At 37.4% G+C, this 72,089-nt stretch overlaps 1 protein-coding gene across 1 annotated transcript; it reads right to left on the bottom strand.

The window, feature by feature from the left end:
- Positions 1–16,860: 16,860 nt before the first annotated feature.
- Positions 16,861–62,650, bottom strand: LOC113230249. The gene is made up of 16 exons (XM_026464091.1): positions 62,557–62,650; positions 53,696–53,854; positions 51,081–51,264; positions 45,390–45,539; positions 43,763–43,878; positions 40,132–40,306; positions 35,416–35,544; positions 35,013–35,158; positions 33,718–33,937; positions 32,216–32,490; positions 31,824–32,005; positions 28,760–28,945; positions 20,020–20,179; positions 19,429–19,553; positions 19,172–19,341; positions 16,861–18,039 (listed from the first exon to the last, which is right to left on the bottom strand). Exons 1-16 carry the CDS (start codon positions 62,648–62,650, stop codon positions 17,835–17,837), a joined length of 2,676 nt encoding a protein of 891 aa, XP_026319876.1. The 3' UTR covers positions 16,861–17,834.
- Between the last annotated feature and the right edge of the window lie 9,439 nt (positions 62,651–72,089).

Here is a 72,089-nt window from a genome sequence, read left to right as displayed (position 1 = left end):
ATAGGAATGCATTAGTCTTGCATTAAAAAAAATGAATAAAATTTAACAAAATTCAGATTTCTTTCAAATAATAAAAGATTTCCTTATTACATTCTTGCTTTGTAAACAATAGGACGTTTGGTAACTTTCATTCAATAACTGTCTTCTGAATAACGTTTGTAGCCTTTGCCGGTCGAGAATTACGAGTAATCGTACTGGTGTGACGGCATTTCGATTTGATGAACAAAAATGAAAAGAAATCGTACGATATCTAATCGAATCGGTCGACCACAGAGTCATCGTAAAGTTCTGAAACGAGCTGCTGGTCTGGGTGTTCTGGGTATTGCCAAAGAGTGAACTCCATTGCTCTGGTACTCATAATACAAGGATTTTCCTAGTTTGAGACCAGGTAATTGGTGTGGTCGTTTGGCACATTTTTTTTTTATAATACCAAGTGACAGGACGAACAACCCGTGCGCCTGATGGTAATCTACACGCCTGTCGATATCAATTGCAGTGCCAATCAGAGCTTTGAATCGCAAAGATATGAGGGACACTGCCACTGCGACTCTGAGACATGGTTAACTTGACAAGTTATGAGCCTGTGATTTCTCCAGCACCCTTACTCTTCAAAACCGAAACACAGTAATGCTCTGCGGCTGCTTGGCGTCAGAAATAGGTAAGGTGGCAGTACTTCCCTCGACGAACTCTTTCACAAAGAACTCGACGGCTACAAAAATGTTATTATTGTGGCTATCTAATTTAGACCCTCGCCTAAAAGACTAATTATGCATTTTTAAATGTGAGAGGCGATATTCCCCGGCAACGGCACAGTCGACTGAGGTCAGGGATTGAGGTTCAAATACCGGCAAATAATACGTGTTATAACTAGAAGAACCGCTTTCTGCATTAAAGCGAAACTAAATATTGAAGTTTATCATTACATACATACCAACACACCTGTCTCCTATCTTCATTTCAAAATATGTATGACGTGATATGTCTCTCCCAATGTTTTCATCAACTTTTGCTCTACATATGTGTTCTATCACAAAACTATCACTATACCAAACTGTCGAAGCATTCCCTTTTCCATCCTGGTCACTATATCATTTTTCACACCATCAAGAGAACACTCTTAATATATTGTACAGTGAGTAACACCACATATACTGCTCAAAGCTTTCATTTCTACAGCAGTCACGTTACTTTCATTTTTCCTGCCGTACCCAATTCTCACTACGTCAGAACCAGCACGCCCCAATGAACGCAACTTTTTCGACAGTTAAAATTTATCATTAATTGTTTGCAATTCCGAATGATAATTAGAGCATAAGCAAAATACAAGGTTTACGGCTTCAAACATTTCGTCCCTAGCGACTTCGTGCAATTAGTAACATCATGAAATATTTAGCGACACTTGATGACTCCCACCCGTTTTCTCACTCAAGTGGTAAATATTATATATACACTTCAGTGGTGTTTATAAAGCTAGTCTGTTTATTTATAAACGTACAAAAGGCTAATTTAAATTAGCTTAAATACTAGGAATACAGTTACACTAAATGCATGAAATTGTAGCCCATGGGGGAGGGTGCACAAATACTGGCTGCATTTCTCCTTTATATAAACTAATACTAAATACTTATACTAATAATAAAATGTTAGGCTACATACCTAGTTGGTAAGCCTTGAGTTTCGAAGTGGTCTATTGTTTTTTTAAATATGATTTTGTTAATTCAAGAAACTAGATTTCAACTCCGAAAGTTGCGAATAAGTAGTTGGAGCCGAAGTCCTGAAAGTTTTGGCTTATTATAATCTTTCTACCAACTCAGCTGCAAATAATCTGTTCGTTATATTTTACGGCTAAATCGTTGAACCAATTTTCGTATAGAGATATTTGGGACCTAGAAGAAGGACTTAGGCTACTTTATTGGTGTTTTGAAAATGGAACGGGGCCAGAAAACATGGCGTCTCACACCAGTACTCGACCCAACTCCATAGAATAGACATCATACATACAACATGATTTAGTTAATAGGTATTAATAATATATATAAGTATAGGCTATCTTTGACTTTCTCCGGACGCTCGACTGGAGTTGGACAGGACTATAACATATGTAGGCACCGAAATATGAATTCTAATAATAAAAACTATGACATAAGGGTCTCCTTTATAACAGTACTGTGAGAACAATTGAATTGCCGGTCTAGTTGCTTGTAGCGTTATTATGTATGTTAAAGAACGCTTACTGTTATTCATACATGCGAAAGTTTATTTAGAAATATTCTTATTATTGTCTTTTATCTTATTTATCAGGTAAAAGGAAAATAGACTATAGTATTTTGTTGTATTGGCGTAGTTAGTTATTTGTTTTTAATAATAATACATAATTAACTTTAAAAAAGTCTTTTTTGCCATTTTTAGCATGAAGTATGCATTACATTTAAAACTATGTACCTAGTAAATAAATCACAATGTAAATAGTTGCTGGTAAACCAAATAAATTAAAATAAAAAGTCAAGATCTGATATGATTACCCCAAATCTTATTTCTTAACAACAAAACTGTTAAATTCATTGAATTTATATCTAACATAGGCAAATTAAGTGTGTGTAAAATGGTGGTGTGTCGAGTCGGCGGTTGTGGTGACAGAGACGCGGGCCACGCCGTGGGCGGGCGAAGGGGTAGTTTCTTTCGCCCCATTGCGCGCCGAAATTGCTTCGGCACCAGAGCAAACTAACCGTATTTCACACCGAACTGTTTGCCGCCGACCTTTCCATTTCACCTTTTTGTGAATATCGGATATCCGAGCAATACAAACAATGTGCCTCCATGACCCAGTGGTGAGAGCAAACCTATTCGCATTCTCGTAAATATATATTTGTACACAATACACAATACAATTGTTTTGCACGAGTTGATTCATATGAAATTAATTGTGTGTACTCAAGAGCGAACTAAAAAAGGAATCGGTCTCTTTGTGTAGCTCTTGACAAGTTAATGTTAATAATGGAACTTGTTAGCAGACTTAATTAGCAAAAGCTCCATGAAAAAGCTTAAGACTTGGAAAACGGACTCTAATTCTGAACTCCAATTAACAAATGTGGAACTTTCTCCTTGTCGCGAAGGTCAATTAAGAGATGTCGCGCCGAAGCAGTATGATAATTAGTTTAATTTAACTTCCACTTGCTTTATCTGCTTAAGGACAGAATAAGCAGATATACTGGTGGTGCTTTAACTTTGAACTAAACTGAGTTTCGGATTTATAAAAGCAAAAAGTAATACCTTACCCGTACGTTCGAATTGTGATGCACAAAAACGGTTTTGTTTCAATCTGGTTGGTTTCGACGTAAGTAGTTTTCAATAAAAAAAACAAGTAAAGATGGAAATTGATCTTTCGATAAAAGGAACAAATAATAGCCCAACATAACCGCGCTTCGTCTTCAACAACGACACAACTCAAACATGACTATTCAAAATGTTCCAGTAATGTTTTGTAATGAACGAGTGTTCAGTCATTGAAGAAAGTAACATTACCTAACTGCAAAGTGAATATAATTTTTTTCCAATTTTTTCTGCCGGAAAGCAGACAATTATTTCACGCGTCCATTATAAAAACAAAACTATTATGTTTTTTTTAGTGTCACGTAGTTGAAAACGCTGTCACACAGTTTTTTAATGTGTGACGAGTATTTTTATGTATGATGACATCGTATGATGACACTGTTGATTGATTTGATGCAATATCTACTATGCATATGCATGTATAGTGGACATTGCATTTATTCAAACTTTGTTTTATTTCTAAAGATTATTAATCCAAACTAATGTTATAAATACGAAAGTAAATCTGTCTGTTACATTTTACGGCTAAATCGTTGAACCAATTTTGGTATTGAGATATGTGGGACCTAGAAAGGACATAGGCTATCTTTCGTCACAAAATAAATCTTAAAAAGGGTGAAATAGTAAGGACAACCAATCATTTCTCAAGTAAGAAAATTCGTATCTGTGCCTTTTGTAAGAAATAAACAAAGCAAAAAAATTGTGTAGTATAGTAGGCTAGTATTACTCGAAGTACTTATTCAACGCAGGCGAGGTTGTGGGCACCAGCTAATGTAATAATATAATAGAGTAGAGAAATGCCGTACATCTTGACGATGTAAAAAAAATTCTTCAAGTTCTTCTAATTTGCGAAAAATACGCAAAGCTTCAGTTTTTAAAAAAATAATAAGTGACGGGACGTCTGGTGGTAAGTGACACACCTATCTATAACAGTTTCAGTGTCACTTAGTGCTTTAATTCACAAAGATCTGAGGGGCACTGCCAATGCGGCCGTAACCCTGAGACATAAGTTATCAACTCTCATGTGCTTGTTATTTCATCAGCACCTTTACCTTTTAAAACAGAACTGCAGTAATGCTACTGCTTGGCACCAGAATTAAATGAGGTGGCTCCCCAGAACTAACTCTTTCACAAGGAACTCTACTTCTACTATTCAAATTGAATAAAGAGAAAACACTTTCAAAGCTACTTTCAAGCAGCTAAGTTCTAAGAGACTAAAGGATAACCATCTGGTCTCTATAGTCACTTATCGCCCGTGGCCCACCTGTCTGGTTCACCTCAATTGACCACAATGTTTTCTTCCCATAGTTCAATTACGTATAAAATAGAAAAACACAAAACTTATGTTGGTGGTGGTCCACCTCTGACGGTCCACCTCTGACGGTCCACCTCCGGCTACCTGTATCCCAATTATGTCATATAAGACTTCCCCATTGTCTATCTATTTACTAACTCCATTTGCATTCCCAAGGAGCACACTTTATACGCCTTCAAATTGTTATATCTATAAACAGTCTTATTATGGTATAGATTTAGATAATAGTTTTCTATAAATGGTTTTAGAAAAAAGAAATTATTCTTATATATTTACTTCACTCAAGTCAAAATTTTTAAACCTTTGTAATACCAAACAACTTAATTAAGTGTAATCTCTCGTAAGATTTGCTCTTACAGTCCTTATTTTAAGTTCATCTGTAGAACAACTGATTGTTTTTAATAAATTGTTCTATACATATCCAGTAAGTCTATTAATACTCTAAAAACTAGTGTTCTTAAGTTTATTCTAGATATATTTAATTTATAGACATTCTGTAGTGTTTGTACTTATGACAAACAAGTTATAGCGTGTCTTCAGTAGATTTTATTTAAAAAATAATACAATTAGGGTTTTTACTCTATTGGACGTTGTAAGAGTTCTTGCAAAATGGATAAAGTAAAGAATATTAAAAGATCTGGTGGAGGTGATGAACCTTGATATTAAGTCACATCATTCGATACAATCAGCGCTGCCAATGCCATTTGTTCAACATCCCCAAAAATCACGGTTAAAATCCCCAAGTTTGGGGAGCACAAAGTTCATATTCCCCACAAATTCCCCACACCTCGAGTTATCATTATTTATTACAAATACATCGCTTAAAAATATAATAAAGAATTAAGAAACTCAAAATGTAATAATCTATTACGTTGCTGTGAATGTAAAATGTAAAACTAATTAGAAAATTAGATGACCTTAAATATTTATTGTAATTAGATTCAACATTAATCTGTAATCAGTCTGAAAAAAAAATTCTTTTTCTTTGCCTTAAAAATTAAGTAAATTGATTATTTGTTGTGCATTTGGTGACTCTATGTTAATGTTAGAAATAAGCAATGAGTTTCGACCTATTTAATATTTAAAGATGACAAGTGGTAAGTTGTGGTGTGGAAGTACTAACTGCTCGGCTTTGTTTATCATTAGCTGATTTCGTTTTGCTTCATAACGGGGACCGGCCTAAGCGGGAGAAAGAATCGCGAACTCAACACGCACCGACTGGTAATTTTACAATTCAGAACCAAGTGCTTTAATAATAATTCTATTTAAGCTGCTTGTTAATAATACGAGGGATGTGCGATGTTGAAAAACACGTCGATATACTCCATCACAGTGTTTCTAACAGTAACGATCAAACTAGCGATGCATTAGCAAGTGATAACAAAAATGATAAAATGTTAGAATCCCCACATTTTCCTCACATAGCCCCAATCCCCACAAAATCCCCAATCTAGTTGAAACTCCCCACAATTTGTGGAATTCCCCACAAATTGGCAACGCTGGATACAATAGTCGTAATTCGCGCACGAGCCGAGAGAGGTTTTTGTTTGTTGACAAATAATAAACATTGTGAAGGAATTTCGTGTTCTGAAATGATAAAAACAATTGAAATGAGCGCGTGAACTACTGTACTTCAATGTTGTATATGTGTATTGTGCCGTCTATCAATAGAATATCATTGTGTGAAATGTAGTTGGCGTGAAGAAATAACCTCAATTTTATAATGAAAATTTTGTTTCTTCCAACATAAGTCAGGTATGTCATTAAAATACTCCTTATATAGGGAATTTATCCACTTTTCTAGTTCACAACACATTCCGCATTATACAGAATAACGTTTATTGCGATAAATTGGATTTTTTAAATTGTTTTTTTGACCTAGTGTTTTGAAAAGTTTTTTATTGCATAATACACTCACTATTCTATACATGTGGCAGTCAACCGTGACCATGGGACCTGTAAAGGGCCCAAAACGTCGGTTTGTTTGAAAAAACAAATATAGGCGATTTAAATCCGGAAAAATAGTTTCATTTCCTATTCTTTTGTTGTTGCGAAGAGGGTACCTAGTATAGGTCCCATTTAAATTTGACGAAAATATTCCACCTCTAATGTGGCAAACTAGGTGATGAATTTGGTTTCACGCACTTTCCGGTAACCGATTTCAATAAAACTTGGCAAATAGATGTAATTCCGTTTGACGTCGGATTTTTTTTATAAAAAAGTTATTTAAATTATGAATACGATCGAGACGATTCGATTCGCCTTAATGTCGAATGGATTATCTTAAAAATCGCATCGAAATGAATTGATACAAAAATCGTTAGATCGTATAATCTTGAATCGATCTTTATAAAAATCTAATCGTAATGTGCATTGAAGCCGGGGCAGCCTAATGGTTTGACCTACTGCCTCTCAAGCAGAGACTCGTGGGTTCGAATCCGGGCTCGGACCTCTGAGTTTCACGGAATTTATATGCGAAATTGAATTTGAAAAAAGAGCTTTACGGTGAAGGAAAACATCGTGATGAAACCTGCACGTTGAAGAAGGTTCTCAACCCTCGGAAAACGTGTGAACTCCCCAACCCGTATTGGGCCAGCGTGGCGGACTACAACCTAGACCCTCATCTGAAAGAGACCCGTGCCCACCACTAGGACATATAAATGGGTTGATGACGAATCGTAATGTGCATCCCTAACCGGTTGCTGTGCCTGAACCGATCTCGACGCAAGACGCCGTGCTTGTGCCGTTAAAGTAATATAATAATATTATATTATTTTATTACCTTACCAAATTCAATTCAGTTTTGAAGGGTGCTGGCGAAATTACAGGCACATGGGAAATTTCAACTTACGTCTTAGTATGACGGGTGCAGTAGCAGCACTCCTTATATCTTTGCGATTTAAAGCTCTAAGCGATACTGCAGCTATTATGAATAGGCGTGTAGCTTACCACTTTATAAAATTGTCGCCTAACGTTAACGTTAACGGGCTATCGCTCTCCCAACTGAGTTACAGAACGAGTTAGCAGACCTTACGAATTTCTTTCTTATTGAAAATCTTTGTTCATGGTTTTAAGGGCTTTTTTGCCGTATAAGTTGATGATGACTAATGAATTATTACGACAACAATTACCATTGTTTGTATGGCAACGACAAGGACACTTTCCGTGAGGAGAGAAATAACTTGTATACACAAAGTAATAAGTTGAGGAGTATATTGATGGTTGATACACATGCTACGTCCAAAAAAAACTATCAAATAAATAATATATGATTAGAAAGAGTTTAATAAAACTTATTTTAACTTAGTAGAAATAAAGAATAGAAAAAAAACTTATACATGACTAACATAAATAGACACTTGCACAGTTAGTTAGCAAAAAAGTAAAATGAAAAATTTAACAAAAACTAAGTAAAAAAAAACGAAAAGATATTGTAAAAAGAAGAGGGTAATTTCCAGGTTATCTACATAATTTCGGTGAAAATTTATATAATTGAAGTATTCGAGTACGTTATAGTAAAATATTACGTAATTCCATGATAATATTCTAGAATATTTAAATAATAAAAATTGCCACCGAAATTAGGTAGAGATAACTAACTTTAAAATTACCAAAATAATAAATATTTTTTTTATAACATCAAGTGACGGGACGAACGAGTCGTGCGCCTGATGGTAAGCTACACGCCAGTTCATAACAGTTGCAGTATCGCTCAGAACTTCAAACCTGACACTGGTAATGCTCACATTACTACTTGGCGGCAGACATAGGACAGCACTTTCCTGGACGAAATCCTTCACAAGGAGCTCTACTGCTACTGATATATATATATAATAAATGTAAATAATGTTGGTAATTAAGCAATATTTCTCGTATGTAAATCACGTAAATCTGTTTTTTCAAACAAACCAGCGTTTCGTACCTTTTACAGGTCCCATGATCACGGCTGACCGAGATGGTAAGCATTAAGCAAGCTTATGTCTAATCCTCCGTCCTTGTTAGTAATATGTAGGGTTTCTGCTCGAGATTTCTCGACTCGAGAAATCCCGGGAAATCTGGCGAACTTCGAGGCGAGAAAAATATCCTCGAGAACTCAAGAAATCAAATTACGTTTTTAAATTACTGAAAAATTGACTTATAAATCTTTGCAGACAATGAAAAAGTCCAAGGTTTGGAAATATTTTACGAAGAACAAAGATTCTTTAAACGCGCTATGCCTTATTATGTCCTAAACAGATATCAATAAAGGCTCGAGCACAGTATTTACACATCTGTTACATATTCACAAGATTTCTTTGAATGCATCAGAAGATACAGAGGCATCAACTTCTTGTGATAAGAGGTCTTTTTGTTGATTCGTTTTGCAATTTTTAAATTATACACGTCATTATTTGTAATATTGATTTGTTTTATTTTGTTTAGTTGACCATAATGGCTAAATATTGATTATTTATAAATGTTCCCAAGAATTACGTGGTTATGACTGGTTGATTTAATAATAACGTTGATCTCATAAAGAAATAAAACATGTTGATAAATTGTGTTTGTTTTTATTTGTTTGTATTTATTTATAGTTGACAAGGCTGACTATTAAAGTTTTAAAAAAATTCTCGAACAACTCTAGAAACCCGGAAAATCGGCCTCCTCGTGTCCCTTGGTTTGACCATGTTTAGTTAAGCAGGGGTCAAATTGTCAGTGCACATAGGCTTCGATTCAGTCAAGTATCATTAAACAAATTTTTGTATTTGACGTGGAGGGTGAACTCACCGATTTGCGAAAAGTGTGGGATTCCTGAGGATGTAAATCATTTGCTCATAGAGTGTGTTCGGACGGAACCTATCAGTGCGCGGATATTTGCACAGGCTGGTTTCCGTACATTTAATGTTGGGTGGATTCAATCTGTTTTGTCGGAGCCAACATGTAATGTCGCGGAGATTTTGTATACATGTTTAGTTAGGTAGTATTTTGATTTATCGATCTGGATTTTATGAAGTGTTTTCTTGATGTACTGTTTTTCTGATGGGGCTGACATGTTCAATAACGATCAAAGTCCCTAAATAAATAAAGCCTAAAAAAAAGGTTTTAAAAAATTCTCAAACAACTCGAGAAACCCGTGAAATTGTAGTCGGGAATTCCCGAAGCTCGAGAAAAAAAATATGTCGAGAAATCAGAAACCTTAGTAATATGTAACTTATTAATAAAAAGATCTTGTTGTTATCGTATCAATGGCATGTAATATAATAATTGGCATCGTTGTGAAAGGATTTGGCAATTAATATAAGTTATTCGCCGTACTCAGGGTACGCCAGACGTACAGAATAGGAAATGTACGTCTTGCGGGGAGGCTCTTTTCGTGTACACCAAAAGAGAAAGAAGTTTCATGGCATTATTATACGTATGATATTGAAGTAATTTTGTTTCATGAAATAACTGCCTCGGTGATCGAACGGTTACCATGCTGATCTGCCACGTACAGGTCCCGGGTCAGTTTCCAGGGCCGGGAGAATTATTTATATGGCGTACATTTTATTTTTCTCATGAGTTTGGGTGAAATTTGTCTAGTGTGTGTTCGTGACACGCGACACCGGTTTTTCCTAATGCGGTTCTATGAGAGTGTACATTATACGAGTCTGATTTTGGCGTTTATTAATCTACGTTTTGTAATAATTGTTTGTTTTAAAATCTCATTTAAAATCTCTTATCTAAAGCCTTCTGCTTTGGCTATATTTCAAAACTAGTAACAAGAAAATAACAAATTAATTCCAAATAAGTTTAACAAGTAATGACAAGGAATATACAAAGTGTGACTTTATCCATCAAACGCAAGAAACAGTTTTACCTATTTCTACCGCCAAGCAGCACTCTTCTGTGTTTCGGATTGATGGATGAGGAATTTCACGTGTGTTGCAACGTACTTCCAATATTAAAAATAATTTCTTCTTATAGTAGAAGTCTATCGGTAGCAGTAGTGTTAGTAGCAGTAGAGCTCCTTGTTGTTGAGTTCGTCCAGGGAAGTACTGCCATCGTACCTATTTCAGGCACATGGGACTTGTCAACTTATGACTCAGGGTGACGAGCATAGTGACAGTGCGCCTCAGATCTTTTGAATCAGCAACTGTTATGGACAGGCGTGTAGCTTATCGTCAGGCGCACGACTTGTTCGTTCTGTCACTTGATAAAATAAGGAAAAAAATAAGAATAAGACGGTTGAACACTTTCCAACAAATGATCCCACTGACTACTAAACTACTAAAACATCCAGAAGAAGTGGCTTCATTGCAACGCTTATTATCAATTTATTTCTTTTTACTGTAGTGGGGTATGGCAGTTGGTTCAATGTGGTTGACTACAGCACATATTGGTGGGGACACATTCTTCATGTTAAGCGGTGATATCCTGCTTATCGGTAGATTTAGAAGTTTACCTTGAGTTTACGGTGTTGATTGACGCTAGTACACCAAATCTTACAGCGCTCCTTCCTTGCTATAGAATAGAATTAAACTTAATTTAATTACAGCATTGTAAAGTCTTCGTAGAAATACACACATTATGCCTAATGCGGTTTGAAGACTTCTTGGAACAGCAACCCTGTTTATCGGCGTCTCCCCTTGCAGTATAGACTATTTGAGCTAAAACCAATCGTGTTTACTTCTGACGTTAAACTTTAGTATTGGCGTTAAAGGTCGAATTTGTATTTAATACCAAAGTTCAGATAAAATCAATTTATGTTTGTGTGTTTGGTACTTGGATCGTTCAAATCGCAAAATGAAATCGAAATTCCCTGCCTGCAGACTTGTTCCCTGAACGTTATAACTTGGACCTTCAAGATGAGAGTGAATAGGCATTATTTAGGTGTGCATACTCCATCGTCGACCTCATTGTCATTTTCCATCAGGTGAGTCAAATATGCATTTATATTTTTATAAACAAAAAAGCGGCAAAAAGTTGCAATCTTAAGTTACAAACTTGACGTGCTCTTAGACCTTGTACCGCGTAAAGTAGTACCTCGTAAAGAGTTCGTCCAGGGAAGTACGTCTACTTTACCTATTGCTGCCGCCAAACGGCAACGTGAGCACGTAAGGTTGTTGCTGAAATTACAGGCACATGGGACTTATCAACTTGTGTCAGGGTGACGGGTGCAGAGGCAGTGTCCCTCAAATCTTTGCGATTTAAAGGCATTGCGACTGTTATTGGTAGATGCGTCGCTTTCTACCCGGCGACTTATTCGTCCCTTCACTTAGTACCTACCACTTACAATGTAGCTTAGGTACAGTCGTCATTAAAATTATATGAACGGTTAAACTAATCAAATATTATATATCTACACATCCAACGTGATTCTGTTCTATTCCAGTCCATCTATTCTATTCTATTCTAAGTTCATTTTGACGTCGACTGTACATGGACGTTTTTGCTAACAAACGACACGGGTGGGCACGTTCGTTTCACTTCTAATTAACACGACGACCGGCTTCAAAGTTAACCTAGCTAGTTGGAAAGCATACAGTTAACAATAGGAATGCTCTGTACGCCAGTAATCCTCCTGAGACTGGGTTCGTGCACGAAAAAATAAAGATTTCTGAAACGATGGATTTAGAAAAGCTCCTGGTCGACTGACCTTTTCTGTGATGTATAACGACTTGTGACCTATTTTAAGAGGCAACTTGCAATGCGATGCTTTTATTGTTGCGGTTGTTTTTATTTTGTTTACCTATTCGCGGTTTTCTAATATTGCATACCCTCGTACGGGACGCCGCCGCCTAATCCTACATCTGAATTTCATGAATATTTATGTGATACTTTCATAATATTAGGTTTCATATAAGCTAAGTAAGGTAGTATAGTATAGATAGATATAGCGGTTTTATCTTCGTCCTTTTATGTTTGCGCGCGGCCTCTAACGCCCAATCCCTTAAATTAATTCAACGTCACAGAACAAAAGAACGAACGTTTTTATTTACGCACGAAGATCATGTTTTCTTTTGTTCATCGTCGGCAATGTATCTTTCGGCTAAAATTTCTGCGAAAAAAAGTAAATTATGATAGCAATGAACAATGTTGGACACAGTGGCAAGGCAACTGCGAGCTCAAGACGTCATTATTCTTGTGTTCTTCAACTGAGCTGGCAGCACTAACTTCTACGGGACCTATTTGTAAGTGCTATTTCATGTCATAAAAAAAAATTCACTGGCTTGAAAGAACAAATTGTTATTGTAAGACCTAGAAGTAATAGTAATATTAGTTTTAAAGCAATAATTTGAATAATGACAAAAATTTTTGTATTACAGTGGTGTTTTTCTAGATCGGAGAATGTTAGCTCTGTAACAAGTTCTTTGAATGCAGCTTCAAAAATTCAATATGTTTATTTTGTCGGAATTAATAAGTCAATGTGCACACGACAACGAGTGTGGCCCTTGCATAAAACATAAGAACTTCATTTAAGGGGATTGTGAGCAAATCCTTTAAAAACATTTCGTTTGTTCAGAGATAACGAATATACTATATAACACACCTACGTAACTTACTTATTTCACTACAGACCACATAAATACTAGTAACCTTCCGTGTATTTCACCAAAGACACGATTCTAAACTTGCTGAGTAAAGAGTACCTGTGGGTGAAGTTAGCCCTCTCTTCCTCTTGCTTTATTTTTATCTTCATGTTTCATCCAATCTGTAAATTATTCCGCAGAATAAATGTTTACAAACTTTCTGAAGATTTGTACAAAATAGCAGGCCTTCATAAGCTAGGGGTAGCGTACTTTTCAATTATTGTAACGAACTTTACTTTGAGAAGTTTATTTCACCGGACATGCCTGTACCGAATGGATAGGAAGAAATTTCTTTGATACAGAAACTTACAAAGGACGTCATACGTGGCATTAATGGCTATTTTCAACTGTTTCTTTTCATGCTACTTAATGTTCCAAGAACGTCAAATAAGGCTGCATTTATGAACCCTCATTAGAGAGATAAAATTGAGAAGGCCTAGTGTTGCTCATTTGGAAATCAAATTTTTATCGTAATTTATTATTCCTTATCAGTTTGCATAAAGCTTAAATCGCTTTTAACATATACTTGTCTACTTTTAACCCCAAATAAAACCTTCAACGTTAAACTACAAATTGTGCGCTGAAAGAGTGCAGTTAAAGGGAATACTTGCCGTGCCCGCATGTAGTTTAAATTACGTTTCCTTTGAGGGGAAGTTACAGGCGATGGGGAAAGTTCACATGAAAGTCTACGCCTGCCATGTGCAGACTTTTTCAAGTATTTACACAAATTTCAAAGTGGAGACAATACACGCTATCTAAGTTAGCTACTGTACACGTATTTGGATAGCTAATTATTAATATCAATACTGTGACGCGACATACTATACTTGCTTACTTTCTCAATGTTCCCGTCCAAAAATAACAGGTGTATGCAGGCATTAAAATAAGAAAGAAGGTTAAGGGTGAAATTACAAGCACGTGGGACTTGTCAACTTAAGTCTCAGGGTGACTGGCGCAGTCGTTATGCCCCTCAGATCTTTGTAATTGAAAGCTCTGAGTGGCACTGTAACTGTTATGGACAGGTATGTAGCTTACCATCAGGCGCACGACTTGTTCGTCCCGTCTCTTGATGTTATAAAAAAAACTTACTTCGTCTACGTAATTAAATTGATTACTTCAAAACTAAAGACAAATAAAGAAAAAAGTGTTCAATTTAATTCAGCTACTTACTGATCCGTTTTATAGGAAAGTAGTTATAGCGTACACAATGGCAGTAATAGGATGCTGAAAATAAAAATAAAAATAAAAACACTTGTTCAAGAGCACTCGTTCCTTTTTAGAAACCTCAAAAGCAAGTGGCGGAAGTGAAAAGAAAAGCGAGCATTTCAAATAGTAAGTTTAAAACTATCCCTATCGAACTGAAAATGCTCCGAGGAAGTTCGCTTCGATGTTTACTTTCCAGTGCAATCCTGATTATGCCAACTTAGAGCGACTCGTTAAATGAAACACCCGAGGATTTTCCTCAAATACTTTTCGTTATTCGTATTAAACATAAAATGGAATCTGCGAGTGAAATGTTTGAAATATCTGGAAAAGTTAAATAAGCAATTTGGCTAGTTACCGTAAATTCAATTCGTTAAATCGTTTCACGAGAAATATGTTAACAATCCAGGGGTTTATTTTTGAAATGATGTTTTTAGTGAAGATGGATAACATCACTGTCACACGCCCATGCGTGCATGTTCACATGTGGATTCATTAATTATTATTTGATCAGATGAAATTGAGTACGTATTTGGCCTAAGTATTCACGCCATTTTAATGTCAAAACGTAGTGTAAATCGATATTGTTATAATTTTGTTCTGAATGAGGTAGAATTTTTTCAAGTATAGGTACTAAATTGCACAACGTAGGCGGGTAATTTTCATATTAATTTTCTCTACCAAATTTCGGTGGCAATTTTTATTATTTAAGTATTCTAGAATATTATCATGAAATATTACTTAATATTCAAGTGTAGTATCCAGATATATATTTAATATTTCACGATAATATACTCGAATACTTAAATAATAAAAATTGCCACTGAAATTAAGTGGAGAATGCCAACGTGGAAATTACCTAGGTACCATTTATTTAGTAGGAAATTTTAGTGTATTAATTAGTATACTCCCGCAATTCTGACTCTCAAACCGATTTTTTTTGTCGTCACAACGATCATTCGCCGTATCTTATATGCCTACATAATTGATTAAGACAGGTGTTATTAAAGATTTATATACTAAATCTATGGTTGTTATCAATTTAGACAATAATATATTATGTAAGAGAACATCATCATTATCCGCAGCCTGTTTTCACCCACTACTGGGTATAGGCCTCCCGAAGTTTGTGCCAACCACCACGGTTCTATGCTAGCCGCATCCATTGACGTCTCGCGATGCGTACTATGTCGTCGACCCACCTTGCAACAGGACGCCTGATGCTTCTTTTGCCCATGCTTGGCCACCACCCAGTCGATATCTTGCTCTACCTGTCATCACCTAGCCTTGCTATGTGTCCCGACCAACCCCATTTGAGTTCCATGATCCGAGTTCCAGTATCCTGGACTTTCGTCTGTTGTCGGATGTCAACGTTCGGAACTCGGTCTACAAGGCTGATGCCGAGCATGGCGCGCTCCATGGTTCTCTGTGCAACACTCAACATGTGTACGGTTTCCTGCGTGAGTGTCCATGTCTAGGAACCATTCGTCATGGTGGGCAGAACACATTGATTAAACAAGCGGGTCTTCAGACACTGTGGAACTTTATCTGATTTAAGGATGTCACCTAACTTTTCAAACGCAGCTCATCCCAGCTGGATTCTTTTTGAGATGTGATGTGAGATGTAAGAGAACAAGGAACTAGAAATAAAACAATTGACTGAGTTCGTCTCATCTATTTCGGTGTAACAAACATTACCAAGTATTACGGGGTCGTCTATTAAAATTAGTATATCGTTTAGTTTACTATGTACAGTCTACATACAACTAATTTCGTGATATTTAATATTATACACATTAATTAATTAATTAATATCGAAAAAACAACAAATCTGCGTTAAATCCATTTCTTAGTACCTATTAATAAATTGTAGATTTTGCGATTTTCATGGTTATTCACAAAACGATCATTAGAGTCAATAGACAGGTTTCAGGTTAATACCGGGACAAAGAGTTTATAAATGTCTTATCGTGGTGGCAAGAAAATTGTGAGTAACAATCGTCAATTTATCGCGCTTTTCACATTCCGATTCTACACTTTTTAAACTGCAAACTATTGCAAATGTTATGTGCATTTTAAAAACAAATGATGAATGATAACTAACAGACTTTTTGCAAATTTAATTGTATAATTTCCCTATTGTTGAATTAAATGTTAAATGTTCTCGTTTTGCTTACTTTTGCTCCTACATTGAACTTTACCTCCTACGTTGAAGTGTTCTAGAAAGAATTTCTTACTTTGCTGTTTTTCTGTGTTAAATATATGTATATTTGCGTCTAAAATAAATACATACCTGTATTATTATTATTTACTACAAATTACTACAATAAGGAGTTTTACTCCAAAAAACTTAAAAGCTTTGCATTCATACTATTAACAATAAATGATTGTAAAATTAATATGCTTTTTAGCATAATTGTTGAGATTATATAAATAAGTACACATAAACACCTATAACAGCATAGGTTTGTACATTAACGAAACATATAAATAACAAATACATGTTTTATTCTAGACATATACAATTCGTAATTGACATTAACATTATCTAGTTACTCAATTGATGCTATTTGCATAAGGAAAATAATATTAACAGTACCTTAAATTAATCACCACTTGATTCTCAGCACCGAATTAACAATGATTTATACAAATTCATCGTTTACAGGTCGATTATATTCATAGTAACGAGAGTATTTTAGCTTTTTTAGTTCTATATTTGAGGTAACAAAACATCAAAGTCAAGAAATTAAAGCAAGCCATCCGATTGATTACTATTTTATTACTAGTACTAGGCTTTGGTATTCTGTTTCTTTCCTGTTTATTACGAATACACTGTTAATTCCTGTCTACAAGGCTCAGAAAACTGTATTACAGTGATAATTTCCTAACAAAAGGCTTTCAACCATAATAAAATTACATTATGCAATGGAACACTCTTGGTAAATGTCCATTATTTACAACCGACTCCGTCACATTTTCCATAGGTTTGTTACCTAGCCTGTACAAACCATACTAGAATATAAATCAAACTTTATAGAAAAACGGTATTTCGCTGTATAGACTTAAATAACAAATGTGGTGTTTACTTCCTGGTCGAGTCAGAGAATAAGGCTGCAGAGCGCTTACGTCATTATTTCTCCTGTACAAGTATTCTGCACAAAAAAAAACAAAGTGGTCCATTTTCGGTGTTATTGCAATACGAATCCGATTTCTTCGGCCACGCCTCAATTTTGCCACCGGCTACATAAACCATAATCCTCAAGAGAGCAAAACTTTCAACATCAATTCGGACTGCTCTCTTCTTTTTCACTTATTTACTATAGCACACTGATCATTTATCCTGGAACATCCACGATAAAGTCCTGACATTAATTCACAATAAAAACAAAAAATAATTAGAACGCCAACGGTACGTTTCACGATTTATCGTTCTATATAATTGGTAGTAAAGTTTTATTAACACCCATACACAGTAAAAAGTAAATTAGTCCGTGGATCAGATCGATTTTGAATGTGACGGCAGTTCCAGCGGCTGCGGGAGCCGGAGTGGGCGGTCCGAGCCGATTGTTGGCACGAACCACTTGGGATCTCCACCGGATCGTGTAGAGAGGCTGCTGCCGTGACAGTGCTACCAGCCTACGAATAAAATGTAAATGCACCAATGTTTTATTCAGGAACAATTGCGCTCATGTCTAGAATACCAATTGAGGAAAGGGTTATGTAGGTAGGCTTAGACTACTTTTGAAATGGGTGCTATCGTAACCCGCCTAAAGGACTATTCACACACATCAGGGCCGTGCCCGGGACGTGGACGGGGCGTGTTAGTTTGTATGAACTACGGGCCCGTCCCGGCGCCGGCCCGGACACGGACATGTGTGAACGAGTTCATACAAAAACGCAACGGTATTTTTTTGAGCCCCTGACGGAGCACGGCCCGTCCACGTCCCGGGCACGACCCGGATATGTGTGGATAGACCTTTAGTTGATCAGCTAAAATGAAATAGCTATATTGCATAATTTAGACTCTTCACAATAAACATTAGTTTTAACATTGATTTTTGTGACATGTTTTTTTGCGTGTATGCCCATTACGAATGAAATATTTCTTTTTTCCGAGTAGGAATTCATAGACAAACGTGTGTTTTCACATAACGTCTGAGCTGTATATGTCAACATAATATGTCCTTGGTTTCCATAGTTTAAGGGTTTCACACATCGTTGTCAAAAAACTGAAAATGTCATTTCAGAAACATACCACGTCCTCGCTTACGGCTTCCTATCTAATATGCACAAAGAAAAAGATCCCAATGAAAAAGTACCTATATAAAAGCATGTGCTTTCACGTATTTGCCACGTAGGTTGCCGTATTAAGGATGAGGGACATTCATAAATAATTTACCAAATGGGATGTCTGAAAAGTGTTTTTTTCTTATTTTGGAAAGTGTTTAGTCCCCAATAAAAGGTCCAGCAAATCTGAAATTTTCGTGCCTCGGATAATCAAACTACCACTTTTTATAATTCTAGATATACCAATTCCCTCTTTCCCTCTCATATATATATATATATATATATATATATATATATATATGCAACACAATGTCCAACGGACATTGAACCATTTTCATTCACTCCTTAAGGATTACCGACTTAGAATTCGTTGAAGAGGATTTTGGAGGAGGATTAGACATATATACACGTCTTGGCCCCACTATCGTAACAGTCTCGACTCATCCACGTTTCTTTGCCTAGAAATCCGTATAAAACTTACCGTATCACGACAGTGTTGAGACGCCATGGTAACGTGTAAGTGTGGTTCTTATGTCGAGCGCAGAAAGTATATAGCAGCTCGCCAGCTGCCGCCGCTAATCCACTGTCACCGTGTGATCCAGGTCCCGACCACTCGTGAAGAGTGATATTCCATGAGCTGCACGACTTATCCTATTGTAAAGGAAACAAGCAGGTGAACGACTCTTATTAAAAATCAAAGTACCAAAAGTCATTCAATCATCATTAAATCAGTAATACCTGTTCCGAAGATATATCTATAAAAAGCTGTCGTTCGACGTTCGAATCCAGTATCCAGGTACATTGCTGATAAAAAAATTCATTCAAACTCCCCGTCACCGTTACATTTTTCGATGTTATTTCACCTGAGGGAGGAACAAAGTAAATTATGAGGTAGAGTAAGAAACCTTGTAACGTGTTCTGTAATAAGTGTAATGAAAAGAAAGGCAGACAAAGAGACACCGCAGTAATAATGCAACTTTACGACCTTTTTCAAGGTTTTTTTCTATTCAGTGTCACCCTAGGCGTCGTGAAACTGGGTCGTTCCACGTAATTTTCTCGGACACGCCCCTCGACACCGAGAACAATATTCGACGAGTTTTTTCAAACACCCAAGACGCGAGTCGAATGTCAAATTGAACGGTTTGTTTTCGTTATACGATTGGGGTCTATATAGAGTTCATTCCAGATAAATTGGCGATTATCTGCCTCCCGTGAGACACTTTCATCGGATTTTCTCGGGTTTGTTTTCACGCCATTGAAATAAAAGAGACAATTGGACGGAACTTATTTATTGCCAGATATATGTATGTACATACATATGTCGCTTACCAGAGTGAGTTGTGTAACTGCGCTGTCCACACATGGCATCATCATTAAAACTGTATGCAGCGGCGTATTCAAACCCACGGCTTGCGTATGTGTAGTGAGCCACTGAATATTCTAATCGAACACTGGTCCAGCTACGAACAACTACAGGCAACCAAACCGCCTAAAACAAACGAAAAATGTTATAATGTGTACCTATACACAAAAATAAAATTATTTTTGAAAATAATGTAAATAATGTTGTACAGAAGTTGTTATTTCCCGGATTTCGGGTAAATAAAGAGAAAGTACCAACTTTGTGGCTGGCACATGTGCCATACGTGCAGAGCGTATTGACAAATTTGCCCTGCAACGGTGAACGCAATACGCATACGTAGGCGAGTAGTAAGTAATTTAATTTTCTATGCCGAGACCCGGAGCTGTCGCCGGGAGCAATGCGTTAACGCTGAGCTACTAATAACAGGGGCGGACAGATGACACGCCAACAAGGCCATGTTTTATTATTACCAGGATACGCCGGCCGCTCCGGATATACTTGGGTACCTCATCAGCAGTGATGCATTCTAGTCACAATTCTTGCTGTTAAGCTGTTAATAATTCAATAAGTTACTCATACCCTCGCGCATTGGGGCATGTTAATAAATATATTTAGGCATACTCCTTAGGTATTTTTAATTGTATATCAAAATTTCATGTGTTGTTTACACATGAAATTTAAGTAACTTGGCAACGAAGTATGGAGGAATTATAGCAAACATGGTAAATTATTTAGCGATAAATTTGCTTTTAGGCAGAAGTCCCTTACGGTCGGGCGGTCGTTCTAGGGTTTGTTGCTGTTACATACTTAATAGTAACCCTCTTACTTAATTATGCGTATCTCGCCGCAACCCGGACGACGGCGGCGAGTATGGAATGGGTTGGTTCATCCTTTGGCCATGTTAACATAAGGCCCCAGTAACACGATTAATTTATCTGTTACGTCTTTTTCGACACCGTGATGTGGTCACTTGGCATCCTGACGTTATTTAACAAACCATATCAAAACATTATGTAAGTAAGCGATATGAAAAAAGTGAACGATAATTAGGTAAGCAATCACCAAACAATGGATTCGAAATTGGAAACAATATTGGCCGCTCGGTGTTTACTCCAAATAGAATTGAATTAAATTTAGTAAACCTTTCAGAGCCGTATTTTTTCTGTCAAACAACCTGTTTTGTTTAAAATTCAAGCAATTGGCGTCTTTTTTCCATGTATAGTTATATTGAACTGTTTAGACTTTAATCGATTTTTTATGTGAAAATTAGGATTCGTTTTGAGCCGAGGTTCAGAAGAAACTTTGAGTGCGCTCGTCAGATGTAGTAGTGTAAATGTGGAGGCCCTGAGCGACATCGCTGCGGAATTGTCATCAACAAAATGTCTACTTCAGCAAGGTATAAAAGTTTCTAGAAGACTTTTTGCCATTTACTTTCTGATCTGTGTTGTCTGATTAAAATATTTTGTTTCAGTCGCCGAAAAAACACCGTTTATTTTAATTTCTTTCAGAAACTAATTACTTTTTCAAAGCCTTCTTTGCAATTTGACGCTCTTTGAATCGAGAGATAATGTAAAATTTTTTTATTTATTTATGTCACTCTGCACATAAATAATCTCACTAATCTCTCAAAGAGGATTTTGAGAGATTAGTGAGATTATAACATTATTAGCGTAGGTGTTAAAGCATAATTGAGCCAACGTACAGAATAATAGTAGTATAAAATTAATCGTAATAAAAGTAAAATCTAAAAGTTATTTTTACAAAACTAAATGAAGAGGTAATCAATCATCAAACACTACATTCAACAAGAGCTTTTTTTTTGTTAATTGGCTGTTTGCTTGTTACATTAAACCGAATGTAATTAAAACTCTCAAGCACATTTTGCAAAAATGTTTTAGGTTGGCTTACGAATGTAAATTATAAAATATTCTTTAAATATGGTTCTTATAATTAATACTTTATTGCAGTCTTTTAATCAAGTTATTGTATCTATTTGTCTCACTCCATGTCCTTAAGCTTAACTTTAACATTAATTTGTTTGCGCCTACTAATTTGGAATAGCAACTTTCATTACTTTTTTTCTATCAATCTTGTTAACATAATTACACGTAATACTAGATTTACTTTGACCTTTTTATTAAAAACCGTCTGGCTTCTGCACCATGTCAAACATAACATTTTTTTTAATTTTAATTTGATAAGTTGAAAGTGAATGATGCTAAAAAAATATTAATATCAAAGAGAAATTTTAAATATATACCACAACATAGAATTAGTCAAGATCTTCAAAATCGACCCTATGCATTTTTTATATGATTAATAGTTACGACATTGTTTGAATGTTAGCCCGAACGACATTATTGTGATTTCTATCCACTTGCAGCCGTGCTAGCAAGTGCTACCTTTTATAAGAAAAATACCAAGTCTTTTTCACGAATATGGTTTCCATTATGTGTAGAATGCCATCTGCAAAATTTGAAAACAACAGGAATTATGGATTAATAAAGTGTTCAGTTTGACGTGGAGGGAGCGATGTACGTTAGTGTTACCTATTAATAAATATAATAAATATGTTTACAGTTGAACTACCAAGTAAATAATACCCAGGTTATCTAATAGTTGTAGACTATAGTCCAACAATCAATCACACCATAGATTAGTAGTTTTTTACCCGACTGCCCTAGTGATATCAAGTGAAGGGATGAACGAGTCGTGCGCCTGGTAGTAATCGCCACGCCTTTTCATAACAGTTGCAGTGCAACTCAGTGCTTTACAGCACAAAGATCTGAGGGACAACTACCTCTGCAGTGGTCACCCTAAGACATAAGTTAACAAATCCCATGTGCCTGTAATTTCACCAGCACCCTTACCCTTCAACACCTGTAACGGCGCGACTTCTGCCATAGCGATATAAAGCGCGAGATGCGAGAATGGCAGTATCTCGCTTAGACAACATCACATACGTTGCTCTGATCCCAAAGTAAGTAACTATAGCACTTGTGTGATGGAAATCGGAAACAACGACGGTGCCACAACCACCCAGACGCGAGACAATATAGAAAAGTTAGTTTTATACATTGACGACCGGGGATCGAACCCGAGACCTCAGAGATGGCGATACCACGAAAACCGGTGTGCAAACCACTCTACCACTGAGGCCGTCAACTTTATATCGCTCTCGTCGTGCTAGCCTTACAGAACGCAGTAATGCACATTTCTACTTGGCAGCAGAGATAGGCAGTTTTCACAACATACTCAACGTAGTGGCCGAAACTTAAGAAGACTTAAAACTAAGATTGCGTGGTGCACGGCGACAACCACAATCCCATCTTATTGGGTACTAATTCTACACTAGTAGTCTTTTACCACTTAGTGGTATAGGCGTATCATACCGAAGGCAACTCAGGCCTACAGTTCCGTTAGATTATAGTCAGAATAACATCCGTACCTTGCACATGTTAAAGTGCTTAATGTTTTGAGTACCTGTCTGTTACATGATGCATATGAATCCCCGGTATTAGGGATGTGGTAACATGTGTGGAACTTTGCCAGCAGTATTCCAACAAGATTTATCCGCAAAAAAAGCAACAAATAACCTAGCTTACATTTTGACGTCGTGAGCGAGTCATGCATCAGACTTTAACGGTAGTGGTAGTGATGATCGGTAGATTTTGGCCTCGACCGATTTGGCGAGAGATCAGAAAGTTTTACTCCCAGAGGGATATGAAGCCAGTCGAAAAAAGGAGTTAAAGTGAGCCTTTGCGTAGGACGTGATGAATTTATTGATGATTATTAAATAAACGAAGCCGTGCGGAAACAAACGTCCACCCACGCCTAGTAAGCAAATTATTTCCGTGACTTAGCATGAACAGTATTTAATCCCAAGACAAGTTTTATGCCAGAGTTAATATCTGCATAAGCAACAAAATATACCATAGCCTGACAGTTCACTTCACCGCAAAGCGCGACACGTCGTTAAGACAATGATAATACCTTGCTACCAAAAATAAGATGCGGGAAAATATCGTATCATATATCAATCTGCACCAAGTTCCTTAGAATCTAGGCCATGCGCAAAACAAACTTGTACAATAGGAAATGAAACTATTTTTCCGGATATAAATCGCGTATATTTGTTTTTTCAAACAAACCAACATTTCGGGCCCTTTACAGGTCCCATGGTCACGCACGGTTAACTGAGGTGGTACAGTCATCAACCAGTTATGTAATATTAATACTACAGTTATCTAATATTATACTAATATTAATGCAAACCACCGGGTTATTTATTCACTATAGTTATTAATTAAATACCTTATTTTAATTTTACAAAGAAACATTCCAATTTACGCTACATTACGTTTTGCAATCGCGAAAACCTAAGAACTCGAAACTTGTACAAAAGTACAGGCTAAAGTCGAAATTTCCTAAAAGACCTGAAACTGATACTCGATTGTCATTATTATCGTCGTCATCATAGCCATCGGTCTACTGGCGTCTATTGATGGATGCCTCTCAAGTCGTATCCCGTCCAGCAGCCCTGCATAGATTATCAAGCCATCTTAGGTATGAGAAAATTGTAACACTCGACACTGGATAAGATGTCAGCAAAAGAAATTGGGTGTATGGCTATCAACAACAGGTACACGTATAGCGCTTGTCACCAAGAGTGTACCAGCACGTTCTCCCTCTCAGCAGGTGATGTTCTGGTATAAGCACAAGCACTCAAGGTATATGAAAACTGTCTGGTTGTTTCAAATGTCATCGTGACAAATCGACCCTTCACCTATGATTATTCTCTAGGATAATTAATGCAAGTTCAAGTGTCGGTCTGAAGATGATAATAAACAAGATCAAGTGCACTTTGCACACACTGCTTATATTATTTAAAAAGAGTGAGCAAGCAAGAAGAGGAATATTTTTTATTTGGTTCAGACATGACGCTACACAGATGGATGGCTGAGACTCGCGGGAACATTCTGGGTATTATCCTTACATCTCTTACATCCGGGTGCCAACGCGCACGACGAAGCATTGTGGGATTTTTTACGAGAAGCATTTTATGTATGGGTCCTTTACCAAGGCTTTACTGCGGTCGGCCAGTGCATCGTGCTTAGGATTCCACTATATACTACACCCAGTGCAGCTAACATGTGACACTGAAACCAGTCTTCAAGTGCAACATTAAAAGCCCAAACTTGTATCGCGTAACTATGTGAGTTTGCGCAGGGAGTAGCTAGGAAAACAGGTTATATTCAGAGGTCACATAGGAGAAACTAGAATTAAAAACTGCGAAAGACATCAATCCCTTAAATCTACCACATCAGCCCCTACCGCTCTCAATTTGTAACTCTAAATCAAATAGATAACTTAGTAATAGTGTGATATTCCACGATTCAACTTAAACTGATTTTTATCCTTCCTGGAAAATGTATTGTACATTATGAACTAAACTTTCGTAGAGATTTCAAATTAATTATACACTTTGTTTTCACATTGCTTTAGTTACAACTTATTTTGAATACTTTGCTAAAGATTTATATGTGTCCGCGTATTTTGTAAAAATTGTTTTGATCACACTTTAACAAAATTATTGACATCCAAAGGAAAACCTTACAGTTTTTCGGATTACGGTTAAATACACGAATGCACCTATGATTTAGTATATATTACCACTAGCTCACTGATGGCCTTCATTGTTCTCTCAAAATCAGACGTGAATAAAAATGATGGCTGGTGTGGGGGTGTTTGACCGGTCACGGTCGAATGGATTGAAAATGGTAGGCGGTCATAATTAGTACATAAAGTAGACTAGAGGCATACAAAATCCGAATCTAGGGAGAAATAAAAACATGCACTATTTCAATGTGGGTGTCATATACACCATATTTTTAAGTGGTTATATGTCCGTAAAGCGGCGAGGTCGCAGGGCTTGGGAGCTTCAACCAAAAAAAGGTCTTCTTTGTATGGCGGTAATTCCGGTTCCGCTAAATTGGAAAAGTTTTGCTCCATTGACCTCTCGACATCTTTTTTCTAGACCATTCCACCTGTCTCTAATATGGCGGTTAAATGACTCCGGCTTTGCCCCACGCCAAACTTGACGTTCGAGTTCGCATTGAATTCTCAGAGCTAGTCTACGCGGACATTGGATTTCGACATTCTTTCAAATATTATTTTGATAAAATTGGAAAGTGGGGTAAGTATTTTTAACCCCTGATTATCAAATCCGGCAATACCCCCATGTCAAAGCCTGGAATACCCCCGAATACCAAATTTTTGCCTGGCCATTTCCGTCATCTTGAAACAAATGTTCATCTGGCTGACTGGTGGGCCGCTATGCGAACATCGTCTACCTAAGTGTTCGAAATATAGATATTTGAATTGTCTATGCAGCTATCTTGTTTATTCGAATTTCGAATTGCTTACGAAATTACCAAAGAACCGTGATGAAGTAATAATTTATATGGCGAACGGCTACGGAGTGGAATTCCCTGCCTGCAGACTTGTTCCCTGAACGTTATAGCTTTGGTCTTTTGAAGGCGAGTGTGAATAGGCATTATTTAGGTGTGCATGCTCCATCGTCGACCTCATCGTCACTTTCTATCAGGTGAGATGGAGGTCAAATGCGCACTTATATTTAATAAAAAAGAAAAGTGCTACGTTTAAGATTAATGGACCAACCATCAGGGCTGTGCCCGGGACGTGGACGGGCCGTGCTCCGGCAGAGGCTCAAGAAATATCGCTGCGTATATTTTGTATGACCTCGTTCACACACGTCCGTGTTCGGGCCGGCGCCGGAGCTCCAGTGTCCGGGGCGGTGCCGGAGCTTCAGTGACCACGCCGACGCCGTGACGTACGTAGATACAACGACATTTTCATTGCACGTTGTCATTTTTAACCGATTTAATAAAAATGGGAAGGTTATATGTTCGACTGCATGTACATAATTTTAAGACAATCTATATTAGATAAAGTTTTGTGTTTGAGTAATATTTTACTCCAAATGGTCTTTTTTTAATAAACAGTTTTATTAAAGAACAATGACAAGGTACAATGTCCTCCGCTTTGAGGATTTTTTTACCAATAAGGTTGTGATTCCAATATGATATCAAATTATAATGTTTTAACATCATCATAAAAAGCACATGATGACGAACACTTTGATCTTCAGCAAGCACTCAATGTCAACAATCACGCCACAAGTTAAAATTTTGACATTTATTACTGTTTTGTCGACGAATCGTAAGGAATGTTTTGTTTATAGTAAGTTACCAAGTATTAATCTGTGAAATACTAGTAAAAATTTCATCACACTAGAGTTATCAAGAAAACAGTTCACGTATCGGGCACTGACGTTCACGATACTGTGTCCAACCACGTTCTAGTCCCGTCCCGGACGTGTGTGAACAGAAAGCCCCTGACGGGACACGGACCCGTCCACGTCACTGGCACGGCCCTGATGTGTGTGGTTAGTCCTTCATGCAGTAATTTCAGAGAAAACCTAAGGTAGACCAGATAAAGACTGTTTTTTGAGATATCGGATTGTTCTGGTACTCACCAAACTATGACCTGAAGTGCATGGTCCGGTTTAGCCAAGGGCGTACGGCTGCTTTTTTTATTTAATTTTCACAGTGAGTGAAGTCAGGTTATGAATGATGACGATGATAATAATAATGAATGCAATGAAGAGTTAAAATTATTTATCTCTGTTTTTGTTAGACTATGTTTCCATCAAGGAGCACCCTTTAAGTACCGGAACTTACTGGTAACTCTATTCCACAGTTACTATACATTATGGTACCATAAACCGTAAAAATAGTAAATTTATCGATACATTTATCGAATTCCAAAACGGTTATCGGTTGTGAGTACAAAAAGGGTCAAAATTCTTATATGTCCAATTCTTTAAATGATGCCGGTACCTAATCTTAGGTTTTACATATTTATCTATCCATTCTGTATCTACCTATTTACATAGGGTACTACCTATCTAACTACCTGCAGTATTAAAAAAGCCTAACGGTTTGTACCGTACGATGAGTGAGTTCTATATATGAAATTAAGAATCCCAATAACTTGCTATATCATACTTGTATATAATACAATATATATCTACTCAGGATTCAGTTATTACTATAATATAAAATTAATATAGCCAACATGAATAAAAAAATTTTGAGGTATAACTAATATAACGAAATGTAATGAATATCTATCTGAAAGAGACATTTTGATATATTATTTACAATAACTGTTAGCATGTTCTGAGATTAATATATGTATAACCGTCTGTTAGTTGCTGTTATTACTCAGTAATTATAAGTTGTACATATTGTTCAAATAAATTTCGATATTGATTGCGTATCATTTATAAATTGCGTATAATATTTTGAAAGCGGCGTAACAGAAAAAATCTCAAGCTATTAAATTATTATTTACATTTAAATATCATTTTAGTAATTAATTGATGTCATTAAAACGACACGTCCACCTATCTAGAGCATTATTACTCAATTATGTTGTGTTAATATTGTTTTTTTTTTTGAATTATCACCCAAAATGCATTTGATTTGACTGAGACTGCCTACGATTAATGCAAAGCCTATGAAGATTAAACGTAAAAAAGTCGGATCGTTTGTTTTAAGTTAATCTTTTACCAGATAAGCTGCGGTCTAGTCTATATACACAATAATACTGACAACTCACCTGAAAATCGCCACACAAGCACGACAAATGGGTGCCATCCCCCGCAACGAGTGCGATGTGGTCATGGTAGTGCAGCGGCGTGGTAGCACGGCACTCGCAGCCCGCGTCGCCACACGCCGTGCGGCACCCCGTTGCTCCCACAGTGCCTGTCGGCTCGGCACTCCACATGCGATCTAATCGCTGGATCTATTGACAAGTATGTGATTTTAACCCTCGTTTTAAGTTATTTATATACCATATCTACACAACTTTATTATTTATATGAAGTAAAATACAGGACATAACAAAATGGCCGAATAAAAATATATCATCTTAAACTATAACGTATAGTAATCAAGAAATTTAAAGTCTTGGGCACATATCATGTGTGTTATAATAAACAAAGCATAATTGGATTTTCCGTTCTGTTTACTGACGCACACAAGAAAAACACGATAAAGTAACAAAAACTAATTTGTTGAAAATTTTAAAAATCATTCCGCAGTCGTTTTCTCGAATTTTATGATACCTAAGTCAACCTAATCAATTGGATTTGAAACGGCACTTCAAGTAGCTCAATTTAGTATAAAAGCGGCTTTTAAAACACTCATATTAATCGTCACTTTGCATTGCTTTTTACTTTAGCGTGGTCTTGTAAGTAAAATATTCACTAAAAAGGTATTAAACTCTTAGGCTAAAAAGCCGTTAAACGCCATAATGAATAGTGTATTTTTAGTTTTCACTTTTCCAAGGTACAGGCAATAATACATGGAGACATGCAGTTATATACAACTATACGGATTAATCTCTTCCTCATAGAATTGCCTATCCATGTGCTGAAGTTAACCCAAAATTCCGTAATCTGGAAACTCATTTTAGAGGCCTTGATGCGAGATCTTGCTACAGTTTTGAGTTCAACTTTTATTTCAGTTTTTTTTTTCATAATGTCAAGTGACGGAACGAACAAGTTGTGCGCCTCATGGTAAGCTATACGCCTGTCCACTGCGCCCGTCATCCTGAGACACAAGTCGACAAGTCCCATGTGTCTATAATTTTACCAGCACCCTTACCCTTCAAAACCGGGACACAGTAATGCTGACATTACTGCTTCGCGGCAGAAATAAGTAAGGTGGCAGTACTTCCCTGGACGAACTCTTTCACAAGGACCTCTACTGCAACTAAATTCACCGCATTTCTCGATGTCCTTGCCCCACAAATGACCAGTACCGAATAAAAGACCACCAGTAGATTGACCATAGCGAAGTACAAACAAAGTGTTAATCACTGAGAAATTGAGATATCCAATATCGATAAATCGATAATTGGATTGGATAGTAAGATAACCTATCTTGGGTACGGATTATCCAAGCTTCTAGGTTTCAAAACTTTCTTTCTTTTTTTCTCAAGTTTTTTCTATTCTTTCTATTCTTTCTAATTCTTTCTATGAAGAAAGACGACGTGCAGACGAGTTAACATGACCAGTTCCGTAGACAATAGCTGGGATCCCGTAAAGTCCGCTGGTTTTGTTGACGTTTAATTTGCATAACATATCCAACAGCTCTCTATCGTATAATGATCGTCGACATTTCAGAGTCACAGTAAGGTTAGTGTTGACAATATAGCGTTAAGGCCAAAGTTGTGAGTGAAGAGTGAAACAAAAAGATTAGTTTTCTACTAAGAGATGTGAGCTAGCGATCCGTTGGATCTCATCAATGGTGGAAGGGACAAGAGACGAATTTCTGCAGGTCACTGTAGAAATTCGTCTCGACCGATATCACGAGTAACCAAAACGTTCCACTCTCCTGAAGGGTATAAAGCTATTCTGACCCCAATACGACTAATATTATCGAATTGAGCTTTCCGCACTGCCTTTTCATAAGATTTAGTGGCATTATTAAAAGCTTTTTCCAGAAACTCTCACGGGGTTTCAGGGACTTTGTGATCTTGAGCACCAGTCCAAACCTAGTAGATTGCTTACATGTATTCGCTGTATCAAATATAATTGTTTTTAATGAAACTAATAATGAAATAATCAAAATACGAGATAAAGAATGCCAAATTCTGACTATCACATAAGAAATGGTAGATGCGCTACACGCCGGGTAGTCAGGCGAGAAATGTAACTGCCACCAGGGATACAATGTCACAAACAATCTGCCGACTTGTAGCACCAAACCCCCTTGGTACCTCTCGTACTGAGATCAGGCGGAAAGTAGACATATAGATTTCACCAGACAATGATCGGATGTCCCTAGTGAAAACGAAGCGGATGTACCAGTGTGGAGCGGTTGTATTGTCTTTTTCATTGTATTGAAATACAACACCTTATTTGGTTTATTTTTATAAAACTTTACTTTCAGGCTTAACTTCATTATAGTAAAACTACGAATACAGGTATGCTATAGTTATTTAGTAACTACTAGTGACCTCAATTTTCTAACGTCCGACTATTACATTGAAACAATAATAAGTACTTCTACCTACCTCATTTCGAGGTCGCGTATTATTGAAATTAATTCTGTTGCTTGCGAGTAAATGATCATAATCAATGATCATTTACTCGATTTGTAACGTTGTTATACTTAGCCGAGTTCGACAAAAAAAAAATCACGTAAACTAAAAATAACTTAAAAAGTAAATCCTAGAAACCCATACCCGTGTTTATATTTCATAAGTAAAGAATATTTTATTTTTACATAATATTTTGTGTTTATTATCTGTGATTATTATTTGTAATTTTCCTCACTCTTCCTCCTGTCGCTAGCATTCAGTACACCTTTGCCTGTGCTCATTATTAAACAGCTCGCCGGAGGGTGGGAGGAGTACCCTCTTTTATCATTATCATTAGTAGTACTACCGAAGGATCAAATTTCCATAACAAATTTAGGTGACGGCACAGAAAATTTTCAATTTCGTAGTATTCATTTGCTTAAAATGTATTGCACAGTTGTCTTAAATTATATAGGGTCCATCGGCTAATTCACAAATAAATAATGCACAATGTACGATGTGTATAATATATATTGTGCGTAATAAGCAGGAAGTAGGTTAATCAGAAAAAAAAAATATCTACACATATAGTTACCTCAATCGTAACGCTCTGATTAGCAGCGGGTATAAAACGATGTGTGCAGAGTAGCCTTTCCTCCAGATTCCAGAAAATATGATGGTGCGTAGGCGCTGAGACGCCACCGTGCGCAGGTGATGCGAGTCCATAGTGTGTCGATGCGCACGTGTCGTCTGGAGACGCAGTGCCTTCATGTTGCTCTGTGCAAAACACACAGCACTTTATGTACACATTTCGTAAACAATAGTCACAGTACGGTTTGTTTTGAAAAACAAATATACGCGATTTAAATCCGGAAAAATAATTTCATTATATATCCCATGTGTAACAATCGCGAAAACCTAAGAACTCGAATAGTCATAGTTTAAATAAAATCTGTACGTTTGTGTTTCAAATTAGTGTCCACTTACGATCGTGAAATGCAAAGGCACCGTCGACGAATTCCTCTTCAGAGTCACTTTGAGATGCTGCGCGTCGCACCAGGATCGTCAAATTAGCACCCTTAGATGTCACAGCTTGGCGAATCTTAAATCTTCCCGAAGAGTCTCTTGCTTCTCTCATCGTAGGTCCGCATACCCTCAAGAGAGCTCTATCTATTCTTTCAGACCTGTCTGCCCTTTCTCCCCGGCCTCCAAACTCATGTAAGCCCTCTAAGATCTCAACATGAGATCTACAGCTTGGTAACCTGTGAAATGTAAACTTTTTTCACCCAAGAAACGCTCGAAGATAATAAACTCTTCCTAAACAAAAGAAAGAACAAAACCAAATGGCCTAAACTAAAAGTAAATTAATTCACTGACTTATCTCATGAAATTTGAATTTGTTTTCAAATCACCAGGAGCAAAATTTAACTTTAAATGTAATATAGACGCTTTATCAAAAACTGAGATGGGTTAGGTGTTGAGTTTAAATGGGGATAAAGGCCCACAGGGCCTTCACAACACATCAGAGCAATCTTGAAAGCTCTCAAATGGTCGTTGTTGTAAGTACTATTATGCTATTGTTTTAAGAGTTTGGTATCGCAAGCTGTAAGTATACGAACGACGCAAAAAACATATAATTTTTTTTTTATTGTCTGCCGTTACAAATTGTTCAAAAGAAAATATAAACTGACGGTCGTATGAAACGGCATCCAAGTACAAGATGACGTTCAAATGAAAACATTTATGGAATATGTAATCTTTTTAGATTTATTTGAGTGAAAGTAAAGACTGAATCAAAATTTTATTTGCTTATTAAACCAAATTTTGAGTATCAACCGGAATCTTATTATAGTAGCGTATAAAATTACTCTTTAAATGATACAATTAGTTTGTAACTTTGTAAAGGCGACTGTCAAAAACAGCCACTTTTTGTTTATTGCTCGTATTAATGTCTCACATTTCATTTTTCATGAAAAAATTACCCAAACATGATGTTTTGTAGGACAAATATTCTATTAATTTTGCAGTATTACCACGAATGAAACTTCTGTATTATTAAACTGAAAGTAGCTTAAACTAAACTAATCTAGAGGTTACTACACCTAAAAGTTTTCGTATTTTTGAAATAGCATACACCGCAGAGCTGAACCATTGCGGCAACTTGGTTATTTGTGGACCCCATTGAAATTTAGCATCAAAACTTATACCTAGAAGTATAGTATCTACAGGGTTCAATTTTATTTCTAATGACGATGATTGTGGCCTTTCTATGCAATGTTAGGTAATGTAAACGTAACATAATTTGTGTAACTGCAAACCACTCTACTATCTTTGAAATAGCATTATTCACATCGTAATGCTAACCTTGGTGCCTCTTAACTTTAAATAATAAGTAAATGTCATCAGCAAACAATACTAGATCATGTTCTATAACCTTTAATGGGGTAAGTCATTAAAATAAACTGATAGTTATTTCAAATTAAACTTACTTTAAATTGTAATTAAATAGCGAAACCTGCACGACATCCGTAGGTGAACCTATTAGATGTAACGTACACTGCGAACGCCAAGTATTTGCTCTAGTATCAAAATGTCCGGAGCGCACACCACCCGCGCCGAAACCGCGTACTGTCGCGCCGCAGCCAAAATGCCCACCATTGGAGACTTCATTAGAAACCTTATTGTTGTCTCCTGACGATAATCCGTCCTCTGTAAGATCATAAGGAAGTTTAATAACGTTCTAAAGTTCTACACATCCCGTAGAAAAATCTTTTCATGTGAACCGTCTCCCGCCTTCCTACGCAGACCGTATGGTGCTAGATACTATTAAAACGACAATTTTTCAGTAATCCCAAAAAAGAAATAAACCTTGTGCATACACCAAAGTAGGGTAATTCATAAACCTTATTATTAACTTCTTTGCTGGTCTATTAAAAACTGAAACCGAAGTAAGCTGAAGAAGTGAAAATAAGTATAACGTGATTTATGGTAATTTTATCAAAATTAAAAATATCTTAAGGCGATATTTTTCCCATTACAATGAAATTTGCAAAATAAACATTGTATATCTGCACTTATTTCCTGCTTATGTCAAAGCTCTCACATTATTTCCGAGAATAACGTATATTTTTCATTTTCACTTTTTAGTTCATACTATAAATTGAAACGACTTCTTAGACAAGAACAAGACAATAGAAAATTTAACTATAGAGTTTAATCTCTTAGGAACTATAGCACTAAAGCAATATATATACAAAAATTCAAAAAGTCCTGGTAACTTATGCAGCACCCACAAAATGTTAAATCAAAATAAATTTTAGATTTTGTCACTTTAGCGTTTTTTGTCGTGGTTGATGCAAATGCTACGGCGTAGTTGGCGCATACACCGTAGCACTCGGCTACACCGTAGCTCTCGGCTACGCCGTAGATCTCTGCTGCTACGTAGCCCACGGCTACACTGTAACACTCGACTACGCCGTAGCATTTGCGTCAAAAAACGCCAGTGACAAAATCTAAAATTTATTTTGAACTTTTTTAATAATGAATGGACGAATAGCCGAAAGTACATGTATATGTTTGTTGTTCAGAACCTGTGGGTGATATTAAATTATGAAACGGTACATTCTTTTAGAAAATTGACCTATTATCGGAGAAGGTTTTTTAATATATTCGTACAGTGCTTTTTTCTTTTGTAATGGAACTGACTACCAGTGCATCATGTCACATACTTCATAGTTTTATAACACAATATAATATAACACGTACACCAAAGCATATCACTAACCATGTTGCGATATATGCGTAAGCGCCGCGAGAGGTGGCGACGCGGCGGCGACAGTCGGTGGTGGGCCGCTACTGTCAATGCGTTCCACAAATTCCAGCTTCGCTATAAATCCATTATAGTCGTATGGCGGTACCAGGGGGCCAGAACTAGGACAAATTCATAACTCTCCATTTAATGATGTAGAATAATTAGCACATTAAATACAGTAAAAAAGTACGTTGGTAAACTTTGCACCTGATTTCAGTTTTTCTGTATTTTATTTTTATAGTTAATGAAAATTATGTGTATTATTGCATATTTGTAAGTTTACTAAGACTTGTATAATAATTGAACAAAATAACACTAATTTGTTAAAGACTTTTAAAAGTATCACTAGCGTAAAACACATTGGTAGAAAACTAACTTGAACTCCAACAATAGATTTGGTCCAGGATGCTCCAACGAAGTGCTTCTTTCAGAACAGAGTGAAGCAAGAAGCGGAGCCGAAGGCGAACTTCCAGCCCGTAGAGTTAGGTAATCCGTCGCACAGTGACTACAAAACGTATTTTATAAATGAAATGCTCGGAATAGCTCACAAATGATATTAGGTGGATGATACTACAAATATAGGGCAACTGAGTGTTCTTAAAGTTAATTTGCATAATTACTAGACAAATATAATTTTTACAACTTTTTCAAAGTAGACAACTTCAGTATACATCATCGACATGTTATCAAATGTTATAAATTATAATAATACAAATTAAAAAATATTTGCCTAATATATCCAAAATTTACTAAATGGATGGTTATATTTTCAAAACTACAAGATTTATAACATTACATTACGAAGAACTAAAAGGGTTATTTTTCTCTGCCTAATTTCGAAATAAAAATCGTGGTGCCAAAAGGGCGCCAGTTTCTTCTCGCTACGAAATTCCCGGGATTTCACTTAGCTCTTGCGCTGAGAAAGCAATATCTATAAAAATCGAGTTGAAATAATACCTAAAAACCCTTTTTAATTAAGCCCTAATTGTTAGCGACACACGTTGTGAATACGTGATTGTTACTGTCAAAATTTTAAAAGATAGGGTTTTTGTTAATTTCTAATAGTTTTGATCATGAAATAAACAAACTATTATAGGTTTTGTTTACCGCTATTTTTAGTTCATTTAGAAAGTGGACAGGCTTGTATTTTGATTCGAAGAGTTTTTGTGCATTTTACACTGCTGCCGTCAGACTCTTAGATATAAAAGTAACAAGGGATTGATGTAATTACAAAGAATTGATGAGTCAATCTGCCACGTTATCCCGTAGTGACTAATCCCGTTTGTCCATAATGTGTTTTGCAAAATTTTAAATGCAACTTTTGAGGATATAACTGCCCGAATTCGACCGAACAGATACTTTCTAGATATACAATTATAGAAAAAGTAGAGTGTCCAAAGCTATAGTAGTAGACTATATTTAAAGTCTAACTGCAACATGTGATTCGTATTATTTGGTTAGCAATTAAGTTTACGTTTTATTTGAATTTCAATTATTTTATTTATATTATGGCAACCGAACAATCAACATGACTCTACAAACCAACGTATTTACTCTATCACCTACGTCCACCCTAATAATATTAGGAAGCTGAAGCACAGTATTATCAAAATAAATAAAAAATAAAAAGAATTAAAAGAAAACAAAAAATTTGAATGTTAAAGCATTTCCCTAAATCCAACACAAACATCGTAAGAAACTTTATACTTTACATAAAATAACTTTTAACTCTTTTGAAGCTCATCCACTCCCTTAGGAGTTCCCTTCGTCTCCTTAAGGCACGCCCAAAACACTCTCAGGCAATAATAAAATTCCGGCCACTGAGTATTTACGGTTTAGGCTAGTTTTAAGGGCTTTCAAATTTATTATAAATCTTAACGTTTCTCTATTATGTTGATTAGAAACGACTTTTATATTCCTTTGGTTAACGTTTGTTAAGTTCTATTCCTACAATGGAATAAAAAAATTTTCTTCAGAGCTTAGAACTTAAATGTAAACTCAAAATGAAAATGCCAAACAATAGTACTTTGTATTTTTTTAACTGAACAATGAGTTCAAAAATGAAAGGTAGCAAAGAAAATTTCAGTTAGGTTAAAGTATTGTTACAAGCACTTTCTCTTTTATCCAAATTACATATTTTATTAAATTTAGATATAACGTTCTTCAATTATGTGACGTTGTTAAGTTTCTTATTCAAAGAGAACTGCCTCGATTTATCCTTTCCTAAAAACGTTACAGACATGTTAGAGAACGCGAGTATAAGAACATTATTATGCAGGCAATTTGTAGTAGAAACATTGTGTTTAACTAGTACAGCGTCATCAATATGATTAATTGAAATTGCAGTGAGCTAATGCACTTGGCATAAGTATTTAATTGGGTTCAACCCAATTAAATATTTATGCCAAGTTAAAAGTAATCATGCTTTATTACATTATTACAGCATATGAGAAGAAAGTAGAGATTGTATAAAGCATGCAGCAGAGTGAAAACGGCTTTATTACTTCGATCTAAACTGGTAGTCTGATTGTCTGAGAGAAAACTAAAGATAGTTTTATGTCGTTTCCATTATAACAAGACCTGTAGTCAGAAATAATTATGTTAATTGAATGTTGTTCAAAGCTCAAGTCAGCCGAGATATTTTGTACAAAACTGTAATATAATACTTGAAACGAAAATGTACCTACAAGGCTAGCGACTACAACTACAACATTTTCAGAAAACTCAATATCCCAATTCATTAAACTTTGCTAAGATTATGTCTCAAACCAAATGCTTGCTATAATAATGAAGGCAAAATTCGACTTTGAAAGTTGTGTACTGTCCACGGTAACGTGTATTTGGTATTTACTCTGTAGAGAACCATAAAGTGCACTGACCAAATGGCTACAGTTTCAAACTACCACATCGTGTACCAAACACAATGCAAATATCCATGTTTTGAAAACTAAAGTGCAACATTTACAATATATTTTGTATCGCAGGTATACTCACAAGCGTAACTCTTATTCTCCACGATCGCTTATCTACGAATACACTATGTCTGAATATATGCTCTTTTCTTTCCAATTTAAAGTGGATGTGTTTGCTTAACTCTAAGAGAGCGGTGGTTACAAACTAGTGTTCGCCTTGTACCTATTAGTGTATCTGAAAACGTATTGCAGCAAGATAGCGCCTTTATTTCTAGCTCACGAGCTCTCCTTTGAGCAAACCGTTTTATGTCGACGTTAGCTCTGTTTATGTTCATTTAAAAGAATTGCGAAACTACTTGGAGCTGGTATTTTGCTTGCCTAGTAAAATACTTATAAAGATGAGCAAAAAAATGTAATAATATCGCATATCGTTGAAAGCTTTCCAAGCGTACTTCTCTTTAAGAAATTTTAAACTCCCCTCGCTACTACACGCAAAGGATCTTTTATCTCCTTACATAAAATTGATATCTATTTTAGTAATAAATGTAATCCGCTTAGAAGTGAGTTGAGCACTGCAAATTTATAGAATGATTTTACTTCGGAGTTGGAATAAAACGACATTGTACTTTACGCTCCAGGGAGCCGCGACATTGTTATATCGGTAGCATTAAGGCTGTTATGAGGAATACGAGCAAGTCTTGTTAGGGTTCAAGTAGCTATATTACGAAACTCGTATCAAGGGAAGCCAACGAATTGCAATTAAACCTAAGCCGAGTTTGCTGTGCATGCTAATCGTACTTAAGTTCCAAGCGGAACACTTAGATGCATTAATATTTCTGAATACAATTGCTATATTATATAATTTTAATTATAATTACAGGAAACGAAAAATGGAACAAATAATTACAAGGACGCAATATTCCTTTAACAGACAAAATAAAGCCGTATAATGAAACCATAAAAGCCGGTCATTTTAGATGCCCCCCTCAACGACAAAGTAATTGAATGGAATGAATGTGCTATTTTTGAAAGTCGATGAACTCGACGTAAATTTTCAGTCACCGCGACATCACGGGTCCACAGGGGTGGAAGGGAGATAGGATGAAGGTCCTTTTATTTACTGTGAAACGATTGTTCGGCTTTCACAACGCGAACGAATGGATTTCATACGGGTGCTTGATAAAAATACATTCGGACAGGGAATAGAGTTCGTCTGACATAACTATACGAACCTTATACATTATCGAGAGACACTCGCACGTTATTATCGATGTAAAATAAGTGCACACAAATTTAAAACTAATTTTAATCACATCGCCGTACCATATATATACCCTTTACATATGTACCTGTACCTCTACTACGAGATTACTGCGTCGGTAGTCGTTAGCGGCCGCAAAAATATTTAACAATTTCATATAACAAATCATGGGTACACCTAGTGATCACAGGAAGAATAAGAATTTTCTAATACAAATATTTGCCGACACCGTAAACTCATAGTAAAAGTCCGGCTTCATTACTCAAATTTCTGGCGATTGTTTTGATAGTTGCAATTAACATACTTCTACAACTTTAATATTGTTATTAAAGATGACGTATAAGTGGGCCTGTTTTAGCCCTATTTTAGAATAATGTACCATGAAACAAGTATTAACTCGCAAGGAATTGGATACATTTTCGGATTTAAATCGATTTCGGGAAGAGCAAAATAAGGGAGTCCGATAACGCCGTCGCTAAATCAATGGGTTTTGTCCTACAAAGTCATTTATTTATAGCATGTGAGAGAACCATTTGTGAGATGAATGTGACGCTTACATGAGAAATAACAATCAGAGATGACCTTGGCTCTATGTGTGACGAGAATGTACAGATTATATACGCTGGTCACGAAACAGTAAAATGCCGACAGGCCAAAAGGCACGATTCAAATGTAATGTCAATTACTTTGTATTCGGCATAGTATAAACCTCGACAGCAGTATAATTACTGTTTTCCCAAATTAATGGCACTTAATATTATAATAAACCTTACTTCGAAACAGTAAGTCAACATTGACATTACGTACAACCTTTAGTACCTTTAAAATCAAGATAACTGTCCATCAATCTTCTGAAAATGCTCTTACGTTTTATTACAATTTCCATAAATCGACTCTTGTTAATTTGTGTAATACTCACTTTCTTGGTAGCAGGATGGAGGTAAATATGATTTTGACCCTCGTATGTACGGAGTTGGTGGCAAAGAGATAACGGCAGCGACGGTGCGGCGGATATAATCCGGGATATCCGGGACTCGCCAACACGCACGCGCCCGCCCCGCGGCACGACACATCTTGATACAGCCAGTCACAATCTGAGTAAAAACGCAACTCGACTTATGATTGTAGAACTAGCCAACGATTTAAAAACAGTGAATATGTAATAAACAAAATAACAAAAAACACACGCCGCAAAAGAAATTTATTGCACAAACCTCACACAAAATAGGCGCTACGATGTCTAGTTGCGGAAACCACTCCTCTCTACCATACCACACCAACTTCACACAAATAAAAGCTCTACAAGGAAGCATTTCAACTGTTTCGGCAGCAGTGGAGCGAAAATACTGGGTGTCAATTTAGCGGAAACAATTTCTCGTATTCTCAAGCCAGCAAGGTTGTCGCATCATCGTGAGCTTTGTTATTGTTTTCAATGTGCGCTGCTAAAGATAAAACTTGGAATTTATGTACTCTAGAACATTCAGAAAGTACACTTTAATAGCAAAATTTACAGCATAGCTCATCAGCTTTGAGCGGGATCCCGCTACAAAGAAGACAAACTTAAAACTTTAAAACACTTCTTGATTTAATATCAATTCAGTATTGTTATTTTACGGTAGTATACTTTCTAAACAATAGTTATCGTATTGGGTGTATCAAAAAAATCTTTGTTGCTGATAAATGAACTACAAATGTATGCAAACATTTTATCTAACTAACTGGAAAAGCATATAAAGTAATTTCGACACAGGATTTTAAAATAAATGATAAAGCTATTAGTTAAAATTTACACAAGAAATGCTGCCACAATTTAGTATGTTAGCAAATATATTAAGGCAGAGATTCTTAAACGTACACGGAATTTCTTAAACAAGTAGACCGACGGTAATAATTTATAGCAACAGAAATACAACGTATGAAATTTATTATAATATAATATTCCTGGCAGGGGACTCCTCGTATTTATAAACAAAATTGTGACGAGGGTCACACCAACGTCCGTTACACTTGCGTTGCGTTCAAAGACTTGCAGACAATGGGCAATAAATACAGGCTGGACTGCCAACTGACAGTTTAAATAATTACCTACGTTACCACACCACTAAACCGTATTATCCTCAATCTACACATAGGCTTCTAATATCAGAGCTCAAATTGTTAACTAGCCAGACTGAAATACACGATGAGTACATTATCAAAATACACGATCACCTGATCGCCCTAGTACCGCCATTTTGCGTGAAATTGAAGGAAACTATTATAAGGTTTCCTCCATATCATACAGTACTAATATACGCTTACATCGGCCCATACAATACTAATGGTGTAACTTACAATTTTGACGAAAATTATTTACAAGGCAACATAGAATATGAAATTCTGCATATGAAACTTTGCGCCAAAATTGTGGGTGGGTAAAGGCGATGAACCTAAAGTTTTTTTGTATGAAAAACTAATCCTATGCCATAACGTTTATTATGTAATTGTGTTTGTCCCTTTTTCCCATGCCCGTAAATGTAAATATGGTCGTTGAATACATATTCACAGCTACCATTATCAGGCGCACATGAAGAGTATGTGGCAAACTCATCTATTCAGAATGCATGATGATGGATCCCGAAATAGTTTGGAATGACATATCAATGGCGACGCTGACAGGTGCCAGTGGGTGTGTGACATTGTTCACGTTTCCTCCGATACGAGCAAATTACAAAGTCTATCAACTAACTTGAATGTCTTCAGTTTGATAGGATATTCCAGTCTGTCATTGGACCATATCCCTGGTGATTTCATCCTAGCTTAATTTACATCTATATACATTTTATACCAGTAGTAGGGCTAAAAAAGCCTTTGTTGGAAGTGGAACTACCAGTAGAACTACTAGTAGTTACACGGGCAATAATAATCTCCCATGTAACTACCGACAGGCCTAGTAGTATCATGGGTAGGTAAATGTTTTTGTCCGTGGTACTACCACTAATACGGGCGATAATATTATCCCGTATTACTACTACCAAGATAAGAAGCATTTTATTAATTTCATAAAACAAACGAGCCAAAAGCCAAACAATACAATAATAATCTAACCTCAGTACAGAGTACTAAAAAAACCGACCTCAAAAATCATTCAGCCCCTAGTTTACCACCCTTAGAGGTCGAATATTTTCTTCAAATTTAAATGGAACCACTTTTGAGGTACCCTCTTTCTAACAAAAAAAGAATCGAGTTCTTAGGTTTTCGCGATTGTTACACATAGGAAATGAAACTATTTTTCCGGATTTAAATCGCGTATATTTGTTTTTTCAAACAAACCGACGTTTCGGGCCCTTTACAGGTCCGTGACCATGTCACCGTGACCGTGTCAGTCAACCGTGACCATGGGACCTGTAAATGTTTAAATCCGGAAAAATAGTTTCATTTCCTAAAAAAAGAATCATCAAAATCGGTTCACAAATGGCGGAGTTATCACGTAACATACGTACAAAAAAAACGTACAATCGAATTGAAAACCTCCTCCTCTTTTTGAAGTCGGTTAAAATGCATTTTAACTAGCAATTTGTATTTGCAACCTTTATTCTTATTCAACCTTAGAACTAAGTCCAAACTTATGGTACCACGATTTCGTTTAACTAAGTATAGGTACTGTATACGTTTTAACAATAAGATTCCGGAGCATATATTCAGATTACCATTTCCTAAGTTTAAAACTTACATTAAAAGTATTTCAATTGAAAAGTCATATTACAAAATTGAAGACCACGTGTTAGATAAAGATGTATGGAAATAACCCTTTCAGCACGAGAAAATTATGACATGGCTCTAAATTCCACACAAATTCAATTCAAAGTGTATTCCAAAGCATTTAAGTTTATTTGAAATGAGCAATCCCTAGAGTTTCTCGCTCGTTCTTCTCAGGGAGGTCAGCGTAGTGAACGAGCATTAGCTTATAAAATGTAGTTTTTCACGTTTCATGTTTGTTAGAAAGAGGATACCTGAGAAGTGGTCCCATTTAAATTTGAAGAAAATATTCGACCGCCAGGGGTTGTAAACTAGGGGATGAATGACCTTTCGAGGTCGGTTTTTTAGTACTCTGTACTGAGGTTAGGTTATTATTGTATTGTTTGGCTTTTGGTTCGTTTGTTTTATGAAATTAATAAAACGCTTCTTATCTTGGTAGTAGTAATACGGGAAAGTATTATTGCCCGTATTAGTAGTGGTAGTACCACGGACAAAAACAATTACCTACCCGTGATACTACTAGGCCTGTCGGTAGTTACACAGGAGATTATTATTGCCCGTGTAACTACTAGTAGTTCTGGTAGTTCCACGGGAGATTATTATTGCCCGTGGAACTACTAGTAGTTCTGTTGGCAGTTCCACGGGCAATAAAGGTAAAAAAACCCAACCTCTCCTTTATTGCAATTACGGTTAATTAACGATCATAATTAATTATAGTGAATTGTACTTTGAAGAAAAGCGGACAAAAAAGGCACTTAGCACGCAATGTTCAAAGTTTTGTATTTATTAATCACCATGATATTAGTAGTTACCTGTATGTGCTATCCTGGAGCCACCTTTTGGATGGAATCCCACACCTTGCGTGTTGCTAAGAGAAGTAAAGCTGAAGAAAGCAAGAAATTGTGACCTCACAGTCTTCTCTGTTATCCTGTTAACAATATAACGAAGGTTTACATATATTATTTATTTATTAAATGGTTACTATTGAGAAACTATAGAATAATACTCAAAAAACTTTGTCAGCTCTTGGAATCTGCTATTCTAGGTTACCAATATGGTTTATAAGTAACACTTTACAAACCGTTTCTCCGCTTCTATGTTTGCCAATTAGTAAAGTTTAGCACTATTAATTTTGTGCGCTTATACGGTTTCAACCATACGTGTCGTTTGCACATGTACATTCCATGTTTATTAATGATACGGAACTAACAACTCGCTCAACCATTTCAGAGAGCAATATTCTAAGAGCATCGACACTCGTAAAGTTTCCATATGACACAAGCGGCTATCGAGTGCAGTTTGGAATTCAAAGAGAATAAATAAAGTTCCAAATCAATTGTTCCATATTCAAGATACACGGTAGAGTGCATCATGGAATAGTGCGACGGAGTTGCGTCGATGGCTATTTGTGGTATTCGTCAGCCAGCGGTCTGATAGGCGATAGGAATCCGATTCGACCATTACCGGTTCCGTTGTTAAGACCTTTTGTTTCGTCGCACCGTCGTACCGCCACAATTTACAATTCGAACTACGAATATGGGCCACGCACCTACGTTACTGTTTTGTTTATTCGGGTCTTCTTTGGGAGAACACTGTTTTTCTTTCATTTTAGCTGGCAAAGTGGCCGTACTATGGATTTCATCAGTTACCAGACTAATCATTTAGCATTTATCGGGTTTTTCTTAAAAGTTCCTTTTTAATTAATATTCCGCGGAATAGATTTGTTTAAGGAACTAATTTTGGTTAATTATACCACATCACACAGGAAATAGCGGTGGGTAAAATCTGTTATAACCTTAACTAACTTTCCACCAAATGTGCCGCAGTGGATGAACTGCACTGGGGAATTAATTTTGTAGTAGTACAACTGGAACGCCGTATTAACCGGAAATAATACTCGTTCGAGTGCCTACTGCCCTATGAAAATGTAATTAATTATTACTAATTTCGGTGGATTTCATCGTCGAACCGTAGAATAGGACGGATTCGTACAAAAACAACTTTAATGATCGATTTGTGTTTGTAAGCACGTAAGTGGTTATGCAATCGCGACAAACGACAATCCGCGTTTTTGTTCAACTGTTAAAACAGAGCGTCGGAAACTTATCCTTGTATTGCGTCACTGAACTCATTAACGAAGTCAACATAAAATCTTCTAAAGTGTTACTTGTAAACAATAGGATCCTTAAAGGACATCGTTAGCCTTTCAGTAAAAGATAAGGTATGATCCGCTTCCCCCATCGTTTCATAAATGTTGAAGGAACCTTAATGTTATGGTTTGTTTTTGGAGTAATTGATTCGAAATAAAGCCCCGCCTGAGTGACTTGCAGATGAAGAAATAGAAAATGCTAGCAATTTAGTCCGCCTACTAATTTAAATCTATTTTTAAATTCAGTGCCAAGAATTTATATTGCTTATGTGTAATGTCATAGTACTAACCTAAACTCAAGTACAGAAGCACCGTGGTCAGCGAACAGCACGACAGGTGGCGTGTACCGTTCGTTGGCGCCGCAAAGACGCGTTTCTGCCGCTCCCGCCGCCGCGCGAACCGCGCTCGCGCTACCCAACTGCAGCCAGCCCCCCACGCAACTGCCAATGTCAAAATGTGTGTCAAAATCATTGACCTACAAACTAACTCTATCCTAAAACGCGCAACACGAGGCGTAGTCGACGTGACTTTATGAAATTAACTTTCATACGAAGCATTTTGGTGACTACCGCGATGTTGTCGCTTAACATGTCTGGGGACGCACAAATTAGGAAAAGTAAGTTACCGATTCACTTATACTTTGATACTTAGAATTACTCATAAATTAATATATAAAACAAATTATTGCTTTCATTGCTTCTAAGTGTAAGTAGCATTCTGTATATATTATATTTGTTGGTAAAAAATAACATCGCGTTTTATCCGGCAAAGACGTTTCGCTATACCTATTCAATTTGACGGGACATTGATCACAGCAGCCTGCGTATGACAACCCTACCGGCTGCGGACCCTTTACACCAGATTCTTTCCTTTCCCAACCGATCCCAATTTCACAAATAAACATATTTTCAATTGCGAGAAACGACGACTGACGTAGGGTATTTATTCGATAAAATATCATGACTAAAATGAAAGAGCTTTTACAGGAATTAGCATTGTTTCGTTTACGAGTATTGGAGTGTAAAAGGAGGTTGCGTGGTTGCTATTTATACTCTAGCCAAATTCGACGTAGAATTAATATGAAACAAAAACATATAGAGTTTTCACCTCAGATTGTTTTACAGTTATCACAATTTCCATATTTTTCCCCAAAATTCGATTAGACTATTTATAACAGTAATCTTGAAGTAAGGTTTGTGATGATTTTTGTTGAATACAAGAAACCAACATAAAAATTGCCAGTAATTAATTATTTTAAAAGTGACCCTAATGATCCCTAATGGCTTTTTGGTTTGAAAGGAAAGATTACAAAATTTCCGAGGTCGAGTAACAATTCAAGTTCAGAGAGGTCTACCACGAAATACGGTACTATGTGACTGCTTCCGCAATGAAGCTCATACTTACTTCGTAGGTTGCACTTACTCCGATGGTCTTTCGGGCCAACGACAGTCGTGCTTCGTGACCATACGCAACGTCGGAACGACTAATGTGAATAAAAATGGAAGTAAATTAATTTGATACTTCGCGGACACGGTGAAGGTTAAATCGTGTAAGTTGCTTGTGTTGAATATTTTCATGCATTAATCTTCAAGAACAGGAGCAGACTTTGCCGTCATCGAATCATCTTAGCAGTGGACTTTGAGCTTTCTACAAATTGTCATCGGTCCTCAACGTTTTCGCCATAGGAAGAACACTCAGCGGACGACAAAACGAGCCACCACCCGGGCCGGGGGCGGTGTTTTTGGCACGCAGCCTCAACACCGCTGCACCCAACTCTGCCTCAGTCACCTTGTATGCACCCGTGCTACCTCCTTCGTTCTGGTTTAGTTCCGCTGCTGGCGCCATCGGCGGAGGTGTGTGGTGCGCCCTTTCTGGTAATAGGGCTCTCACAACCTAATCCAGTAGTTCGGGCTAGAGACTCTGCGTTAATGGGGGTGCCCAGGGGAACAATTTGCACCGCACCGCCTTATACGGCCTTCCCCACGGATCGCTGTTAAGGGTCTCCAGCATCTCTTTCCAGGTCCCTTGCCCTGCCGATAGCAGCCCGCAACAACTTGCAGGCTTCGCTATAGGCCCTACAGAGTCGCGAAAGCTCCTCCACATCTCTCCTACGGCGCCTTTGGCACCGGTGATGCTGGCGTCTTGCCTCCTTACAGGATTTTCGCAGCTGGGCGAGCTCCTTAGACCATCAGCTCACCTTGGGCCGAGGGGGATGAGGTCTAACACGTGGCATTGCTGTCTCGCACACGTTGGTTAACGCCTCCCCCAGCCATTGCACCTCCCTCTTCGCTACGACCGGACCTTTGGGTATTGGTACCCAGGCCTGGACAAGGGCCGTTTCCACTAGCAAATTCCTGTCCAGGCGCTTCAGGGCCCAACGATAGTGTTTCTGTCTCCTCGAGCACTTCCCAGCCCTGGATACGGCGTGTCAGGGCGGCATTTGCGAACGTGATACCCATGATAGAGCCACCCTGTTGCCGTACGCACGTATTCACCGATCCACGGTTAATAACGACCAGTCCTCCAGCGACATGACACGTGCTTCAGTCACCAGAGATCGCGACGCCCTGGACTTGGCGTTGAAATCTCCAGCCACGACCACCAAGTCGGAGCGACTCCTGTCAATCGGAGCGCCAAGCTTGACCAGATATTGTTCGAACTGGGCAAGGATCCGGTTAGGAGAACAGTACGAACATAACCCCTCCTACAAAGGTCGAGACAAAACCATGGCCCCTCACTACCCTTTCGAGGGGCCATGATGGCCACCAAACCCAGCCCAGTTGTCGCCTGGTCGCGACCAGGTAAGGCTCGGCGATCACGACGACGTGTATGGACCACTCTGCCAGATCTTTTCTTGGGCTTGCTAGTAACGCAAACCTTGCCTCCACCTCTGTGATTCGCGAGCCTTCCGGCGGCACAAACCGTGCAATGGGGTGTTGCCTGGTATCCACTGGCCCAGTACTGCCACACCGGAAATACTGGTCACTACGGTCGACAGTACTAGTACATCTGGCCCTTACGTGGGCCAGCTCGAGGCATTTAAAGCACCTCATGGGCTTGGCGTCAAGCAGTTTGACCAGCGTTGACGTCCAGCCCACAAGGAGTCTGCCACCCTCCACCACCTTCTTTTCAACCTCTACCGGGTAGCGCAACCACACTGCCCCAAGACCGGTGAATTCCAAGTTAACTTCCACGGACTTCACCGATTCTGGGGGACAACCCCAACCCTAGCGACCGCAGCCACTATTTCCTCTGCCTCAATGGAATCGTCCAAGCCTGATACACGCAATCCAGCGCAATTCATAGGCCTGGAGACCGAGGCGCTCGCTGGGTCCAGCACTGCGGCGAGCCTTTTGGCGAGCTCGTTTGCCACTTCGCCACTGGTGCCTTTTGGCAGCTCCAAGACTCGAGCACCAGTGGCGGCTTGCCTAAATCTAAGGTCATTGATGCCGAAGTTGTCAAACGCAATTTTCTGCTTGGCCTCGGCTATGAGTGTAGCATATGACACCCCTTTTTCTTCGGCTCCCGGCCTCATTGTCAGCATAACGGCGGCTGACTGAGGGGGTTCGAGTTTACGCGGCGGCCTCTTCCGCCCTTTTCTTCGCTTTATTTTGCCCTTGGACTGCTGTGGGGTCTGAACCTGTGAGCGCTTCGTCTTTTTCTTTGCACCGCGGCGGGCCACCACATTCCAACCCTCTTCCATGTTTGGAGGGGGTGGCGGTAGCGGGCGGGGTTGCCGAAGTGCAGCAACCGCTTTGGAGGAAGCCGATTTCTTTCCTCTGGTTGTGGCCTTTGATGAACCCGGCTGCGATTCTGGCCTTGCCAGAGTTGGGGTTGGTGCATTTCCACCTTTGGCTTTTGCTGCCTTTGTACAGATCGGTGCGGGTCGCGGAAGCATGTCCCTGTTTCTTCTATCTGCAGCCAACGGTGGGTGCAGGCGCTCTTCGGGCAGAAGCCTGTCTGTTAGTGCATCAAGCCGTGCATTTAGCATGGTACCTACTTGTATCATAATTGAACGCGTCAGCTCTTGTATCTCCAATTCCCCTGATGGACGACACACTGCGGGTTTTGAAAGCCTTTCTTTGGCAGAATCCGATGTCGTGCTCGCCCGCTTCAGATCAGCTTTGAGCTCCTCAATCTCCTTTCGGAGCTCTGACAACTCAGACTATAAGTGGTTGTTATGCATTTGCAGTTTCCTTGTCTCTTCTGTGATGGAACGCCTGTGCAACACCTCAACAGCCTATTTAATTGAGGATGCTGCGTCTTTAAGGGCACGTTGGGATGTGCCTTTGAGATTCCTCGATTTGGCGGCGACCTTGTGAATTACCGCCACACAGTCAAGCACCTGCTGATTGAGCGGTGACGCGGTCGCATCCTCTTCTTGACCGCCCGATTGACCGCTCTGACAACCGAGTCACACTGTTGTTTCTGGTTCTCTGAAGCAGTTGTGTGATCTCCTCCTCGGCAGATATGCTCATCTCGTCAGATTTGGCAGCCATGCATTGAGCTTTCGCTTTAGCCAAACCAACGCGTTGGCCAGTTGTCGGAACTTTTGCAACCCGTGTAAAGTCACTGTTGGAATCCGTCTCAGATCCGCACCGGTTTTCAGCATTTGTACGGGTCCGCTTCCGGCGGTCCTGCCAAAATTTACAACGCACCCCTTCCGTCAGGGATTCAATCATATTCAGGCTGTTTGGAGAGCCTGACTGTGACTCCGGGAGTTGCCGTACGTTCTGACACAATGTGGTCCATGGTGCGAAGCAATTATTGCCTCCCCAAAGTTCTCCTCCACAACGTTCGCTGCCAATGTCTTAGAGCGCGTGTAGCGTTCTAATATATCTGCGGGTAGGCGCGCAACCTGCACCGCCGCAACTTTCGATGTTACAGCCACCTCATGTCCATCTACTGAAATGTGCGAAATATCTATATCCAGATCCGTAGCCAGGTGGTGTTCACGGGAGTCTGCTTCCAGCCGACTCACGAGGCAGTTCTTGCCCCCAACCCAGAGTACGAGCTGCTATCCACCGAAGCGGATGGGCGGGATTCCCCCTTTCGGGGACCCGCCTGTGGACCATTTTCAAAACTAGCCTTCTACATGTATCTTGTGTTTTAAGGGGGTTCACTGTTCTAGTGGAGCGCTCTAATGAGTGGATACCCTCCAGCCATACATCCCATCACCGGGCGCCAAAGCTTGGAATTGGGGTGATTTTTTAAAGAGGTTTTCTTCCTCGTGATCCTTCTCTCAGTGAAAAGAACCTCCGTTCCCGCTCAATGCGGGGTTACGAGTTGCCCGATGTTGGCTGAGACCAAGGTCTGTCCTGAGACAGACGCGTCGCGCAGGGCAGAAGACATCGTATTCCGCAATCCTCTATTTGACAGATCCATCCCGGCGAACCGGTACCCACCATATCTGGCAAGCGTGTCTCGGGACAACGGATCTATCTCATCTCCCTAGCTCAGCTGGAGGCTGAGTATCCGCGTAGACTCTCCACTGTGCCCTCTGCTGATCAAAGGGAAACGCGGAAAGGCATTGCGTTTGCTTCTAAGCTTCACTACAGACTGGGTTGCATGCAGCTACTGAGCTCCCCAACCACGATAAGGTTAGTTAAGACCCTATGTTAAGTTTTGTCAACCCCTTTATCAACCTAAACAAGCCGCACTTGTTTTCCAAATTCTGCTTTATCTCTTCTAACTACTCGCTGGTAGTTAGAAGAGATAAAGCAGAATTTGGTAAAGTTACAGGCACATGGGATTTTTTTAAGTTCTGTCTTAGAGTAATGGGCGCAGTAGCAGTGCCCCTCAAATCCAATTTAAAGCTCTGTGTGGCACTGCAGCATTATGCACAGGCGTGTCGCTTACCATTAGGAGATTTATACATATGTATGCGATACATTGTCACAAAATTTTGCCCTTATGGTATAAATACTACAATATCTTCTCAATTATCTATTAAATAATGTAAAGCGCTTGTAATTACTCACATGGAACCATTAAATCGGCCAACGGAGACAAGCCTATAAAGCTGTATCTCGACCCGTTGACCAGCGTCTGGCTGAAGAAAGTAAGAGCAGGATCCTGGGCCCTCGATTGAAGGAGATTTGATCTGACCAAATGTCTTCCCAGACTTGCTCTTGAGAATGCGCGAATCGATTGTGATGTTGCACACTGATAACAATTTGCAATTGAAAATATTAGTCAAGGTGTCACGAGAAATAACAAATTTTCAATTATTTAAATATGATCTTTAATGCGAGTTCTGTCAGGTAATAAAACAGAAGAGAAGCAAGGGTTTTTTATTATTTACTTATATTCCTCATACAACGACGGAATAATGAGCGTCGTTATCTATTGATACTTCATTTCACAACGCAGATATTGTCAATCATGACCGAAAGTAAAGCCGTAGTAGCCTAATGATTTCACCTTCCGTCTCTCAAGGAGCCCTCTCCTTGAGAGACGGAAGGTCAAATCATCATTGGTTCGATTTTGAAATTTAATTTGAAATTTACCATGAGTTTAAAGAAAACATCGAGACGAAACCTGCACACATCTGCAAAGCATTATAATTTTAATAGAGTTAATTTACTGCGAGAGGAGACCTGTGCTCAACAGTGATACTATATACAGGCTAACTATTATTATTATAGAAATAGAAATAGAAATAGTACTACCAGTTCGGCATGAAGGGATATTAAAAGGTTTAGCTAAGCGAGATCGGGGGTATTGTATGGTACTGAAGTCTTTACGTTTGCAAGTATTGCAGAGCATGATTTCGACCAATTTATGAAGAAAAGAAAAATCAGCCACAGTAATGTAAACATAAAAAAACTCGGACGTCTATGTGATAATTTGGGTGAAATAAAGTCTATATGCCTTGTAAAGGCGCGCTGAATATTTTCTATGCGCTGAGACGGGTCGGTGTACATTGGATTTTACACTGTGGAGGCAAATTCAAGGTCGTATTCAGTTGATTAAAATACGTGAGTTTCGTACATTTACACTGTACTGACTTAATTTAGTGTACATTTTATCAATGTACACTAAATTAAGTCCAGTGGGCCTGGATGAGGCATTTGCTATATTTGATCTGGCTGCAAGGGCTCTCCGTTCTCTCTCTATATCCACCAGATCGGATCGGACGTTTCATTAAACCAGTTTAATAAAACGTTCTCAATACCATACGCTTTTTGTTTCTAAAGCACGATGCATGATTGATTCTGTTGAACGCACTAGATATCTGTATAAACAACATCAAATTTGAGAACCCTTGTCAAGCTGAGGCGTTATTTCGGAGGTAAAGGAAACTAAATTACTATCTACAGACCGACCACTTCTAAAATCATGCTAAAATCGGATAATGAGGAATTGATATGTGACTGTGTATCATAAGGTCGACACCGCTCCGCGAATAAATTTGCAAAAACAAGATTAAATGGGTCTATAATTTTTGACATCAGATTTAGATATTTGTACAATTCTTGCTCTCTTCCATTCCTCTAGAAATTCACCTGTTTCTAATGAAACATTTAAAATAATACATAAAGACAAGGTCAGTGCCTTATTGCAGCGCTTAATAAAGAGGGGTGGTATATTATTGAGCCCGGCTCTCACTTAACTCAATTTAAATATAATGTTAACAATTTGCAACGTTATAAACCGACCCAAATAAAGCCCACACAAAATGAGCATAAGACAAAATTTTAAGGAAACGTGATAAACAACGGAGCGAGCGAATTGGGAATAAAATCTCACAGAACAAGTAAAATTGCTCTACAGCTTTAGTATTGGCGTAGGGTTAATAATGGTCTGTTATTCAAGGAAAATGTAAACATTAGCCGGGCTTCAATGCGAATACTCGGAGAGCTGCTAGCAGCAGATTCAGCTCAGTTTTCGAATCGTCGTCCATCTCTATTGTTTGTCCTAGAAACCGGTCGCTAGCTTAAAATATTTTAATCCCAGCTAATGAGAGTGACCGTCTTCGTGCGCAATATATGTATTACTTCGCGAGAAAACCTTATTTAAGGACTTGGAATGTATTTAACGTGTTTCGATAACTATACCGATTAGTTATCTTTTCGCCTTTGAAAGTGATTGGGCGAGCGAAAATTGCAGATAATTTCTAACTTCAGTAAGTATTACAGTGTGATATGATATATGTATTGCATAATGCATAATGTAACGGAGAGCATATTAGAACATGAGCATGTATCATGCATATGCTTTCTATTGATTTAAAGAAACAAAGCGTGGAATGTTTTCTGTTGTAAGGTTTCAATTAAAGTATCTCCGGTTTCGAACACGGGAGTGTGTGCGACGTTTCTCTATTTCAGTTATATTATTAGTCGGAACTGAGTACAACATTGTACTCATAGTAGTAGTGCTCCTTCTTAAAGAGTTCGCTTGGGGAAGTTACCATCTTACTTATTTCTGCCGCCAATCAGTAATGTGAGGATTACTTGTTCCGGTTTTGAAGGGTAAGTGTGCTGGTAAATTACTAGCACATGGAACTTGTCAAACGTATGTCTCAGGGTGACGGGTGCAGTGACCATTCAGGTCTTTGCGATTTGAAAAAATAACGGTATAGAATTAAACTTACTGTTGGCACAATACTGCTCAAGGCCGCACTGTGCGCAGCGTGTGGGCGCGATCTCGCCGCACGGGCATGCGCCATCGCGCACACAACACGCGCAGTCTTCACCACCCCCACCTGGGCAGGTACATCCTGACGACGACTGCGTCCATAAGTCCACCTGACCTGCACCAATAAATAACACACACGTAATAAAAACTAAGCACTTCATATTTAATTGATTATGTCATTGAATTTTCATTTTTTCGGTAATCTATGTACCGCTTTATTTGGTGCTTTTTTTAAATTTAAATTATTTCAAATTTATAACGTGTTAATAAAACTTTGTGTATTTTTACAATACATATAAATTTAACATTTCTGCCGATTTTTCTCCAAACGGGAATAAACACTTGTTAAAGATGTTTTGACTTAAATTAATTTTGCCAAAATTTACAATTACGTTAATGTAAGCACCAAACGAGCGGTACTTTCCGCTCATTACTTTTTTAAGCTACTACAATTATGCGTGCCGTTTGATTGATCGATTGAACGTATAATACTTATAGTGCATTATCCAACAAATCAACTAAACCACTGATTGGTTTATATCACGGAAGAAAAAAAGACAATTGAAGTACCTTAATCCTCGATTACTACCAGACCCGACATCGCCTAAACTCACACGGTCTGAATTTGAAACACTACAAAATCTTGATATTGGTTAGTCGTAGTTTCAAATTTAAAAAGAAATAACAAATTCTGAATTGTTAATATAATTTAAACTTTACGTTGGCACATCGCTGAAAATTCAATACCATCAATACCTATTGTTGCAAGTTCGACGTTTTGATATTATATTCAATCCCAATCAAGGTGCTGCCATCTAGCGGTTACTTGCTGAACGACGACTAAGCGGAGTTATTAGTTTAGTTTCAATAAACAGAAAATTGAAAATTGATTAAAACATGACTTTCCGATGATATGAAATACCACCACGGGTAATATTTTTGGTGCGGCTATCGTTCATACATTCCAAAACAACACAATAAGGCGTCATCTAGGATGTTAGAGAATTTGCACAATGTGCTTTCGTACCCATACATACAAAGCGAAAATGGCGGACTGAGTTCAAATAGGTCTTTTGAGACCTATTATATTTCGTCGCTTCATTCTCGATATAATATTTAACCAGATAGTTTTCTTAAATTGCTAGGCAACACAGCACCGTTTTTAGAGAAAAAAAAAATGTTTTGACGTTGACACTCCCTACCAGGCATCAACCGCCATTTTCTGTCCTCATCCCTTTTTCGTGTGTGGCGACAAGCACACCTCCACAGCTCCGTTAAAATGTCAAAGCGAACAAACTTCGAAAAACTCGACTATTATAAAAATAAACTGAAATAATTAGAAAAAACAGATGCCAAACGTCGCCGGCGTTGTAGGATCATAATATCATCGGACGAGTCGGACATTGAACAAAGTAACATTTTTTCTTATGCTCCTAAAAAATGAAAATAATAAAAAAGAAAATATTCATTTTTATCATATATATGCACTACTTGCTTCTTCCGCAATGATAGTAAATGTTCGCTTTCATACATAGTAAATGTGAATCTAACCTACATGCGAGTTATCCCCGATAACCAAATATAACATGTGTGGATGAAAATCCGAACAGATATACTAATATGTGCATTTTACATGATTTATAATAAAAATACCTCGGGGGTACCGCGAGTTAAACACGATAATGAAATCGACTGCGAGTCGATTTTAATTTGAACAATATTAGTTCTTACTTGCTAATAAGCAAAGAATTTTTCCAATAAAATTACGACGGGGTTAACTGCGAGTTAACCACGATGACGAAATCGACTGCGAGTTGATTTTAATTTGAACAATATTAGTTCCTACGTGCTGATATTAATAATAAGTAGGTTTTTTTAGTTTCGTCGTGGTTAACCACAATTTCGTGGTTAAGCGAGTTAACCACGAAATCGACTGCGAGTCGATTTCAATTTGAACAATATTAATGCCTACGTACTAATAAGTAAAGTAGTTTTTTAAATAAATTTACGTGAGGTTTAACCACGAGTTAACCACGATAACGAAAGCGACTGCAGGTCGATTTTAATTTGAATAGCATTAGTATTTACGTGCTAATTAGTAAAGTATATTTTTTAAATAGAATTACGTCGGGGTTAACTGTGAGTTAGCCACCATAACGAAATTATCAATTACCTATCTAATACAATTGTGAAGAAGATGGTTAATGGTTTTAGGCGACAGCCACCTGCAAAACCAATATGCAGCTTCGCCAGCAATACCATTATGTAAACAGGAACCAACACTAGTCCGTAATACCCGGCATTAGTTTATCGCCAGACGACAATAAAAAATAGCATATCGCAATTAAAAACTTAATTGACTTGGGAGCAGTGACAAAGTGCTGTCCTAGAAAAAATCAATACATTTCTAGTACTTTTTTAGCCCCAAAACGCAACGGTAGTAGTCGTTTTATATTGAACATAACGTCCTTTAACAAATTTGTAATAAAAACTCACTCTAACATGGAGGACTATCGAATTGCCTCAAAATTGATATTTCGCAGGAGTTTCATGGCCAAAAGATCTGAAAGAGGTGTATTCGCTGACATCTATCTGCGAAGCAGATCGAAAGAACCACAGATTTCAGTATTTACCTTGTGGTTCGAATGAAATTGAAACCTATGAATTTACTGCTCTGGCATACGGTCCACAGCATCGAAAATTTTTACCAAAATCATGAAAGAAGTTGTAACACATTTGAGACAACAAGGATTTAAGTCCGTGGTATATTATGACGATGCATTAATAATGTTAATGCAACCATTAACTTATTGCAATGTTTAGGCTTCATCGTTAATTACGGCAAGTCTGTGTTACAACCATGTTAAGTTTATAAATTTCTAAGATTCAATTTTTATTCTTGAAATTGAAGTATAAGTTTACCTTTAGAAAAACGTCAAAAAATTTACCATTTACTTTAACACTACCTACACATTATTTTAAAAAATAATGAGGTTACCCCGATGTACCCCGATATACGTGAGTATGCTCAATTGATTGGTGTCCTCATCTCAGCTTGCCCAGCCACCAAATACGGTTGGTCATTTAAAAAATTACTGGAAATACAGAAATTTCTAAGTCTTCAAAAACATGACGGTAACTATGAAACAACAATTTATCTTCCAGATATAATTCTAAGTGATTTGAGTTGGTTGACAGAAAAATATTTACTCGGCTTTATCGTACATGAGAACCTCAAGTTTTATATTAGAAATTATACAGATACACCGCGCACCGGTTAGGATTCCGTATGTGGCGCGAGTATCACAGGAGGCCAACGGAAGGTTGTTGAGAAGTAGCACCATATCAATTACTAAGAATTGCAGTATTCTTATATTATATTAATAGAATCTGATTGTGTTATATTGTTGCGAGTTCGCAATACTACGGCGAACAGTTGTATAAATCGCAAGGGTGGGATCCAATACCCCTACCTTAACGATTTAAGGAAACAAATTTGGCAATGGTGCAAAAGCGCAGGATAATGGGAGTAATCCTCTCGCGCCTTCCAGACCATTGTCAGACGTTTCGGACCACCCGAGATTGATCTTTTGCATCCCGCACCAATGCCAAATACGCTATTTTTGTCTCTTGGTTTCAGGAATCGGCGTTCAGTTTCAGGAATGTCAGGATGCGGCGTAGCGGACACAGCAATTTTCGGCGCGCATAGCACGCGGTACGCCTCCACGCCGGCCGCGCGCGTGGCTGAGGTGCCGATAGAGCTTATACGCAAGGCTGCGAGTTGGACTCCGACATCTCACATCCTTTACTAGATTTTATAATAAACTAATACTTCAAAGTCGTTGACAGATCAAGTACAAAGACACGACGCAAGCACATAGAAAAATTCGTGAGGTCCGTTGGTTCGTTCCGTGGCTTAGTTGGTATAGCGTCTGGCACGGTATGCAAGAAGACGTCGGTTCGAATCCGACCGGATCGAAGGAATTTTTTCTGAGTGTTTTTTCTGAGTGTTCGATCTTTGTATTAATAATTATAACAAACTAGTGGAGTAATTTCACAAAAAATAATTGAATATCAATTCAAAAATTTAATTAAGACTAATACTTACTCAAGACGAACACACGTTCGCAAGATCCATTTGCTTAAAAACGCAAAAACGACAAATTATGCTATTCCAAATTAATAATAATAATAATCTTTATTTATAAAATTATTATATGATGTATGAATTAAAAATTGTTATGATTGTGATCTCAAGAGAGAGATCGTTGTATGTTCATATCTATATATATTTTTAAGAAAAATATAATATAATTTACCATTAAGCTTCTGGTTTTTAATTTACATAAAATCAACTAGAAGCAAAACTGAATACTCTAAAATTCTATCTGGTTAAATATTATATCGAGACTGAAGCGATGAAATATAATAGATGATCAAACGAACTTCTTAAAGTGAAGTTCGATCACTATTATATGAGCTTCATTCGAAGATATAATCAACACCCTCCCTTGACATCGTCATATCAGAAGTAAAGATTCTGAAACTCACAAATAAGTTTTGGTTCCCACTCTAAAAGGAACGAGGATAGAAAATGGCGGGTGATGCCTGGTAGGGAGTGTCGACGTCAAAACATTTTTGTTCTCTAAAAACCATGCAATGTTGCCTAGTAAGTTTTTTTTTAATTTATTTTGGTACAAAGAGTCATTACAATATGAACTAATACAAAGATTTGAACTATACTATAGACAACGAGTACCGAATATTACACTTAAATATTAATAACATGTACTAAAAGGGCTTAAATATATAAGTGGAATACAAAACAAACGCGTTTTTGAACCAAAAGCGAATGGTTAACCATATTGGTACTTATACAAATTACTACTTAGAACTAAAGAAAATTAAAACAAAACTAATTAACCGGGATGTAAACCTGCGAGTAAAGTCTTCATAGCCAAACTGTCCCGACTAGGCCGCTAAGAAGTATTATTACTACTATATAATTTGTTGTGTATGCTTACCTTAAATCTGTTCAATGAGATACCAAACATATCCGTGTCACAAAATGTATTATTATATAAATTTAACGAACGATGAAAATAACTGTTTCTCGTATAATTCTTACGGAGTCGTGGTGGTACGAAAATTTTTATTTTACGTTGGTGGTGTGCTGGTAAACGAGCTTTATTTATAAAATTAACCTGCGATAACAGAGTCAGTGAATCAACCATATTGTTAAGTATTTTGTAAAGAAAAACCATGTCAGATTTCTTACGGCGATTTTGTAAGGTAAGTAATTTATTACGCCTAAGAGAGTATTCGTATGGTTCAATTGGACAATTAGACGAAAATTAAGATCCTGATGAATTTCCGTTGGACTCTTTCTATTCGATCGATGTTACATTTGTAGAATGGATTCCAAACCACGCTTCCAAAATCGAGAATGGATCTAACAAATGAAAGTTAAGGACTACTACTACCTGGTTAAATATTATATTTTCCAATGAAACGACTCACATAATAGTGATCGAACTTCACTTCTCGAAGTTCGTTTGATCATCTATAGTCAGACGCTAACTAATCACTTCTACTGTATCTATTGTTCTGTGTTTTATATCTGTATAATATAATTTGATTTTCTAAATGTAAGAGTTGGATTGAAAATTAATTCGAACAAGATAAAAGGTACTTTGTATAAATTGCTCGCATCTAAAATCAAAATAAAACTAAAAGCAAAATGTATAAGCCAATGGTAAATTAAAAAAAAAATTCTAGTTTCTATTTAAACAACAAATTATTTTACTTAAACAACAAATGTCGCAACGTCGTAACTGGCAATTGTTCCATTGATTAATGAAATCAAAAGAATTCACACACAATCGATTTAATACATGTAGAGTTTTAAAATATTGGGACATAACATTAAGCACGTTTACTACACCGACAAGAGCCTAAATTTTAAATGTAAAATAAAATTAGGTAGTGAATGAGTAGGACCAGCTTTCCCACATTTGAAGCAATTGAAAATTCGATAAACCATTCGCATAATAAATGGCCCCCTTAGGCTATGCCAAATAATCGGAGATGATCAGATGACACACGATTATACGTAGGTAGTTTCTAATAGTCAAATAAGGCTCGACAAGCACTTGAACGATTGCTCATAAAATCTATTTTTATTTCAATACAAAACAAGTACGGAAAAATAAAACCTACGCTTCGAAGTATTACAAGTAAGGTGTACGACAATGTGATAACCAATAGTCGGAAAAAGGTGTTCCAAACATATAGATATATGTATAGATATAGCTACAAGGAATGACATAGGGTTGTTAAGACCGCCAAATTGTAATTCACTACTTTTTCGAATTCCGGATTTCAATGATTCTGATGGTGCTTATGATGCGGATAGTGCTGATAGTGCTTATGATGCTGATTTTGATAGAGCTAACGATGCTGATGATGATTACGCTAACGGTGCTGGTGACGCTGAGGATTCTAATGGTGCGGATGATGCCCTTGGTGCTGATGATTCAGATGGTGCTGATGTTGACTGATGGCCAGATGTGACATCGATGTTGTCATCAGCACCATCAAAATCATCAGCATTATCAGAATTATCATCACCATCAAAATCATCAGCACTATCAGAATCATCAGCACCATCAGAATCATCAGCACCATCAGAATCATCAGCATCATCAGCATCATGATCACCATCAGCAGCATGATCGCCATCAGCATCATGATCACCATCAGCATCATGGTCACCATCAGCACCATCCGCGCTCATCAGCAGCACCAGCACCAGCACCATCACAATTGTTAGCACCATCCGCGTCATCAGAACCTTTAGCATCAAACCACCATCAGCAGCATCAGCAGCATCAGCATCGTCTGCAGCATCAGCATCATCATATAAGCATCATCAGCTGCGTCAGCGTTATTAACACTTCGTCATTATCATAATTTGAGTAGCAGTAAAGCTCCTTGTGAAAGAGTTTGTCCAGGGAAGTACAGCCACCATACCATCTACAGCATTTTTTTTACATGGCACCACTAGAATTACTTTAAAATCCAACTTTGACTTCTTAGATAAGTAGTTTTGTACTACGGTGCAGTAAAACCATTAGCACCAACCGGAAATCAGATTTTGAAAAAAGTAAAGAATTAAAATTTGGTGGTTTTAACAACTCTATGTCACTCCTCGTAACTATATATCTATACATTTTTCCATGTCCGTGGAACACCCTTTCCCGCTCATTGATGATAACACAGATGCAACCTTTTATTTGCACAATGATTTTTAAAAGTTCGAATTAAATGTATATAATTTAAAAAAATAGCATCACGAGATTAACAAAAACAACATGGAATGGACTAATTTGAATTTTTTGTGTTTTTAACTTGTGTGTGCTTATGTTTGTTGTTTATTAACTTTAAATAACTCTAAGGGTCGTATTCTAGAACTCTATTCCATGCTCAAGTCAGGATTTGAGTATGGTTTAAAGCATTCGAAATCATACTCAAGTCCCTGCCATTAGAGTCGTATTTCTAGTGCTTGTGTTTCCAGTGCAATCCTGACTTCAGCATTGAGTAGAGTTCTAGAATACGACTCTAAGAAGTTGTTTGGAATGCACACCGAAAGAATTGTTGAGAGCTTTGTGAATACACCAATTGAAAGACTATTTTTGACAATTTAGGTAATTTTTTCCTTACTCAAAATATTGAAAATTCCATATTTTTAAGTCTATATTTTATTATGAAGTCAATAAAATAATTTGTAAAACTTAATGTAGCGTAAATTGGAATGTTTTCTTTGTAAAATTAAAATAAGGCATTTAATTAATAACTATTGTAACTATAGTGAAAAAATAGGGTGGTTTGCATCAATAATACACATAACTGGTTGAAGACTGTACCACCTCAGTCAACCGCACAGACTATTAGACGCTAACGCATGTCAACCGTGACCATGGGACCTGTAAAGGGTCCGAAACGTCGGTTTGTTTGAAAAAACAAATATACGCGATTAAATCCGGAAAAACAGTTTCATTTCCTATGTGTAACAATCGCGAAAACCTAAGAACTCGAACCTTACTCCTAGAGGCTTTACTAGAACATGAAATAATAGTATAAAAGCAGTACAGGCAATACACTTTGTAAATAGGCCATAGAAGTGAGTAAATTGACTCAAACTTTTACTTTTTCTTATTATTCTAAAAAAGAAATAATAAAATTTGTGCTTTCGAAATATAAATAACTTTCGAACAACAAATACATTTCACTTTTATGGAATGACCCTATAAACCTACAAAAGCCAATGGAATTATCTCGCTCCAGATTTGACAATGCCCAGCCGCCACTGAGTCGAGTCGTTAGCGACTTGCCGCCCCGTCCGCCGCGCTGCGGCCGTGAGCCCCAACGGTTCATTACACAAGCGCCATGTTTTATGTTTTATTATAGTCACGGAGTCCCAATTTATTACACATTTTCACAAACTGAGTGCATAGCTGAACTGTAAAAACCTCTAAATAAGACCTACAATTCAAATCTGATGATTCCCCCATAAGAAGCTAACAAATATAACGGTACTAAAATGCCTTTTTGCACAACTGGATTACAGAACGGTACAAAAACATACTTTTACAGACTCGTGGACTCTATTGTCTACTCAACATTCTACAGAGCAAAGTTGCTTTTTAAAACGAAACTCTAAAAAGTGTTGTAGAACTAACTAACTATAAATGATTACCTACTTCTATTACCGTAATACCTTACAAGCTAGCATGTATTACTTGCATAGGTACTTACTGCTGCCATCAAGGAAAATCGGTGTCCAAGCGATTTGCGCAGAGGCAGCGGCACATGCGGCAGCGAGCAGCAGCAACGCCAGTGCCTGCCGCATGGTGCGCTCGCGCAGTCACCGCGCCTCTCGCCCCACCGCCCACCCGCGCCGCCTTCGCATTTGCACCCCAACCACACCACTTCACAACCACACACAACACAAATCGCGATAGCAAATCATATACAAAACGACACACATGATTGCGCACGTAACGCCCTAAATTCCTTTTATTGTTATTTCACTACGCAGCAAGTTTATTGAGACTTTATTGCCAATCTCGATTTTTCCAATTCATTGTACTCCGGGATCGGCGATCGTTTTGTCTGTAACAAAATTTTGTGTTGTTACCATACTCAGCATGCAAAGTAACATCTATATTAAGCCATAGATTAATAAAAGTGGAATATCACAAGGATGTTAATTACGTTCGGAAAGTGAAAAATGCGTTCTCATTCAAGACTACATATCAAATGGGTCTGGTTGTAGTATTTATTGTAATACTCAAGAAATACACCAATAGAATACTTTACTTATTATATTAGAATCGCCTCTTGTTGGTGGTATTACTCAGAGCTTTTCTTACTCGTGGATCGTGGAAAATCTATTTAAGAAACTTCATCCCATCAAAAATATGCATGTGAAAACGGACCACGGTCAGAACAATGTGATGTTGCCTGTTCAGTAGTCTCATGTACGTCACTTTGGAAATCGCGATACTCCCGTTCCATACCCTACTTCATGGTCAAAAATCTCTTATACTCAATCTCAGCACTCTGAATACCGATGGAAGTAATCTGAGCTTCAATGGTAACGCAGATAGCGACCATATGGGACCTGTGAATACTAGCAATTCGCGGACTGAATGCCCTTTCTCAATATTCAACTACGACCTATCAGTATCGCATCGTCCAGAATAACCTCTATGCTAAGTGTGTAGAGCAAGGAGTACAGATGAGAGCGATCTGTTGTCAATGTTGAACGGTAAACGCAGGTAGCAGCCGTTTGGACCGGTGGATGAGTAATCCACGGCCCAAATTAGACATTGAGTTTGTTCTTGTTCATCGTAAAACTATACGCACACGAGGTCGTGTAGTATCCAGGATGGCCGAACTGTAAAATAGTTTTATTGTAGATTGATGAAATATGTATTCATACATAGTAAATTAATGTAATAACTGATTCATAGCACAATAAATAGTATCTTATGTGACCACTAGATGGCATTGTATTGTATAGAATATTGGTGACAAATATATGGCGCTATTCACAATTGCATAATGTTAAATTGCAATATCAGTTTAATTCGGAAAAAAGGTTTCCAACCAAATATATTTTATTGTAGATCGTTAAAATAATTATTCACACTTCTGTCAATAATACGCATGGATGGAGATGAACATTGAATCGAGCGTGGCTCATTCTCGAGAGAAGTGAAGCGCACTGTTGCCATTGTTCTTGAGTCGAAAATTTCGTCTATGTTTTAACGTTACGTGTTGTGCTTCGAAAGCTCTGGTTCAATTTGAACTATTAAACGCCATTCCGTAACCTAGTGTAGATTCTACATGCGCCCTAGATGTGGTTATGACAGCTTCCATATTTGTTCTGGTGAGGTATTAAGGGTTGGTGCTTGTAACTCGCGTTCGTCCTAGTAATCCTATTTGTTTTTTTTAGCTTTTCTTTAGGGAATACACAAAGTTATTGACTTTTGGACATAAATACATTCTCGATGTTGCTTGACTTTCCAGCATACTTTTGACCTATCGTTATTCCAAGAATTTTTTGCAAGAAACCTTCAGAAGTAATAATATAATAATATTCTTTATTGTACAAAGAAAAGACACATGAAACACACGTTACAATGGACATATACAAAGGTGAGCTTATCTCTATAAGAGATCTCTTCCAGCCAACCCTAGCCGTGGTGCAAAAATAAAGTCTGCGGGACTAATTAATGTACAACAAAATTTAAATTTAAATGTGAATAAAATATAAATGATAATAATATACGTGTGTATATTATGTATATGTCTGTCGTGTGACAGACATATACAATACATGAACTTTATATACATAAATACATACATAAGCAGAATATATATTATAATAACAGATCATTTGTTTACAAAATATTATATAAAATTTGTGAAGTACATCGATATGCAAATTGAAATTATATTTATTTATAGTAATTATATGTCTTGTCTGATCAAATCGTATATAATAGGATTGGCTATAATGTTCCAATTATTTGAAGCACGCCATGATCATGATGGAACATTGAATGGCCCGACAAATATCCTGTGAAATTTAAATCTTAGATCACTATTTTATACTTACACGTTTATTTACATCGTTAACCATCTAGTCACAGAAACTGACGACATAAGGAATTACATATTTTTTTACGAAATACGCCCATTAATGTCTCAAAACCTCAGTCCCCTGGTGTGTCGCGACTCCACAATTGAATAGAAAATCTTGTTTAAAAACTGAATTACCAAACATCAATTAGAAGTTGGTCTTACTGTTTAAAAATCAACAAATGAGCCGTTGTGTACAAGAAAATAACTTAAACCTAAAGTCATTTAAAAACTTTTGTCGCTGCAATTTATTACCAGGCCCCTGAAAAAGACGTCACTCCTAAATTATCACAGATAGTAGTATTTTTCTGCAATTTTGCTGTTCGTAGAACATCGTGAAGATCGCATCAAATCGCAAGTGACAACATGCCACGACAAAACTGACCGTTTCCTGATGAGTGTTTTCGTCAATAACCAAATTTAGACGGTTGGTATTTTTAGTATAATCATAATCGTTATTTGCCACTTTTGTACCTAAACCTATTAGACAGTAGATAAAGTGGTGGATTGTCGAGGTCTTTATAGATTGACAGTCGAAATCTCAGTTCCCTGTATATCATTTCTTGTACTTTCGTTATCTATACAGTAAGTACACTAAAGTGATTTATTGTAACTGAAAAATTAATGTACTATTTTGCATGTCTTCTGCTGATCTAAAACAAAAAAAAAAACAAAAAATACGATGCCAGAATTTTGTCAATATACTTCCCTCATAATTAAAACTACTCATTCGTACTATTTATGCCTAGTTCATGGTCTCGGTCTTCTTATTAGAAGCTACGACAATAGGTGTCGCCATTATTGTTTTGTTTGTTTAAAATATTAGTTATACGAGACATAGTCAAAAGCCTCCGACATAGCAAATAATAGTCCTGCAGTTAAGTTACCGCTATTAATATTACTCAATACCGATTTTATAAGAATATACATTGCTATTGTTGTGGTTGCTAATTTCGTGTTTTTTTTATAAAGACTTCGCCGTTTACTTTTGTCTTCCGTTGTAGGTGTGGGGAACACTGATTCAACGAACGTTTTAATCAAATGGTTGTTATTTGATTGAGTCAAATCATTTCTTACTTCAGAAGTCTTTGAAAGCGTTAGCAATGTCAACTGGGTTATTAAATGGTTATTTAGTCAATGTCGTTGACATTAGTGTCTTAATCTCGTATTACAAATTTCAACCTTAGTACGACCACGTTGAGTTACTTTTATTTATAAATTTTGTGTTAGCGTTTTTGTTTGATCTGAAAATACTTCCTCATATTGTTTTCGTATAATATACGATTAATTCTAGCACTTTTCCTCAATCCACGACTCATCCATTTCTGTCTTTTGTCGATGATAAGTATTTAATTAAATAAACTACTCTGTAAAAGAGTTGAATCTGATGAAGGGTTAAACGCACAGATTATAATAAGTCACTTCAAATAGCTTTTGACCTGCCAGATGAATTTACTTTAAAAATTAATTCGTTATTAATTGCCCTGTGTTACTAAGCTACAAATTCCTTCTCTTCGTGCGTCTCGGCATAAGTTGCAGCCAAAATATAATTTCGAGTTTTTAAGTTTTGGTTTCGATAAATATATATGTCCCAAGCTATATTTTATTGTCGTAAGTCTATTAGCATTAATTTTAATAATGTTTACTCAGCCAAAACACAACCAATATTTCGAGGAATTGCTTGAAAATGTGATGTTGGCTGTTCAGTACTCTCATGTACGTCACTTTGGACATCGCGATACTCCAGGTCCATAGCCTACTTCATGGTCTGAAATCTCTTATACTCAATCTCAATACTCTGCATACCGATGGACGTGATCTGAGCTTCAATGGTAACGCAGCTAGCGACCGTATGGAGGCCTGTGAATAGTAGCAATTCGCGGACTGAATGTCCTTTCTCAATATTCAACAACGACCTGTCAGTATCGCGTCGTCCAGAGTAGCCTCTAAGCTAAGTGTGTAGAGCAAAGAGTACAGACGCGAGCGATCTGTTGTCAATGTTGAACGGTGAACGCAGGTAGCGGCCATTCGGGCCGGTGGATGGGTAAATCCACGTCCCAAGTTAGACATGATTGAGTTTGTTGTTGTTCGTCGTAAAACGATACATACACCAGGTCGTGTAGTATCCAGGATGGCCGAACTGTAGAATAGTTTTATTGTAGATTGATGAAATATGTATTCATACATAGTAAATTAATGTAATAACTGATTCCTAGCACATAAAAAATAGATTGTATGTGACCACTAGATGGCATTGTATTGTATTGTATAGAATATTGGTGACAAATAAATGGCGCTATTCATAATTGCATAATGTTAAATTGCAATATCAGTTTAATTCGAATGAAAGGTTTACAACCAAATATGTTTTATTGTAGATCGTTAAAATAATTATTCACACTTATAATTAAACTGCCTCCGTGGCCGAACAGTTACCACGCCGGATGGCAGTCCGTTGTCAGAGTCCGATGGCAGTGGTCCCAGGTTCGATTCCCGGGCCGGGAGAAATATTTATATAGCCTACATTTATTTCTCTCGTGAGTTTGGGTGTAATTTGTGATTGTCTATGTGTGTGTCCATAGCACCCACACACACACACACACACACACAGGAGTGTTGAGTGTGTGCGTTATTATTATAATAATTTTAAGTATTTGAATATAAATAGTATTCGTTTTTACTTAATTTTCTCATCAGGCAATCGGCGGCCGTTTCCGCCACATCCCACCCTGCTACTAAAAAGTAGGGTTGAGTGGAGAGACGGGGTAGCAGAATCGGCCGGTGCTCAGTGGAGTGGTGTGCGAAAGTCCGAAAGGCTAGTCTAGTAAATTACTTACATAAAGTGATTGTACTACATTGTTGAGGAACGTGTGATCAGTGATCAGTTACGGAAAATATAGTAATATTTCAGTTCTCCGTCGCCACTCGTACGAACCGGTTGTTATTACTATTTTCTATAGACCTATTGTATTCGTGACGCAGCAACTGATAAGCGGTTATTGTCTCGTAGCGCCTCGGCTTAGGAATGCCGGCTACCGCTGCAGGACCGGTTCTAAAGAGTGACTAGAACAATGTGCGATTCGATGGTAGAAATGAATTATAAGGAGTCCGATACTAATATACAGGGTGAAAACAAATTGAGACGGGAAATTGAATATTCGGAAGAAAGCAGTAGGGAACAATATCCAAATGAAGAAAATGAAGGACCCCATAAACGCGGAAGAGAAAAAAGTGAAAGCGAAGATGACGAATGGGAATGGACTGTTAAAAAAAAAGAAAAAAGTCAAAATTGGGACGGAGAAACCAGAAATGTACGTTTCACACAAAGAAAAATTACCTAAGCAATTTGGCTTAGTGAAATTATTAAAAGATCACGACATTAAAGGTTTAACCAGTATAAAATACCTGAATCCGTATAAAATAAGAATTTAATTCGATTGTGAACTGAATGCAGAAAGATTTATTAAATGTGAAACTTTCTCTAAAATAGGGTGGATGTTTAAGAAGTCAATGGAGGTGAGTCATAGTTATGGTATTATTAAACCTGTAGATATAGATCTAGCTGACGAGGAAATCTTAGCAAGTATCACATACGAAGGGCTTGGACAATTACTATCGGTACGACGACTAAATCGCCGCGGACGATCTGAAGAGGATGCCTGGGTCCCTAGTGAATGCGTACGAATATGTTTTAAGGGAACATATTTACCTACACACATATCGGTATCCGCACTAGGAATCAGGGTGGAACGATATATTTTATCACAGTATCACAGTATCCCGGTACCACAGTGTTCACGATGCTTGAAATTAGGTCATTTCCATAAGACTTACCCTTCTACAAAAATAGTTTGCCCCAAATGCAGAAAAAACCACCCTAGTTGTGATACACAGGTATTCAATTGCATTAATTGTAAGGAAAACCACATGGCTCTTAACAGATTATGCCCTATGTTTATTAAGGAGAAAAGAATTCGTGAACGAATGGCTGAATTCAACTGTACATATAAAAAGGCTTTAGATGTATATGTTCCACTGGATTCGGACCAATGCAATAATGATTAATCGTCTCATAAATCAATAGAAAATAAAATAAATACAACAAATTCCTAGTCTTTGTTAGACACTCACCCAGACTCGGAAATATCTTTAAGCCAAAAAACACCCCTATATTCTGAAATCTTGAAGACTAAAGCTGTAATACATAACGAACAAAAACAATTTAGCCATTTCAAAAAAGACGATAGCAATCGTTTTCGAGAACATACACCTAAAATTTCTATTTTCCAAAAAAATAAGAAACAGAATATAAAGACAATCAATACAGACAAGGATATTGGAGCGAAGAAGAAGGAGAAAATTTAAATTACAATAGAAAAGAAAAGGACGAAGCAAAGGAGAAGATTCCCATCAGCGAACTTGAAAAACATTATATTTTCAAGTAGGATATCATGCGGAGACAAAATAAGTAGTATAATTAAATGCTGTGTGGAGTGGTTAATTTTGGTTGCAGTGGAAAATATATCTGAGTGGTCGGTAATGAGAACTGCTTTCAACTGTTTAGTTCGTCTTTATGGCTCAAAAACGAAGTGAAAAAATTAATATTCTACAATGGAACAGTCGTAGCCTCAAACCTAAGTTAGATATTTTTGAAAACTTACTTTTACAGGATAAAGCTCATATTTGCGTTGTAACCAAAACCTGGCTAGATCCCGACAACTGCATTACAATAAATAATTATAATATCTACCGCAATGATAGAGACGACAGTTACGGAGGTGTAGCGGTGTTTACCTACAGATCTGTCAAGTCGTCTATGGTACAAACTCAATGCCCTAAAAGTCAAATTCAAGTTCTACATAATATTAAAATAAGAAATTGTGAGCACTTAGAAGATGTAATTGGTATATACTGCCCTCCTGCAGCCAGTGTAATCGCTCACAAAAAAGATTGGTAAGCTTTATTTTCATTAGGAGGTAAAAAAAATTGAACTAGGAGATTTTAACGGTCACCATTCCTGGTCACCATAACTGGTCATATAAACCAGATAATAGAGGCACACAAATCTTCGATTCATCCTTTGAATCAGACTTAATAACTTTCAATGATGGCAGACCGACTAAGATTACTTTGGCTAAAAACTAAAAACGATTGATTGCAAAAAAATAAAAATTTTAACAGACTCAAAGAGTGCTCTCCAACACGTACTCAAGGCGCTAGAGGCGACTTATACAATATTCGCCTATTGTTAGAACTTCGTAGTCTTAATTTTTGTATAACTTTACAATGGATACCAACACATTATCGGCATCGCTGGCAACTAAGAGGTGGACCGTCAAGCGAAGGAAACTTCGTTAGACGCTGAGAATTTGAGATGGGTACCTATCACTCTGATAATTTGACAGTGGCAAAAGAACAGTGTAGTCAAATCTGGAAAGAGTATTTTGATGAGAGGTCGCGTAGTAAAGGCATTTGGTATAAAACGTTGCAGCCTTGCCTCTGTCAGGCTCCATGGTTTGACGGTGCCGATATTTGCAGAGCAAATTTAATCACAGCATTTCGGGTCCGATCCGGACACGTGCCTCTAAACAGCTTCTCATACTTAATGAGAAAGGTCCAATCCCCCAATTGCACTGAATGTGACATAGTGGAGGATGTATACCATATTTTGACGGAGTGTGTACGGAACGGAGCCGAAAGAAGGGATGTCTTTTATAGTTTGGATTGCAATTTGGCAGATTTGGGTGTATGTAACATTTTCTTATCTTCCCCTAGATCAAAGGAAGCAAAATTGTTGTATAGATTAGTCGATGTAAGAATTAAGCGAAGACCGTAGATGATGTATAAAGAGCCTGTCATTATAGGGGTGACATTTTCTAATCAAGAAAAAACACTCCTTAAATAAAGATTTAAAAAAATTAGTAATATTTCTTATCAACTTGGTATTCTTTCACGTCCATGAAGAGCGCTGCAACACAAGGGACTGGTGCCCGAAAAGTTAGTTTGTTTAAAAAAAACAAATATAGATACGCGGTTTAGAATGCCTATTGGTGGGCATTCTAAATCGCGTATCTATATTTGTTTTTTTTTGTTTTGTCGCGTATCTATGTTTGTTTAACAGTCGATTTAGATTCGAAAAAATAGTTTCATTTCCTATGTGTAACAAAAGCGAAAACCTAAGAACTCGATAGAAATAGTTTATTTTACAAAGTAAATTATTATTAATAATATATAACAATAAATAAACGATTAGTGGGATACAATTTTTTCATGGCATATATTTACATAATCCTTTTAATTAAATTTTTATTGCCTTGATATTCAAATATTTTTCATGAAATTACTACACTCATTAGTTATAATTATTAATACAAAGACCCAACACTTAGAAAAAATTCCTTCGATCCGGCCGGATTCGAACCGACGCGACGCGCGACGCCTCCTAACAAACCATGCCAGACGCTATGCCAACTAAGCCACGGAACGAACCAGCGGACCTCACGAATTTTTCTACGTGCTCGTTGTTGTATTTGGATCATTGTATTAATTGTATTAATAATTATGATCCTTTTAAATTTGCAAAAGCAAAAATGTCATCTTTTTTAACGATTGATCCGTTTTCTCTGAGACATAATAGTTATTTGTTATGCAAGGCTGCAAATTTGTTATTTGACGCGAGTACTTGTATGGAAACCTGAGAAAGCGAAGGGGCCAAAGATTGAACCAAAAATAGAATCCTGAGTGTAGCGAGGGTTTCAAGCACGAGACACAACATAACTTTGCTTCCGAGCGAAACACACAACTTTTCACTACTTCATAGCGAGGAAAATGGTAAATGAAAGAAAAACAGTTGAACCATAACAAATCAGTTTTAATCAATGATCTTATGTACAGGGTCAAGAGCCCGTCAAGCTTAACACTTAAGATTTAAATACAACTCTATGCCGCTTGTGGTAAGAACGGTCCAAAGTACAAAGTGTCAAGCTTAACGTGCTCTTGACTGTACAAAAAAGGCAGATGTGTTACTAACATCCACGTAGTAAAGATTCGATGAGTCCATAGACCGACCTTACAATCAATCTGTGTTGAGCATTGACTTACAAGTCAATGGTGTTGAACAAAGAGACGAACCTGACATT

The sequence above is a fragment of the Hyposmocoma kahamanoa genome, unplaced genomic scaffold (genome assembly GCF_003589595.1).
Source record: "Hyposmocoma kahamanoa isolate Upper Pololo Valley unplaced genomic scaffold, ASM358959v1 63, whole genome shotgun sequence".
Classification (NCBI taxonomy): domain Eukaryota; kingdom Metazoa; phylum Arthropoda; class Insecta; order Lepidoptera; family Cosmopterigidae; genus Hyposmocoma; species Hyposmocoma kahamanoa.
This window is presented reverse-complemented; position numbering and strand designations above follow the sequence as displayed.

Excerpts from the sequence above, each read along its gene's own strand:
- LOC113230249 (XM_026464091.1), bottom strand. The coding sequence starts at position 62,650 with ATGCGGCAGGCACTGGCGTTGCTGCTGCTCGCTGCCGCATGTGCCGCT. Across the intron at positions 45,540-51,080 it reads GGCCGATTTAATGGTTCCAT|TTGCGTGGGGGGCTGGCTGC; the intron begins GTGAGTAATTAC and ends TGACATTGGCAG. Across the intron at positions 32,491-33,717 it reads CTATTTAATTACAATTTAAA|GTTACCAAGCTGTAGATCTC; the intron begins GTAAGTTTAATT and ends TACATTTCACAG.